The following is a 65000-nucleotide window of genomic DNA, read 5'->3' as shown; positions in this document are numbered from 1 at the left end:
TCTTAAAGGTTTAAACCATCGTTCTGCGCGGTTTAAACCAACGTTCATGAGGGTTAAACCATCGATCTCGGGTTTAAACCTTCGTTCTCGCGGTTTAAACCATAGTTCTGGAGGGGTTAAACCATCGTTCTAGGGGTTCAAACCATCGTTCTCAGGTTTAAGTCATCGTTCTCAAGGTTTAAAACCATCGTTCTTAAGGGTTTAAACCAGTTCTTGAGGTGTTAAACCATCGTTCTTAGGGTTTAAACCATCATTCTTAAATGGGTTAAACTACGCTGGCAGTTAAACCATCGTTTCAGCAATAAACCATCGTTAAGGGTTTAACCATCGTTTCAAAAGGTTAAACCATTGTTCTCCAGGTTAAAATCATTTTCAGGGGTTAAACCATCAGCTTCTGGTAAACCATCAGTCTGGGGTTAAACCATCAGCCAAGGTTAAACCATCGTTCTGCGGGGTTAAACCATCGCCAGGGGTTAAACCATCAGTCTGGCGTTGTTATCGCTAAGGGGTTAAACCATCGCCAAGGGTTAAACCATCCTCAAGGGTTAAACCATCGTTCGGGGTTAAACCATCGTTCTCAAGGGTGTAACTATTCGGAAGACGATAGTTTAATTGACCTTTAAAGACGATGGCTAGCCCTTGAGGACGATGATTTAACTTTGAAGACGAGGTAACACTATGTGACGAGGATTAAACCTGAGGACGATGATTTAACCTTTGAGAACGATAATTTAACCCTTTGAGGACGATGATTTAACCTTTGAGGACAATGATTTAACCTTGAGGACGATGATTTAACCCTTTGAGGACGATGATTTAACCCTTTGAGGACGATGATTTAACTTTTGAAGACGATGACTTAACCTTGACGACGATGATTTAACCCTTGAAGAGGACAAGTCAACCTTTGAGGACGATGATTTAACCTTTTGAGACGATGATTTAACCTTTGAGGACGATGACTTACCTTTGACGACGATATTTAACCTTTGAAGAGGACAAGTCAACCCTTGAGACGATGATTTAACCTTTTGAGGACGATGATTTAACCTTTGAGGACGATGACTTCCCTTTGACGACGATGATTTAACCTTTGAAGAGGACAGCCAACTTTGACGACGATGATTAACCTTTGAAGACGAGAACACTATGTGACGAGGATTAAACTTTGAGGACGATGATTTAACCCTTTGAGAACGATAATTTAACCCTTGAGGACGATGATTTAACCCTTTGAGGACAATGATTTAACCCTTTAAGGACGATGATTTAACCCTTTGAGGACGATGATTTAACCTTTGAGACGATGATTTAACCCTTGAAGACGATGACTTCACCCTTGACGACGATGATTTAACCCGGAAGAGGACAAGTCAACCTTTGAGGACGATGATTTAACCCTTTGAGGACGATGATTTAACTTGAGGACGATGACTTCACCCTGGCAGCGATGATTTAACCCTTTGAAGGACAAGTCAACCCTTTGAGGACGATGATTTAACCCGTTGAGGACGATGATTTAACCCTTTGAGGACGATGACTTTACCCCTTGACGACGATGATTTAACCCTTTGAAGAGGACAAGTCAACCCTTTGACGACGATGATTTAACCCTTTGAGGACGATGATTGAACCCTTTGAGGACGATGATTTAACCCTTTGAGGACGATGATTTAACCCTTTGAGGACGATGATTTTATGACCCGCTGCCGTGTGAGGTATCAGTGCAACAAGGACCTATCTGTCTCTATGCACTCCTCTAGGATAAAGATGCGGACTCCCTTGATGTTCTTAACAGCCACGCCCATCTGCAAGCTGTGGGCGTGGTGGTTGTGGGCGTAGGAAGGGTACTAGTAGGTGGTAGTAGTAGGGGTGGTAGTGTAGATGATGAAGAGGGTGGTGATGGCGGTGGAGGTAGTGGTGGTGGGAGGTGGAGGAGGATGGTGGAGATTGAGGAGAGTGGTGGAGATGGTGAGATGGGTGTGGTGGGGAGAGGAAGAGGCGGATGAGGTGAAGTGGTGGAGGTTATGGTGGAACAGGAGGAGGAAGGTGGAGGAGGAGAAGGAGGAGGGTGGTGGAGGCTGAGGAGGAAGTTGGTGGAGGAGGAGAGTGACGGAGGAAGGTGGTGGAGGAGAATAGTGGTGATGGAGGAGGAAGGAGGTGGTGGAGGACGGGGAGAGAGGTGGAAGCGGATGGTGGAGGAGGATGATGGAGAGGGGTGGTGGAGGTAGGAGAGGCCGAGGCGGGCGGCTGCCTCAGTGCCCGGCTGGACGTTGTTGAGGTCTGTTGTGCCGCGCGTCGCTCAGTCTACCACAGCCTCACCACAGCCGTGCAGTGCCACCCAGCTGCCTGTGTGGTGAGGCCTTGCAGGCTACCTTCTTTATAGTGCCACAGCTGAGTGACCCCAGACGAGTGTGGGGAGGGCGGCAGTAGTGGCCGCCCTCCTGCTGCTGCTGCTGCTGCTGCTGCTGCTTGCTTGCTTCCTCTCTGCTGCCGCCCACCCACAGCCACCCACCCACTGCAGCCCCGCCCCGCCCACCCAGCCTGTATGTGGGCGGGGCACATCCTCCACGTCCCGGCACCGCTACGTCACACAGACCGTAAATTATATATATATATATATATATATATATATATATATATATATATATATATATATATATATATATATATATATATATATATATATATATATATATATATCAATAGCTGTCCGCTTTTACCTGTGAGTCAACAGTAGAGAAAACGTCTCACTTTTCATCAGTATTTGTGACTCGTCGCCTTGTGGCTGTCGCTTCACTCTTGACAAATTTGACACATTTGGAGCCCGACTTTCAACCCATTACATCAATATTTCAACAGTACAATGGTCCGTCGCCACACCCACTAGTGTATAACACCCCTACACCTACACCCACCCAACCCACTTAAAATATTTTACAGTATGCGGATTTTACTTACGAAATAGCTAATAGTGTTGAGAAACACTTGAGCAGGGCACAACGCAGTGATAACACGACGACATTTTAATCCCTGGAGTCAGTGTCTGTCTCTGTAAACACCGCCACGCCCATCAATAATTTATAAATGCCAACCTATATATTTCGCTCCATTAATATATAATCAATGGTAACATTATCTCACACACCACAACTTATTTGAATCATTAAAGAAAAACTCACGACGTGTGGAGTTATTTCCATTAATAATTCTCTAAGATAAAATCCAAATGTATTTCGTATATTCCCCATAAATCCGTATTATTAAAAATATATCACGAGGAATTTATAACATATTACTATAAAAAAAAATTCATTTTATATAACAATTACATAACAATTTTTAATCAATATTTCCTAGTGTTCACAAATGAGCAGAAACTATGTTATAAATATATTAAACTTGTATTTACTTAACATAACGGAACTAATAATATAAGTAGTTTTACATTTAATTTTCATCATTATATACGGGAGAGAAAAATTTTGGACCAGCGCCGTTAAGGTGGTGTCGACCGTGGGCCTAACGTACCATCCGTACAAATCGTAATACCCTGTAACGTACGGTACAGTCCTTAGAGTGTTATAATGCCGTTTGCTTACTGTCCGTAGTGGCTACTCAAGTTGTATTAACATCTGTGTGTCCGTTCTAGCGTCCGTAAATGGGTTATACACGTCCGTAGACTTTATCTGGCAATACCCGACCCACCCAGTGCCTGTTGTAATGGGTGCCTGTTGTAATGGGTGCCTGTTGTAATGGGTGCCTGTTGTAATGGGTGCCTGTTGTAATGGGTGCCTGTTGTAATGGTGCCTGTTGTAATGGGTACCTGTTGTAATGGGTGCCTGTTGTAATGGGTGCCTGTTGTAATAGTTACCTGTTGTAATAGATGCCTGTTGTAATGGGTGCCTGTTGTAATGGGTGCCTGTTGTAATGGGTGCCTGTTGTAATGGGTGCCTGTTGTAATGGGTGCCTGTTGTAATGGGTACCTGTTGTAAGGGTACCTGTTGTAATGGGTGCCTGTTGTAAGGGTGCCGTTGTAGGGTGCCTGTTGTAAGGGTGCTTAATGGGTGCCTGTTGTAATGGGTGCCTGTTGTAATGGGTGCCTGTTGTAATGGGTGCTTGTTGTATGGGTGCCTGTTGTAATGGGCACCTGTTGTAAGGTACCTGTTGTAACGGGTGCCTGTTGTAATGGGCCTGTTGTAATGAGCCTGTTGTACGGGTGCCTGTTGTAATGGGTGCCTGTTGTAATGGGTGCCTGTTGTAATGGCAACTGTTGTAATGGGCACCGCTGTAATGGGTGCCTGTTGTAATGGTTACCTGTTGTACAGATGCCTGTTGTAATGGGTGCCTGTTGTAATGGGTGCCTGTTGTAAGGGTGCCTGTTGTAATGGGTGCCTGTTGTAAGGGTGCCTGTTGTAAGGGCACCTGTTGTACGGGTACCGTTGTACGGGTGCCTGTTGTAATGGGTGCCTGTTGTAATGGGTGCCTGCTGTAATGGGCCTGTTTAATGGGTGCCTGTTGTAAGGGTGCCTGTTGTAATGCCTGTTGTAATGGGTGCCTGTTGTAATGGGTACCTGTTGTAATGGGTACCTGTTGTAAGGGTGCCTGTTGTAATGGGTGCCTGTTGTAATGGGTGCCTGTTGTACGGGTGCCTGTAATGGGTGCCTGTTGTAAGGGTGCCTGTTGTAATGGGTACCTGTTGTAAGGGTGCCTGTTGTAATGGGTGCCTGTTGTAAAGTTACCGTTAATAGATGCCTGTTGTAATGGGTGCCTGTTGTAATGGGTGCCTGTTGTAATGGGTGCCTGTTGTAAGGGTGCCTGTTGTAATGGGTGCCTGTTGTAATGGGCACCTGTTGTAAGGGTACCTGTTGTAATGGGTGTCTTGTAACGGATGCCTGTTGTAAGGGTGCCTGTTGTAAGGGTGCCTGTTGTAATGGGTGCCTGTTGTAACGGATGCGTTGTAAGGATGCCTGTTGTAATGGGCACCTGTTGTAATGGGTACCTGTTGTATGGGTGTCTTGTAACGGATGCCTGTTGTAATGGGTGCCTGTTGTAATGGGTGCCTGTTGTAAGGGTGCCTGTTGTAAGGGTGCCTGTTGTAATGGGTGCTCTGTTGTAACGGATGCCTGTTGTAATGGGTGACTGTTGTAATGGGTGCCTGTTGTAAGGGTGCTTGTTGTACAGATGCCTGTTGTAAGTTCGTTGTAAGGGTGCCTGTTGTGGATGCCTGTTGTAATGGATGCCTGTTGTAATGAATCTGTTGTAATAGTTACCTGTTGTAATGGATGCCTGTTGTACGGGTGCCTGTTGTAATAGATGCCTGTTGTAATGGGTGCCTGTTGTAAGGGTGCCTGTTGTGCGATGCCTATTGTAAGGGTGCCTGTTGTAAGGGTGCCTGTTGTAACGGGTGCCTGTTGTAAGGGTGCCTGTTGTAATGGATGCCTGTTGTAATAGTTACCTGTTGTAATGGGTGCCTGCTGTAACATGGTACCTGTTGTAAGGGTGCCTGTTGTAATGGGTGACTGTTGTAAGGGTTCTGTTGTAAGGTGTCTGTTGTAACAGGTACCTGTTGAAATGGGTGCCTGTTGTAATGGCTGGTCTGTTGTAATGGGTGTCTGTTGTAATGGGTTCCTGTTGTAAGGATGCCTGTTGTAATGATGCCTGTTGTAACAGGGGCTGTATGGGTGCCTGTTGTAAGGGTGCCTGTTGTATGGGTGCCTGTTGTAATGGGTGCCTGTTGTACGGGTGCCAGCTGTACGGGTGCCTGTTGTAATGGGTGCCTGTTGTAAGGATGGCCTGTTGTAATGGGTGCCTGTTGTAATGGGTGCCTATTGTACGGATGCCTGTTGTAAGGGTGCCTATTGTACGGGTGCCTGTTGTAACGGCCTGTTGTAAGGGTGCCTGTTGTAATGGGTGCCTGTAATGGGTGCCTGTTGTAATGGGTGCCTGTTGTAATGGGTGCTTATTGTAAGGGTGTCTGTTGTAACGGATGCCTGTTGTACGAGTCCCTTGTAATGGGTGCCATTGTAATGGGCCTGTTGTAATGGGTGCCTGCTGTAATGGGTGCCTGTTGTAATGAGTCCTTGTACGGGTGCTTATTGTAATGGTGCCTGTTGTAACGGGTGCCTGTTGTAATGGGTGCCTGTTGTAATGGGTGCCTGTTGTAATGGGTGTCTGTTGTAACGGATGCCTGTTGTAATGGGTGCCTGTTGTAATGAGTCCCTTTTGTAATGGGTGCTTATTGTAATGGGTGCCTGTTGTAACGGGTGCCTGTTGTAATGGGTGCCTGTTGTAACGGGTGCCTGTTGTAACGGGTGCCTGTTGTACGGGTGCCTGTTGTGGGTGCCTGTTGTAATGGGTGCCTGTTGTAATGAGCCCCTTTGTAATGGGTGCCTGTTGTAATGGGTGCCTGTTGTAACGGGTGCCTGTTGTAACGGGTGCCTGTTGTAACGGATGCCTGTTGTAATGGGTGCCTGTTGTACGAGTCCCTTTGTAATGGGTGCCTGTTGTAATGGGTGCCTGTTGTAACGGGTGCCTGTTGTAGCAGGTGCCTGTTGTAACGGGTGCCTGTTGTAATGGGTGCCTGTTGTAATGGGTGCCTGTTGTAACGGATGCCTGTAATGGATGCTGTTAACGGATGCCTGTTGTAATAGGTGCATGTTGTACGATTGCCTGTTGTAACGTGATGCCTGTTGTAAGGATGCTTGTTGTAACGGATGCCTGTTGTACAGGCATGTTGTAATAGGTGCCTGTTGTAATGGGTACCTGTTGTAATGGATGCCTGTTGTAACGGGTGCCTGCTGTAATGGGCAGCCTGTTAACGGATGCCTGTTGTAACGGATGCCTGTTGTAATGGATGCCTGTTGTAACGGATGCCTGTTGTAACGGATGCCTGTTGTAATGGATGCTTGTTGTAATGGATGCCCGTTGTAATGGATGCTTGTTGCAACGGATGCCTGCTGTAATGGATGCCTGTTGTAATGGATGCCTGTTGTAATGGATGCCTGTTGTAATGATGCCTGTTGTAACGATGCCTGTTGTAATGGATGCCTGTTGTAACGGATGCCTGTTGTAATGATGCTTGTTGTAACGGATGCTGTTGTAATGGATGCCTGTTGTAACGGATGCCTGTTGTAACGGATGCCTGTTGTACGGATGCCTGTTGTAACGGATGCCTGTTGTAATGGGTGCCTGTTGTAATGGATGCCTGTTGTAAGGATGCCTGTTGTAACGGATGCCTGCTGTAATGGGTGCCTGTTGTAACGGATGCCTGTTGTAATGATTGCCTGTTGTAACGGATGCCTGTTGTAACGGATGCCCGTTGTAATGGATGCCTGTTGTAACGGATGCCTGTTGTAACGGATGCCTGTTGTAATGGCCTGTTGTACGGATGCCTGCTGTAATGGATGCCTGTTGTAATGGATGCCTGTTGTACGGATGCCTGTTGTAACGGATGCCTGGTGTAACGGATGCCTGTTGTAACGGATGCCTGTTGTAACGGATGCCTGTTGTACGGATGCCTGTTGTAATGGATGCTTGTTGTAACGGATGCCTGTTGTACGGATGCCTGTTGTAACGGATGCCTGTTGTAATGATTGCTTGTTGTAACGGATGCCTGCCCTGTTGTACGATGCCTGTTGTAACGGATGCCTGTTGTAACGGATTGCTGTGGATGCCTGTTAACGGATGCCTGCTGTAATGGATGTGGCCTGTTGTACGGATGAGCGTCGGTTAACGGTCGCTGTAACGGATTGCCAATCGGATGCCTGTTGTAACGGAGCCTGTTGTAATGATGCGCCTGTTTTCGGATGCCTGCTGTAATGGATGCTTGTTAAAGGATGCCTGTTGTAACGGATGCCTGCTGTAACGATGCTACGGTTGTAATGGGATGCCGTTGTAACGGATGTAACGGATGCCTGTTGTAATGGGATGCTTGTTGTAACGGGTGCCTGCTGTAATGATTGCCTGTTGCGGGATGCCCGTTGCAATGGGATGCCTGTTGTAACGGATGCCTGCGATGCTTGTTGTAACGATGCCTGTTGCAACGGATGCCTGCTGTATGCAGATGCCTGCTGTACGGATGCTTGTTGTAACGGATGCCTGTTGTACGATGCCTGTTGTAATGGATGCTTGCCAACGGTGTCAGGTTAATGATGCCTGTTGCAACGGACGTTGTAATGATGTCGCTGGAAGGATGTTTGTAATGGGATGCCTGCTGTAATGGCGCTGTTGACGGATGCCTGTTGTAATGGGATGCCTGCTGTACGGATGCCTGCTACGGATGCCTGCTGTAACGGATGCCTGTTAATGGTTGTGTGTAACGATGCCTGTTGTAACGGATGCCTGTTGTAACGGATGCCTGTTGTAATGATTGCCCGTTGTAACGGATGCCTGTTGCAATGCAGGTGCCTGTTGTAACGATGCCTGTTAATGATTGCCTGCCGTGTTGTAAGTTTACGAATGGATGCTTGTTGTAACGGATGCTTGGCGGATGCCTGCTAACGGATTGTTGCAATGATCGCTGCAATGATTGCCTGTTGTAATGGATTCACTGGTGCCTGCTGTAACGGATGCCTGTTGTAGTTGCTGTTGTAATGATGCCCGTTGTAACGGATGCCGGTGTTTGTTAATGGATGCTTGTTGTAACGGATGCCTGCTGTACGATCGTTGCTGATGCCTGTTGTAATGATGCCCGTTAATGGGAGCCTGTTGTAACGGATGCCAATGGAAGTTTGCCGAAATGATGCCCGTTGCAACGGGATGCTGGTAACGGATGCCCGTAACGGACGCGTTGTAATGATGCTTGCTGTAACGGATGCCTGCTGTAACGATGCTTGTTGTATCGATGCCTGTTGTACGGTGCCTGCTGTTATGCCTGACGATGCCCGTTGTAACGGATGCCTGCAACGGATGCCTGTTGTAACGGATGCTTGTTGCATGGATTGTTGGTGCAAATCGGTTTGCCGTAATGGATGCTCGTGGTAAGTTGGGTGCCTGTTGTAATGATGCCCGTTGCAACGGATGCCGTTGTAATGGAGCCTGCTGTAATGGTTGCCTGTTGTCGATGCCCGTTGTAACGATGCCTGCTGTAAGTGATGCCTGTGTACGACGCCCGATGCCTGTTAATGGATGCCTGTTGTAACGGATGCCTGTTGTAACGATGCCTGTTGCAACGATGCCTGTTGTAATGGATGTTGTAATGGGTGCCTGTTGTAACTGATGGCGTTAATGGATGCCTGTTGCAAACGGTTTGCTGTTAAACGGATGCCTGTTGTAACGGATGCTCGGTTAACGGATGCCTGTTGTAATGATGTCGGCGAAACGATGCCTGTTGAATGGATGCCTGCTGAACGGATGCCTGTTGTAATGGATGCCTGCTGTAACGGAGTGCCTGTTGTAACGATTGCCTGCTTAAAGGGATGCCTGTTGTAACGGATGCCTGTTGTAATGGGATGCCTGTTGTAACCGATGCTTGCTTAAATGGATGCCTGTTGTAATGGATGCCCGTTGTAACGGATGCCTGCTGTAATGGATGCTTGTTGTAACGGATGCCTGTTGTAACGATTGCCTGTTGTAACGGATGCCCGTTGAACAGCCTGTTGTAACGGATGCCTGTTGTAATGGATGCTTGCTGTAACGGATGCCTGTTGTAACGGATGCCTGCTGCACCGATGCCTGCTGTAATGGATGCCTGTTGTAACGGATGCCTGTTGTAACGGATGCCTGTTGTAATGGATGCCTGTTGTAACGGATGCCTGCTGTAACGATGCCTGTTGTAACGGATGCCGCAATGGATGGTAACGATGCCCGTTGTAAGGATGCCTGTTGTAACGGATGCCTGTTGTAATGATGCCTGTTGTAACGGACGCCAGTCGTAACGTTAGAAGGTGAGGATGGACCCCGATAGGTCTGGGGTCTACACTGACTGGGGCCTAATCGATCGCATTATTAACTTGAGACAATGGACCATGCTCCATACCAGCAGTCTCTGACACTATTACCTCCAGTCACCAGGTGTGTGCGTATATAGTACTACCTGCTGGTACTGACGTTGGCCAAAATTGATATGCAAAAATTCTACTTTTTACCCTTGATGTATAGAAGGGAGAAGGAGGGGAGGGGGGGAGGGAGAGGGGACGGGATGGAAGGGTTCTAAGAGATTTTTTTAACGGGGATTAGCCCACCAGGGCACAGGTCACTGACCCAACATCGGGGGCTTGGGGGGCGAAAATATAATAATAATAATAATAATAATAATAATAATAATAATAATAATAATAATTCATAGTAAATAAAATTTATAATAATAATAGTAAATAAAATTTATAATAAAAATTTAAAATAATATTAATAACAACAACACTGTAATAATAATATAATAATAATAATAATAATAAAATAAAGAAATACAATAGTGAAAAAAAAGACTAAAAGTGAGAAACAATATAAGTCCGACCTTCCTAGTTTAGTCGTTTATACATAATATTGTATAGGAATTTTGGTATTAGTATATATTAGTTATATATATATATATATATATATATATATATATATATATATATATATATATATATATATATATATATATATTATATATATATATATATATATATATATGCAGGATAACACATGGTAAAGACATAGATATCGTTGAGCAACATAATTAATTTCTTGATGACACTAAATAGGACGAAATTAAATCTGACGAGGACTCGCAAACTAACAGGAAGATCTAAACAAATTTTTCGAATGGTCTGAAATGCAGATGAAATTCAATGTGACAACAAAGTACTCAGTATAGGGAGATGTAAACAGGAAACCAGTTACCGACTGCGAGAGAGATTTGAGAGTAATGATAAGTAGAAATCTTAAACCAAGTAAACAATGTGTTTTGCTCGTAAAAGGCTAATAAAGTACTTGTTCATACAGGAGTGTTAGTTACAAGACTAGGAGGTCATCTAAGATTATATCTTACGCTTGTGAGACCACACCTGATTACGCAGTTCAGTTCTGGTCACCGTATTACAGAATGGATATAGAATCCTTGGAAAGAATTCAGAGGAGAATGACAAGACTAATCCTGAGCATTAGGAACCTTGAGTACAGAGACAGGTTAAAGCATCTAATTTGCACCTCGAGAGACGTAGAGCGAGGGCGATATGATAAAGGTGTATAAATGGAAGTCAGGCTAAACAAATAATACAAAGGTACTAAACTATCCAACCATGAGCGAACTCGTAACAATGGTTTTAATTAGCCAAATTTAGATTTAGGCGCGAAATAGGTAAACATTGGTTTGGAAATAGAGTAGTGGATGAGTGGACTAAGTTACCAAATATCATCATTAACTCGAATACGCTGGATAGCTCAAAAGTGTGTGATGGATATATGAGCGATAGGGGTTGGGTGTAAACGGGACTGCCCAGTATGACCAATAGGCCCGCTGCAGTTTCCTCCATTCTTATGTTCTTATGTTAATACTGTATGTTACGAGTGTAGGTGTTTTGGTTAATGAGGTGAGGAGAGTGTAGGTGAGGATACAACACTCTCCTCACCTGTGTTAATGAGGTGAGGAGAGTGGTGAACACTCTCCCTCACCTGTGTAATGAGGTGAGGAGAGGTAGGTGGGATAGAACACTCTCACCCAGAATGAGGTGAGGAGAGGTGAGGATATACACTCTCACCTGTGTTAATGAGGTGAGGAGAGTGTAGGTGAGAACACCCCCACCTGAATGTGGTAGGAGAGTGTGGGAGAACACTCTCTCACCTGTGTTAAGGAGGTGAGAGAGTGAGAGGAGGTAACACTTCCTCACCTGTGTTAATGAGGGAGAGTGGTGAGGATCAACACTTCCTCACCTGTGTTATGGGTGAGGAGAGTGAGGATACACACTCTCCTCCAAAGTAAGGTGGAACATATAATTAGTAATATTTAATGTGATAACATAAATTGTATAAAAATTAAAAATAAATATCAAGTAACCAATTGTAATGTCAGGTGTTAGTGACGTCAGGTGGTCAGGTATTCGTAACGTCACGCGGTCAGGTGTTAGTGACGTCAGGTGGTCAGGTGTTCGTAACGTCACGCGGTCAGGTGTTAGTTGTCAGGTGGTCAGACGTTGAGTGACGTCAATAGGTCAGGTGTTGAGTGACGTTAATAGGTCAAGTGTTGAGTGACATCAGGTGGTCGGGTGTTGAGTGACGTCGGTAGGTCAGGTGTTGAGTGACGTCAGGTGGTCAGTGACGTCAGGAACAAGGCTTTACGACGCGACCACCCACATAATCTCTTCCTAAGGGCGCGCTGTAAAAATAACCGCTTGTAGCCATTTGTAAATAAACCTAACCTAACCTAACCTAACCTCGCCAAACCTAACGTAACTTAACTTAACTTAACTTAACCTAACCTAACTAAAGTAAAGCATAAAACAAAAGAGAAAACGCGAAATAAAACTTGTGTTCCCGCGAAAAAGAAAATAGAGAAATTGATAAAGGAAAACAAAAGACACACGGGCATTGTTAACTAGCAGGTCGAGTATTAATAACCACTTGTAGTTGTGTTTCATTTTCCCTCGTTAATGTTGTTTACAAGCGAAGAATTATATTATGTATGTGTGTATGTATGTGTGTGTGTGTTTATCTTTCTATCTTTACCTCCCACACTGTTTGTCCGTCTGATTTAGGCGCGAGATAGGTAAACACTGTGGAAATAGAGCAGTGGATTAGTGGAACAAGTTACCAAACATCAACATTAACTCGAATACGCTGGATAGCCAATAGGCCCTTTGCATTTTCCTCCATTCTTATGTTCTTATGTCTCTCTCTCTCTCTCTCTCTCTCTCTCTCTCTCTCTCTCTCTCTCTCTCTTTGTCTATCTGTGTGTCTGTCTGTCATGAATAAAAATTTGAGTACTTCTCGCAGTCAAAAGCTGAAGTTGTTTTTATTTTGTAACAGCTGTAGAAAAGAGAAGCTGCCCCCTCCCCTTCCCCACACCTCCACACACACAAATTTCTCCTAATCATACTTTTCCTCTTTCTCCTGCTCTTTTTCCTCTTCTCCTCCTCTGCTCTTCTCCCCATCCTCTTCCTCTTCTCCTCGTCCTCTTCCTCCTCCTCATCATTCGAGGCCCGTCAATATTAGGTTCACGAGCGAAATGTTACGACTGGCGAGGCGGAAGGGATAAGATTATGGAAGCGGTGCCGTGAGGTTATGGTGCCGTGAGGTTATGAGGTTATAGTGCCGTGAGTTATGGTGCCAAGTAAGGGTTATATGAGGTTATGGTGCCGTGAGGTTATGAGGTTATAGTGCCGTGAGTTGTGGTGCCGTGGGGTTATGAGGGTTACTTATAGTGCCGTGAGGTTATGGTGCCGTGGGGTTATGAGGTTATGGTGCCGTGGGGTTATGAGGTTATGGTGCCGTGAGGTTATGAGGTTATAGTGCCGTGAGGTTATGGTGCCGTGAGGTTATGAGGTTATGGTGCCATGAGGTTATGAGGTTATGGTGCCATAAGGTTATGGTGCCGTGAGGTTATGAGATTATAGTGCTGTGAAGGTATGAGGCTGTGATGCTGTGTACGTATATGTATAGGTATATATTTCTATATATGTAGCCATATATGTATGTGCGTATATTTCAATACACAGTATGTAGATGATAGTGTGTGTGTGTGTGTGTGTGTGTGTGTGTGTTCCCGGGGAAAGAAATAAACATCTTGGTCAGGCAGTTAGGATATCTCCAGCTGGTGTAGTACTGTAGCTGAGGGCTGTGTCATGTTCAGTGGCATCTGTCAGGCTCCTCGCTGCCACTGAGCTGACAAACGTGGGTGTGTTTCCCAGACACAGCTCTTGGCTATCTCTTGGCTATCTCTTGACCATTTCTTGGCTATCTCTTGGCTATCTCTTGACCATTTCTTGGCTATCTCTTGGCTATCTCTTGACCATTTCTTGGCTATCTCTTGGCTATCTCTTCAAATCATTTCTTCCCCTGATGTGAGATGAGCTTGTTGGTCAGTTAACTACAGCACAACAACCTGGTTAATCTTGTTTGACAGGTTTACTTTCACCTGTCGTATATTTCATGATTGTGTGTCTGTACAATACTCTCTGAGCCATGGAGGTGTGAGGTAAGGTGTTAGGAGTCGTCACAACACCTGTAGGTCATTATAAGTATTAACATAAGAATGGAGGAAACTGCAGCAGGCCTATTGGCCCATACTGGGCTGTCCCATTTACACCCAACCCCTATCGCTCATATATCCATCCAACCTATGTTTGAAGCTATTCAGCGTATTCGAGTTAATGATGATATTTGGTAACTTGGTCCACTCATCCATTACTCTGTTTCCAAACCAGTGTTTACCTATTTCGCGCCTAAATCTAAATTTGTCTAATTTAAAACCATTGTTACGAGTTCGCTCCTGGTTGGATAGTTTGAGTACCTTTGTAATGACCCCTTTGTTTAGCCCTGACTTCCATTTATACACCTCTATCATGTCGCCCCTCACTCGACGTCTCTCGAGGGAGTGCAAATTAAGATGCTTTAACCTGTCTCTGTACTCAAGGTTCCTAATGCCCGGGATTAGTCTTGTCATTCTCCTCTGAATTCTTTCCAAGGATTCTATATCCATTCTGTAATACAGTGACCAGAACTGAACTGCATAATCCAGGTGAGGTCTCACAAGCGCAAGATATAATCTTAAGATGACCTCGCTAGTCTTGTAACTAACACTCCTTTGTGTGAACCCAAGTACTTTATTAGCCTTGTTACGAGCAAAAACACATTGTTTACTCGGCCTAAGATTCCTACTTATCATTACTCCTAAATCTCTCTCGCAGTCCGATTTCTCTATGGCATCGTTGTTCATCTGGTAACTGGTTTCCCTGTTTACATCTCCTATACTGAGTACTTTACATTTGTCCACATTGAATTTCATCCGCCATTTTTCAGACCACTCGAAATTTTTTTTTAGATCTTCCTGTAGTTTTGCGAGTCCTCGTCAGATTTAATTACACGTCCTATTTTAGTGTCATCAGCAAATTTACTTATGTTGCTGTCCACGCCGATATCTATGTCGTTACGATGAGCTGCGTTACTATTTACTTATGTACTTATGGCCATTTAGTGTTTATCAACAGGGGATTGTAAAGTATAAGTAGAGTGTTAAAAGTAAGTCGATATTGGCGATGAACTGCATCACTGAGGCTTCTACTTATGGTGTGTGTGTGTGTGTGTGTGCCATGTAATGATGAACAGACCGCAAGCACTGTTGTATAATAATGTTAAATCATCCTTAAGGGGTTAAATCACCATACTCAAGGGGTTAAATCATCGTACTCAAAGGAATAATTCATCATACTCAAGGGGTTAAATCATACTTAAGGGGTTAAATCATTGTACAGGGGTTAAATCACCATACTCAAGAGGTCAAATCACCGTATTCAAAGGGGTTAAATGATCATACTCAAGGGGTTAAATCATCATACTCAAGGGATTAAATGATCATACTCAAGGGGATAAATTACCGTACTCAAGGGGTTAAATCATCATACTCAAGGGGTTAAATTATCATATTCAAGGGGTTAAATGATCATACTCAAGGGGTTAAATTATCGTAAATGGGTTAATTAATCGTACTCAAAGGGTTAAATTGTACTCAGAGGGTTAAATCGTACTCAGAGGGTTAAATCGTACTCAGAGGGTTAAATCGTACTCAGAGGGTTATATCGTACTCAAAGGGTTAAATCGTACTCAAAGGGTTATATCGTACTCAAAGGGTTAAATCGTACTCAAAGGGTTATATCGTACTCAAAGGGTTAAATCGTACTCAAAGGGTTAAATCGTACTCATGTTATACCACCAATACACTCTCACTTAACCCATCGTTCACCACAGGACCAAGGGTTAACTGTGTCGCCTCAAACGTCATGATTGGCCCAGTGTGGTGACAGGTCTGGCCGGCTCCACGCTCCCGAGACACGCACCTCAGTCAGACGGCGTGCGTGCGTGTGTGTGTGTGTGTGTGTGTGTGTGTGTGTGTGTGTGTGTGTGTGTGTGTGTGTGTGTGTGTTTAAGAGGCTAACTAAAAATAGACATAAATACAAAGGGCTTCAATTTACTATTATACTGAAGGGGTTAAATCATCGTACTCAAGGGGTTAAAATCATCGTACTCCAGGGTTTAAATCATCGTACTCAAGGTGATAAATCATCGTACTCAAGGGGTTAAAATCATCGTACTCAAGGGGTTAAAATCATCGTACTCAAGGGTTTAAATCATCGTACTCAAGGGGTTTTAAATCATCGTACTCAAGAGCAACAGTTTTTACAAGACAAAAATGTGTCACAATAATCAATGGGCAAAATACAACTCATTTCTGCCTTATTCACCCTGTAATAACTCCAGGCAACAGTAGCAACAGGACCAATAATGGCAACAGTCAACAGGAGCTATAATGGCAACAGTCAACAGTAGCAATAGTGGTTAAAGACAACAGTAGCAATAGTGGTTAAAGACAACAGTAGCAATAGTGGTTACAGACAACAGTAGTAATAACGGCAACAGACAACAGGAGCAATAGGGTTGACAGACAACAGGGGCGGATATCACTGTTTGAGGCTGGGGTGGTGAAGGTGGACCGGCCGCAGTCACATCTAGTCGTCGGGTCGGTCGCTTGGTAGAGTTCACCGTTGAATTGAGTGTGTGTGTGTGTGTGAGTGTGTGTGTGTGTGTGTTGGGAAGGAAGGATTGAGGTATAGGATTTTCTGGTGTTCCTCCAACCGTCTGCCCGTCCGCCCGCTAGCCCGCCCGCCCGCTCGGTGCCGTTGAAGGCGGTCACTAGGTCAAACTCTATCGATCGACGCCTCTCTCTCTCTTTCTCTCGTTCTCTCTGTTCCTCAGCCTCTCTCTCACCTGATTCCACCATGCTCGCTACCGGGCCTTTACCCTCCCCTCTCCTCTCCCTTGGGGGTGGAGTGGGGTCCGGGGTCGGGTATGACGCTCACTCCCCGGCCCACCACACTATTACGTAACCTGGCTATAAATTCACTACTGACCTAAAGTATGTTTGTGACTATTCCCTAATGTATTCCGTGTGGCTGATTGATTATTCTATTTTAAGTATTCAATTCCTTTTATCACACCGCCGCCGATGCCTTCCTAACACGCTAAATCTTCTCTTTTTTTTTTTATTAACGGGATTAAATTTTTATTGGTATTTTTTTAGTCTGGCATAATCACCAGCATCCAACTGTTCTTAACCAGCTTAAAGGCAGATCAATTCCATAATCATTAATCGTTCAATGATTTTTTTTTTTAGATTTCTTTTTCCAAGAGAAGTAAACTCGTTAAGGGAGGAGATTTCGTTTCTTCTACCATGAGATATTGATTGGCTGCCTGGATGGTTGTGAGAGCGATAACGATGAGAGAGAGAGAGGCGGGAAGACCGGCTATCCACACCAAGATGGCGCGGCGGGCGGGCTTCACCTCACACCACGCCACACAGCCACACAGTTTACCACCCCACAGCATTTACCACTGAAGGATATTCCCCCAGACTAATTCCCCAGATGAAGAAATATCCCCAGACAATCTCCAATGGGATGAAGTATTATGTAACAGTATTTCCAAAGATGATGATGATGATGATGATGATGATGATGATAATGATGATATAATGTATTACTACACTTCCGCACCACCACCAACAACAAGTCTACCATTAAGTATTAGTAAACAACAACAGTAATTATCAACACTTAAAATATTGACGAGTAAATTGTCTCTCGTAATATTTACACCAAGAAGTTATCAAATTACTTCTTACTGTAATTATATCCCATCACTCATATTGTTTAATGGACAAGGTTAGGTTAGGTTATAGGTTAGGTTAGGTTAGGTTATAGGCTAGGCTAGGTTAGGTTAGGTTATAGGTTAGGTTAGGTTATAGGCTAGGTTAGGTTAGGTTATAGGTTAGGTTAGGTTATAGGCTAGGTTAGGTTAGGTTAGGTTTTGTCCAGTTAACGTTGTATTGTTAAATAATATACCAAAAAAATCTGCATTTTATTAATAATAGTGGAATTATGTCCCGTAGATTAATGTCCAGTTACAATTACAGTATATCTCATCATTTTGTCCAGCGGAATTATGTCTCGTCTTTTTGTCCAGCGGAATTATGTCTCATCATTTTGTCCAGCGGAATTATGTCTCACCAGGTGCTGCTCCTTCACCTGGTAATGACCCAATTAGGGCAGTAATGGCAGAAGGGTGTTAATGGTGCCTGAACAAGCTTCCTTAACTAGCGCCTGCACCATTTAGTCATCTCCGTAATACTGTTCCCGGCAATGGTGTGTTTGTGGCGCTGGGTGGGGAATTGTGGTAGTGGTGGTGGGGAATTGTGGTAGTGGTGGTGGGGAATTGTGGTAGTGGTGGTGGGGAATTGTGGTAGTGATGGTAGATGAGGTGGTGGAGGATTATAATAGTTGAAGATGGTGGTAATAGTGGTAGGTGCGGTAGGTAGTTGGAAATGGTGGTGGTATGTTTAAGGATTATAGAAACGGTGGTAGTAGTGGTAGTAGTAGTAGTAGTAGTAGTAGTATATATAATGTGTACATATAAAGGTACAGAGTAGGTACTGTACAATGAGTATAAATATAAGTGTCTCAGAACCTACCCTAACCTCACGTGACCAAGTGACTACCAGCATTACCCCGCCAGTGTAAACATAAGCCTCATCGAGTGTAATGAGTCAAGGTTCTTCTTTTGGCTTAGAGGTCGACCTTGTGGGCGCCGAGGATCTGTCTGTCACCCACTGAGCCAACACTGGTCGAGTCTCGGCTTTCATCTTCTGTTGTCAGTGTGGGTAGGAGCGGTTGGGGGGCTATAAGAGCCGTTCTAACACGTAGCAGTTGTAGAGAATTCAGAGCCGCTAGAGATAAGTGTTCAAGGTGGCGGCAAGGAGGAGGAGGGGGAAGGAGAACGAGGTAAGGAGAAGGAAGAAGAGGAGGAGGTGAGGAGGAGGAGGGGGTGAGGAGAAGGAAGAGAGGGAAGAAGGAGGAGGAGGAGGAGGATAAGGGGGGGGTAGAAGAAGGAAGGACTCGCATCTTGAAGACTATACTGACGTTTCCTCAAGTATGGCTGAGGCAATCTTGTACGTGATAAGGACGGTCAGTCATGGTATAGAGTTCTTCAGTCTGTCTGTATTGGAAAGCGTGAGGGATGAGAGGGATGTGTATAGGGGAGGTGAGAGGGGTATTAGTATGGAGGAGTGTGTGTGTGTGGAGAGGTGTGGTGAGAGGGGGTGTTAGTGTGGATGAGTGTAGAGTGAGAGGGGTGTTAGTAAGAAAAGCCCCTCCTCTCACTCGTACTCAAGTCTGCCGGATATACTCCTTGTGAGAGGATATTACCCAAGCCAGCTGGAGATTGTGGACGACTACAAGTATCTCTCGGCCAGCTGGAGATTGTGGACGACTACAAGTATCTCTCGGCCAGCTGAAGATTGTGGACGACTACAAGTATCTCTCGGCCAGCTGGAGATTGTGGACGACTACAAGTATCTCTCGGCCAGCTGGAGATTGTGGACGACTACAAGTATCTCTCGGCCAGCTGGAGATTGTGGACGACTACAAGTATCTCTCGGCCAGCTGAAGATTGTGGACGACTACAAGTATCTCTCGGCCAGCTGAAGATTGTGGACGACTACAAGTATCTCTCGGCCAGCTGGAGATTGTGGACGACTACAAGTATCTCTCGGCCAGCTGGAGATTGTGAGCATCTCTCAGCCAACTGACGACTACAAGTATCTCTCAACCAGCTGGTGTAGACGACTACAAGTATCTCTCTAGGTGCCAGCTGTGAGATTGTGGACAAGTATCTCTACCTGGGGGTGTAGACGGTATCTCTGAGCAGCTGGTGTGACGACTTCGGTATCTCTGAGCCAACTGAGATTGTGACGACTAAGTATCTACAGGCCAGCTGATTGTAGACGACTACAAGTATCTCTCAGCCAGCTGGAGATTGTGGACGACTACAAGTGTCTCTGAGCCAGCTGGAGATTGTGGACGACTACAAGTGTCTCTGAGCCAGCTGGAGATTGTGGACGACTACAAGTATCTCTCGGCCAGCTGGAGATTGTGGACGACTACAAGTATCTCTCGGCCAGCTGGAGATTGTGGACGATTACGGTAGCGTCAGATGGTGGTGGCGCCCATCGATCAAATTCCATCAGAAATCAGTAGAGGCCGTGTATCTCTCTCTCTCTCTCTCTCTCTCTCTCTCTCTCTCTCTCTCTCTCTCTCTCTCTCGACGTCTATTTGCCTCTGGCCCCTGTAAATCTTCGTTCTTGGACATTCCTGCGCGGCTAACTGAGACGGAATGGAGCACGGCGGAGGTGATGTCCACAGAGAGAGAGAGAGAGAGAGAGTGTTCACTTAACCAACAACACCCAAAGGTACAAGTTGTGACTGTGGAACCCCTCGTTATGTATGTATGTGTATAAATATATGGCTTATGTATACATATGTACGTATTTACATGCATTATGTACGTATGCATGTAAGTAACGCCGAAGGAGATAATGAAGGCACGAAGGAGTGTATTTTACCTTAATGTCTCGTAAACTGATAGACCGACTTTACTGAAACTCCGTCAGAACACCTGTGAATAAATCCCATGTACAGATGGGCGAAGGTCAAGGTCAGAGGTCAAGGTCAGCCGTGTGGTGGGGGTACGGCGCCGTTGTATGTATGTAGCTTTGTCTCACCTGTGCTGTTAATGAAGCAACATGCAGGTGCGTCGATAATTATTGTGGTATTTTATCGTAAGAATCTTTGAGAATCCATCTTTGTTGACCTGGTGCTGAGGTGTTTGTAGAGCCTGACCTGGTGCTGAGGTGTTTGTTTGTAGAGCTGACCTGGTGCTGAAGTGTTTGTAGAGCCTGACCTGGTGCTGAGGTGTTTATAAGAGCCCTGACCTGGTGCTGAGGTGTTTGTGAAGGCCTGACCTGGTGCCAAGTGTTTGTAAAGCTGACCTGAGTGCTACAGTGTTTGTGAGCTGACCTGGTGCTGGTGTTTGTAGAGCCTGACCTGGTGCTGAGGTGTTTGTAGAGTGACTGGTGCTGAGGCATGAAGAGCCTGACCTGGTGCTGAGGTGTTTGTAGAGAGCCTGACCTGGTGCTGAGGTGTTTGTTTGTGAGTCTCCACCTTGTGAGTCTCCACCCTTGAAGTCCACCCTTGTGAGTCCTCACCCTTGTGAGTCTCCACCCTTGAGTCTCCACCCTTGAGTCTTCACCCTTGTGAGTCTCCACCCTTCCCCCTCCACCCTTGTAGTCTCCACCCTTGAGTCTCCACCCTTGTGAGTCTCCACCATGTGAGTCTCCACCCTTGTGAGTCTCACCCTTGAGTCTTCACCCTTGTGAGAGTCTCTCCCACCCTTGAGTCTCCACCCTTGTGAGTCTCCACCGCAAGAGTCTCCACCCTTGTGGATCTCCACCTTGAGGGAGTCTCACCCTTGAGTCTCCACCCTTGTGAGTCTCCACCCTTGAGTCTTCACCCTTGTGAGTCTCCACCCTTGAGTGAGTCATCGTCTTTAAGGTGTAAAGTCGTCTTGTAATTGTGCTCTTTAGGTCGACCTTGAGGTAACGACCACAGCCTCCAGGTCTCTTGTGGCCAACACCGTAATTATCACAATGTATTTCTTCTTCATCTTCTTCTTCTTCTTCATCTTCTTCTTCTTCTTGTTCCTCTTTCTCTTCTTGGTGTTATTTTTTCTTTCTCTTGTTCTTGTCCTTCTTGTTTTTCTTCTTCCTCATGTTGTTGTTGTTCTCGTTCTTCTACTTCTTATTCTTGTTTATTCTTTATCTTGTGTTTATTACTTCGTTCCTTCGTCATTCACGTCTCCTCATCATTCTTCACTCTTATTCTTCTCACGTTCTGTCCATGGTAGTTCGTCTCTCTCTCTCTCTCTCTCTCTCTCTCTCCTCTTAAATAGCAGAGATTTGGGACTTAGCGTTGTTGCCTGGCAGGTGTGTGTGTGTGTGTGTGTGTGTGTGTGTGTGTGTGTGTGTGCGTCTGTGTGTGTGTGTGTGTGTGTGTGTGTGTGTGCACCTTTAGCATTTACTACTCAGGTTAGCATTTAAATATGTTTAGTACCCGGGGAGGTTACTGTACCCGAGGGAGGAGTTCTATTGCCGAGGAGGTTACTGTGTACCTGAGGGAGGAGTTACTGCCCGGGGAGGTTACTGTGCCAGAAGGAGAATTACTGTGCCGGGGAGGAGTTACTGTACCCGAGAGACTACTGTACCAGAGGAGGTGCGTGTACCCAGGAGGTTACTGTACTTGAGGAGGTTACTGTACCCGGGGAGGTTACTGTACCCGGGAGGTTACTGTGCAGAGAATTGCTGTACCAGAGGGAGGTTACGTGTACCCGAGGAGGTTACCATTGCCGAGGAGGTTACTGCACTCGAGGAGGAGTTCGTGTATCCGGGAGAATTACTGTACTTGAGGAGGAGTTGCAGCACCCGGGAGGTTACTGTACCCAGGGAGGGTGCGTGTGCCCGAGGAGGTTACTGTACCCGAGGTCGTTACGTGTACCCGGGAGGAGTTACTGTACCCGGGGAGGTTGTACCCGAGGAGGTACGTGTGCCGAGGGAGGTGTTACGTGTACCCGAGGGAGGAGTTACTGTACCCGAGGGAGGAGTTACTGTACCCGAGGGAGGAGTTACTGTATCCCTCACCTTTTATCTCCCCCCACACCCCTTCATTCTCTCACATTTTCGCTCTTCCCTCATTCTCTTTCTCCCCCATTCTCCCCCAATAATACCCTCCACACCTTACTCTCCCACACTCCCCTCTCTCCCTCACTCCATCACCCTCCCACTCTCCCTCACTCTTCGCGCACCTGTCACACCGTAATTACCAGGTAGCAGGTCATGAGACAGGTGTACGATGAACACCTGTCTCATGACGTTATTACCTGCACCACTCAACCCATGACGGGGTGTAGTGAGGGGTGGTAGGAGGGGTGTGGCGGGAGGGGTGGGTGTAGTGGAGGGGTGGTGTAGTGGGAGGGGTGGTGTAATGGGAGGGGTGGTAGTGGAGGTAGGTGTAGTGGGAGGGTGGGTGTAGTGGGAGGCACGTGTAGTGGAGGTGGTGTGGAGGGTGGGAAAGGGAGGCAATGTGTGTAGGAGGGTAGGTGGAGGGGTGGTGTGGGAGTGTGTAGGGGCATGTAGTGGGAGGGGTGGTGTAGGGAGGGGTGGTGGGAGGGGTGGGTGTAGTGGAGGGGTGAGGGGTGGTGTAGTGGAGGTAGGTGTAGTGGAGGGTACGTGTGTAGTGGGAGAGGGTAGTGAGGTGTAGTGGAGGGGTGGTAGGGAGGGGTGGTGTAGGAGGGGTGTGTGGGAGGGGTAGGTGGAGGGGTGGTGTAGTGAGGGTAATGGAGGGTGGTGTAGTGGAGGGTAGGTGTAGTGGAGGGTGTAGTGGAGGGTGGGTAGTGAGGGGCAGGTAATGGAGGCAGTAGTGGAGGTAGGAGGGGGTAGTGGGAGGGGTGGTGTAGGGAGGGGGGTGGGGAGGGTAGGGAGGGGTAGGGAGGGGTGGGTAAGTGGGGAGGTAGGGGAGGGGGGTGTAGGGGAGGGGTGGGGAGGTGGGTGTAGGGAGGTGGTGTGTGGGAGGGGAGGGTGTAGTGGGAGGGTGGGGGGTGGTGTAGTGAGGGGTGGTGTAGAGGTGTAGTGGAGGTGGAAGAGGGGTGGTGTAGTGGGAGGGTGGTAGGAGGTGGTGTAGAGGGTGTGTAGAGGTAGGAGGTGGGAGGTGGAGGGTGAGGGGGTGTGTGGGGAGGGGTGGTGTAGTGGAGGGGTGGTGTAGTGGAGGGGTGGTGTAGTGGAGGGGTGGTGTAGTGGAGGGGTGGTGTAGCGCCTCTCTAGTTTACATATTACAATCATTACTCCTCTCCCCTCATTCGTTATTATATGTGTCCTCCTTTCACCTCCTCCTCTCTGTTCCCCTCCATTACGACGTTCATTATTTACCACTTTCTTCCCACCATCTCTCTCACAATTTCACCACCAGCACCTGGGATCCTACATCACCACCTGGGGTCCTACAACACCACCTGGGGGGGATCAGTCACCTTAGGAGGATCAATATGACACACCGTTCACTCCTTATGTTTACTTCCGTCTACCTTCCCTTATACATGGAGGGGTGAGATAATGGGGTCATATAATGGGGACACAAAAGGTTATCAGCGCCTCTAATTCACCGTTATCAGGGTTATCTTTGGCAAGGTGTGGCTCTTACTGTATAGTGTGGCTCTTCCTATATAGTGTGGTCTTCCCTGTATGGTGTGGCTCTTCCAGTATGGTATGGCTCTCCCTGTATGGTATGGCTCTCACTGTATGGTGTGGCTCGCCCTTTATTTTATGACTCTCCCTGTATGGTGTGGCTCTTTCTGTATGATGTGGCCCTCCCTGTATGGTGTGGCTCTCCCTTTATGTTATGGCTCTCCCTGTATGATGTGGCCCTCCCTGTATAATGTGGCCCTCCCTGTATGGTGTGGCTCTCCCTTTATTTTATGACTCCCTGTATGATGTGGCCCTCCCTGTATGATGTGACCCTCCCTGTATGATGTGGCCCCCTCCCTGTACAATGTGGCCCCCTCTTGTGTGGTGTGGCCCTCCCTTCGTGTTATTTAAGCCACACAGAGAGCCCATGATATCAACCCATTCTCTCACGGTGTCTGACCCATTATCTGAGTCCGTTCTCCACACAGCCTTCATAAACTTGTTCCCTTGTCTCGCGTGTTTTATCATGTTCATCAGTCCTCCCATATTTATTAGTCTGTTTTTGGCTCTCTACTTTGGCCCCTCTCCAGATCTCTCTCTCTCTCTCTCTCCTTTATTCCACTTCTTCTTCTTCTTCTTCTTCTTCTTCTTTTTCTTTGAGTCGGGTCCAGTCACTTGTCACATCAATTTAATTTCCTCGTGTGATCAACTCCAACAATGGCGGCGTCTACCAGTTTACAATAATTTACAACAGTTTACATTGTTGGGTTCACCTGTGGGTAGTTTACACGAGTTTACTTTGACAGTGACGTGATGGACACAGACACACCGTGACACATGACACGTATATGTTCTCAGGTGTTCGTGTCAAGGGGGGGAGGGGGGGGTTACACACACACACACACACACACACCTGCATAATATATGAATCACGTCGTATAGTTATTTACATATATGAGAGAGAGAGAGAGAGAGAGAGAGAGAGAGAGAGCAATACCAAAATTCTGCACACATTATACAGAAGCCTGTCTAGTCTAGGTGAAATGACAGCAATAAGGAGTGTCTTGTGTGGTGTTTGTCATGTAAGCTTGCTCAGTTGCATATGTTTGTAGTATATCCAGTGCAGCCAGGTGTTAAGCTGGAAAGTTTTAGGTGTTTTGTATTATGGCTACAAACCACCCACCCAAAAAGATTAGTTCCCGTTAAATATTAAATCACGGACGGGTGTGAGTCATGGTGTGGCCTAGTCATGGTGTGGCCTAGTCATGGTGTGGCCTGAGTCTCGCTACCTTGTGCAGGCCACCGTGTGTGTTGTGGTGAGTTTCTCTTATGTTCCTTGTTTCTCTCTATATATACACACATACAAGTACAGTTTTATTACAACGTTTTATTTACAACTATGAGGAAAAAAATATGTGTAAACAACAAGAAACAGTCCAATGACATAGGTTGGTATTGGATGAAGGTCTAGAGAGTTTTACTGCGATAATTACGATATCTTGCCTACTATATTCGTCCTTGTTTATACTGAGAAAATTAGTTGGATTTTTACCTCACTCGTCTGGGTCAAAATTAAGGTGAGCAACTGAGAGACTGCAGGCACGGCTCTTCCCTGCTATTAATCTCGTTTTGGTTTTTTTCGTCTGGGATCCTGAAGGCAATTACCACATGTTAAGGTGAATTATCGTACTAATGACTGTTACACTGGCTGCAGATATCGTACAGTTGTGGGTGTTGTTGTACCTGGGAGCGGCTGGGCAGCGTATATTAGTGTCGTCTTAAGCCAAATGGTTACCCAACTTTGATTACTAAATACCTGTCTGGGTTTGCCTCTGTCTACCCAGCAGTATTTGGGAACCTGGATGTTAATCGATTTGCGGATCGTATTCCCGGGTAATGGTTAGCCAGTGCAGCTGGCGAGTTGTCCGGTCTTCTCGGACTTTTCCTTGACACTGGGTCATGCAGCTCGTTAACTCAGGGTGTGGTTGTTGTGTTGGCGACAGCTTCTACACCTTAAACAAATTCAAGCCTACGTGGCCCTTGGGCCGGCCATCCTCATTACACGAGGGGCAACCATTATTATTTATTATGAAGGAGAGAAGGATTTGTATAGAAAGGGCCCCTCCACACTCCCTCAACGACTGCTGTCCTCCACATTAATTCCATTCCTTCCACGATCTCTCCCTGTCCTCACGACCTCCCTAATCCCCCACGACTCTCCTGAACCCCACGACCTCCTGTCCCCCCACGACCTCCCCTGTCCTCTCCACGACCTCCCTGTCCCCCCACGGCCCTCCAGCCTCCATATATAGGTGACTGCCTCCACGTAGATAGAAGGACTGCGTACACGACACATCTATTAACAAGATGCAATCAAGACTCATGAGGATGCTGTAGCCTCAACACAGCCCCATGCTGTGTGGCAGACGAGGAGAGAGAGAGAGAGAGAGAGAGAGAGAGAGAGAGAGAGTAGAGGACTGAAGGGATGGAGAGAGGTGGATGGGTTGATGGGAGGGAAGAGGAAGTTATAGAAATGGGCGTCAAAGTCATACATTCTCCATCTCTCCCACCCACCATCACACCGCCCCACCCACCCACCATAGACACTTGACATACAATTCCCAAAGTCTTATCGACCTTAAGTTGAATAGCAGTGAAGTGTGAGCTGGCAGCCACTCACCGTACCTTGAAGTATGAGTGAAGACAGAGGCATCGTAGCCAAAAAATATACACCCCGTCAAAACACTGAGCATTTCGTTGGGCGTTCGGGTGTGCGTCTGTCAGTTTGTCATGTCCAGGCAATAAGTCAAGTTCTACTGGACCGATTGTAATGGAACTTGACCAGAGGATAAATCTGTGGTCAGGGAAGACGTCTATTGATTTTGGTTCCTGTGTGAGGGAGGAGAAGAGAGGGGAGGGGGAGATGGGAGGTAGAGAGGAGATGTGGAGGAGGGGGAAATGGGAGGAGGGGAGATGGGAGGAGGGGAGGTGTGAAGGGGGGAGGTGTGAGGGGGGGTTTGTAAGGGAGATGGTGGTGTGAGGGGAGGAAACTACTGTCATACACCATTCTGTCACTGTCATAAAACTACTGTCCTATATCATTCTGTCACTGTCATACATCATTCTTTCACTGCCATAAAACTACTGTCATACTGTATATCAATGTCACTGTCATAAATCTACTGTCATATATCATTCTGTCACTGTCATAAAACTACTGTCCTATATCATTCTCTGTCACTGTCATAAAACTACTGTCATACATCATTCTGTCACTGTCATAAAACTACTGTCATACATCATTCTCTGTCACCGTCATAAAACTACTGTCATACATCATTCTCTGTCACCGTCATAAAACTACTGTCATAACATTTGCCGCTCTGTAACATGTATTAAGAGGGGTAAAAAATCCTTTACTGTGAGAGTTAATAAATATAAACCAATTCTATATATGTGACCCGGAAGTAGTTGTCAGATGTTGTCAACTGTTCAGGGAATTTGGTCCGCAACCGCCAGAACCGCGGCGTCTGATTGGCTGGCAGATTTTGTTAACTTGAGAGATGGATGTGGGAAAAAATATCGTACAAGCGTTAATTTTTTTTTTCAGTCACCATTAAATAATATAGTTAATTTGCCCATTTATATACCAAAAAAATATCATAATCCTAAATTCATATAATTAACCTGTATACACTAAAAGGAAAACATATCGTACAGCGTTCATTTAGGATATTACGTCATAGACGGGTTCTTAACCTGGGGTCCGAGAGTGACAAGGCCCTGTCAATTTCTCTGCAGGCAGAATTCTGCAGACATCTGGATACTCTGCAGAACTCTTTCAAAGGTTACTTCTGCTCAGGTGACCTTAAAGTTGAAACATGGATTCGTAATCCTTTCCTTGCCGACAGAGAGTGTATCAGTGATGGAGACCTTGCCAAAGGTGACCTCATTGACCTGAAGACAAAGGAAATGTTACGAAATGAATTCAACCCGTAGAGCCTTGGAGAATTCTGGTGTGCGTTGACACAAGCCTACCCTCGTCTGGTACAGCGAGCTATGGGTGCTCTGATTCCGTTTACTACTACATACCTTTGTGAGTCAGGGTTTTCAGCACTTGTTTCTATCAAAACGAAAAGTCGAAATCGATTAGATGTCAAAGATGACATGCGTGTTACCTTGTCAAAGACCACTCCACAGTTTCGTCTTCTTATTCAAGCCAAACAACAACAACCTTCTCATTGAAACGAACTTTTGAGCAGAATTAAAGTTTTGTTTTGTTTAAGTTGCACAAGATGATTGTATTTCATTTTTGTATGGAGTGGCCATTAATTCTTGCATAAAAAAGTGTGAAACATAATTCTTTGTTAAGATTGTTTACTTTATTCATACTTTGTGTATGTCATACACTGTATGAGGCAATGAATTTTCAATAAATAAAGTATATTCATTGCATGCAAAGTTGTGTTTATGTGCTTTATGTGCATTTTTCAAGGGAGGGGTCCATAGCTTTCACCAGATTCTCAAAGGGGTCCGTGACTCAAAAAAGGTTAAGGCATCAATAACATTATATGATTATTTATATATTTTGTTAAAGATTTATTTATTATTTTTGGTGGCCAGGAAAAATATTGACTCATATTATTAAGTTAAATTAATCGACCAATCACAGTCGTCGTTCACTAGTACATTATCTGTTGCTCTTGAGGTCAGCCAACAGTGGGGGACCAGCAGCCGAGGTGAAGTGATGTGTGTTTGAGGAACAATACAAATGTATACTTTTAACTCATGTATATTTTAAATAGTCATATGTATTAAAACCACGTTACACTAAGTCGTATACAGTATATATACTTTTGAGTCATATATACGGTAGGGGGGACATATTGACGACCTCTGAGAGTATTCAGGCGACCCCTCAAACCATTAAGACGACCCCTGGAAGGATATCAACGACCCGTGGGACTATTAAGATGACTCCTGGGACCATATACATTATAAATGACCCCACGAACTATATAGACGACCCCTGGGAGTATTTTAGACGATCATTGTGACTAAATAGCTTATAAACGACCTCAGGAATTATATAGACGACCCCTGGGACTATAAAGAACATAAACGACCCTAGAAACTTTATAGACGACCCCTAAGACCATTAAGACGACCACTGGGAGCATATACATTATAGACGACCCCGGGAACTATATACACGACCACTGGGTCCAAAAAGACGACCCCTGAGACCTACTAATGCCTCCCCAAACTAAAGAATGAAGACATAAAGGAACCATAAAATTTAATTACGACCCGTTAACGACCCTGGCAGTCTTAAACGACCTAGTTTCTGCTTGACAAACTGTTGGATTACCCGTTAACCGTGATTTGTTCCGGTTATCTGTTGGTTCTGTTAACTGTGGTTTCTGTTAACTGTTGGTTCCGTTGACTGTGGGTTCTGTTAACTGTGGGTTCTGTTAACTGTGGGTTATATTAACTGTGGGTTCCGTTGACTGTGGGTTCTGTTAACTGTGGGTTATATTAATTGTAGGTTCTGTTAACTGTGGGTTCCGTTAACTGTGGGTTCTGTTGACTGTGGGTTCTGTTGACTGTGGGTTCAGTTAACTGTGGGTTCTGTTAACTTTTATGTGTGCCGGCCGGTAGAGGGGAGATATATTACCCACAACATAACCCGGATTTATTGAGGAATCAATTTATATAACCCGGTTAGGATGAGTCATAACGGAGCATGACCCTGATGCAGTGTCGTGTAACGTAACATAACCCTGAGACAGTGATAACATAACGTAACATAACTTTTAATATGTGGCAGTGTAACATAATATAACCCGGATATAAGGAAACAGTATGCTGATAGTATGTTGATTGTTGTAGTAATATAACCTTGGTATAGTGACTATATGAGTTGGCAAATTAATACATAAATTACATAAGTAGAGTGACATAACTACATATGTTGAGTGAAGTAATTACACAAGTAGGGTGACATAATTACTTGAGTGAAGTAATTACACAAGTAGGGTGACATAATTACTTAAGCTTAGTACCCGTATAAGTTAACCCATTACAAGTACTAAAGTGACTACAATTAAACACAGTGTGACCCGGTTAAAAGTCTTGGTAATGTAACTATTTAAACATAGCGTGTGATTACCGTAGACTTTCATAGCGTTTAGGTTAGGTGAAGTTAGTTTAGGATAGGTTAGTGTAGCTTTGGTTAGGTAAGTGTAGGATAAGTTAGATTAGTTTAGGTTAAGTTAGGTTAGGTTTGGTTAGGTTAGATTAGTGTAGTTTTGGTTAGGCAAGTGTCGGGTAAGTTATATTAGGTTAGGTTAGGTTAGGTTAGGTTAGGTTAGGTTAGGCTAGGCTATGGTCCAGTTATGAGGAAATTTTAACATACGTGGACTAGTTACATACACTCTTACACCTCCAGTTAAGAGAAAATTTTAACATACGACCCACTGAGAATCATAGTCTGGGTGAAATAAGTGTGGCTCCAAAACTGTGACAATTAGTGAGATAAATAATGGTGTCTGGGATAGTACCCAAATAGTATGATGTAATTATAATGACAAGCCGTCCTTCACACCACTGTTTAACTCTACGTCAACTTAGTGCTCATTGTAAACGTGAAATACATTGTTAGTGAAAAATGAAGCACCACTCTGGTAAATGGTGCAGTAGAATAATTGAAAGACTGAACCAGAAAAATAATTTGTTCGTGTATTTAAACTTAATGAAATAAATGGATATAAAGTGTAGGGTAGTGGTGCTGAAACAAACAAAGAAAAACAAACATGAAAATAGAGTAAGAAAACAAAACTGTATAACTAAATGTTGAACTAAAACAAACAAACAAACAATTTCAGACGTATAAGTGTTGTGAAACCAAAACATAAACAAACGATGGTGCCAAACGTATGATCACAGCCCTTAAAAAAAAACCCATCCACCTCCATAGCTTTTCTTAACCCTTCCTCCCCCTTTGGCAACCTTCCTTTCAGATCTAAAAAAAAAACACAATAAGAAGAAGCAGAAGTGTAAGAAGAAGTAAAGCGGGAATAATACAAGTGATAAAGTGGAGGACGGAAGAGAGAGGAAATTATCCAAGGTGTGGTGCTGTAAGAACCCAGCCAGGATGAGTGTGGCCAGGGTACTCAGCCCACTAAGGTTGAATACACCTGACAAGAATGGCAAACCCAGTGAGTATCAGCGACTCTTGTTAATTTGGGGGGAGCAGGAGCGAAGGAGGGAAGGAAGGAGGGAAGTTAGGGAGAAATAGTGGAGAAGGAGGTAAGAAAAGGGAGGGGTTAGGTAGAGAAGGAGGTAGGGGGGTTAGTGGAAGAGGACTAAGCAGGAACGGGAGGAACCAGAAAAAACAGGAAGGAGACTAGTAAATAGAGGGGCAGGAAGGAGAGTGAAAATTCAGTCAGTCAGTCAGTCAGTGGTCAGTCAGTCAGTCAATCAGTGGTCAGTGGGTCAGTCAGTCAGTCAGTCAGTGGGTCAGTGGGTCAGTCAGTGGGTTGCCAGTCAGTGGGTCAGTCAGTCAGTGGGTCAGTCAGTGGGTCAGTCAGTCAGTGGGTCAGTGGGTGTCAGTGGGTCAGTCAGTCAGTGGGTCAGTCAGTCAGTCAGTACATAGAGCAGAGAACGCAAACAGACTCAGGGTTGAGAGAGAGACGTGGAAGAGAAAGGAAGAGAAAGACGGAAGTGGAGGAGGTTACGATAGCAGGAATAGGGGCGGCGGAGAATAAAGACAGGGTGATAAATAAGACGTGATAAATAGAGGATCGGGGGAAGGAGAGGAGAAACACGGGATGGGAGGAAGGAGATAGAAGAGAAGAGGAGAGAGAAGGATAATAACAACTAGAAATGAGAAAAGATGGAAAGGGGAAGAGAAGGGAGGAAGGGGGAGGGATTGGAGGAGGGAGGGGTTGGAGGTAGAGGGGGGGGGTTGGAGGTAGGGGAGGGGGGTTGGAGGAGTGGGGGAGGGGTTGGAGGGTGAGGGGAGGGTTGGAGGTGGGGGAGGGGTTGGAGGTGGGGGAGGGTTGGAGGTAGAGGAGGGGTTGGAGAGAGGGGGGTTGGAGGGAGGGAGGGGTTGGAGGTGGGAGGGTTGGAGGAGGTGAGAGGAGAGGGGTTGGAGGTAGGGGAGGAGGGAAGGGTTGGAGGTAGAGGAGGAGGGTTGGAGGTAGAGGGAAGGATTGGAGGTAGAGGAGGTTGGAGGTGGGGGAGGTTGGAGTGGGGGAGGGAGGGATTGGAGGTAGAGGAAGGGGAGGGACTGGAGGAGTGGGGGAGGGATTGGAGGTAGAGGGAGGGAGGAGTTGGAGGTGGGGAGGAGGGATTGGAGGTAGAGGGGAGGATTGGAGGTGGGGGAGGGAGGGTTGGAGGTAGAGGGAGGTTGGAGGTGGGAAGGGAGGGAGGATTGGAGGTAGAGGGGAGGATTGGAGGTGGGGGAGGATTGGAGTGGGGAGGGTTGGAGGAGGTAGAGGGAGGGATTGGAGGTGGGGAGGGGTTGGAGGTGGGGGAGGGTTGGAGAGGTGGGGAGGGTGGAGGTGGGGGAGGGTTGGAGGTAGGGGGAGGGTTGGAGGAGGTGAGGGAGGGGGTTGGAGAGTGGAGGGTTGGAGGTGGGGGAGGGTTGGAGGAGTGGGGGAGGGTTGGGGTAGAGGGTTGGAGGTGGGGAGGGGTTGGAGGTGGGGGAGGTTGGAGGTAGAGGAGGGTTGGAGGTAGAGGGAGGTTGGAGGTAGAGGGTTGGAGGGTAGAGGTTGGAGGGGGTGGGGGAGGGGTTGGAGGTAGGGGAGGGGGTTGGAGGTAGGGGGAGGGGTTGGAGGAGTGGGGGAGGGGTTGGAGGTGGGGGAGGGTTGGAGGTGGGGGGAGGGGTTGGAGGTGAGGGGGAGGGTTGGAGGGTGGGGGGAGGGGTTGGAGGTGGGGGAGGGGTTGGAGGATAGAGGGGAGGGGTTGGAGGTAGAGGGAGGGGTTGGAGGGTAGAGGGGGAGGGGGTTGGAGGTGGGGGGGTTGGAGGTAGAGGGAGGGGTTGGAGGTGGGGGAGGGTTGGAGGTGGGGGAGGGGTTGGAGGTAGAGGGAGGGAGTTGGAGGGAGGGAGGGGTTGGAGGTAGAGGGGGAGGGGTTGGAGGTAGAGGGTTGGAGGTAGAGGGAAGGGAAGGGTTGGAGGTAGAGGGAGGGAGGGTTGGAGTAGGGGAAGGGGAGGAGGTTGGAGGTAGAGGGGAGGGATTGGGTGGGGGAGGGATTGGAGGTGGGGGAGGGAGGATTGGAGTAGAGGGAAGGGGAGGGACTGGAGGTGGGGGAGGGATTGGAGTGGGGGGAGGAGGGATTGGGGAGTAGAGGGGAGAGGATTGGAGGTAGAGGGGAGGATTGGAGGTGGAGGGGAGGGTTGGGTGAGGGAGGAGTTGGAGGTGGGGGAGGATTGGAGGTAGGGGAGGGAGGATTTGGGAGGTGGGGGGAGGATTGGAGGTGGGGGAGGGAGTTGGAGGTGGGGAAGGAGGGGTTGGAGGTGGGGAGGATTGGGGTAGAGGGAAGGGGTTGGAGGTGGGGGAGGGAGGATTGGAGGTAGAGGGAGGGGGAGGGATTGGAGGTAGAGGAGAGGGATTGGGAGGGGTGGGGGAGGATTGGAGGTAGGGGAGGGATTGGAGTGGGGAGGGGAGGGTTGGAGGGGGGAAGGGATTGGAGGTGGAGGGGAGGATTGGAGGTGGGGAAGGTTGGAGGTAGGGGAAGGGATTGGAGGTAGAGGGGAGGGGAGGGGTTGGAGGTGGGGGAGGATTGGAGGTAGAGGAAGGGGAGGATTGGAGGGTGGGGGAGGATTGGAGGTAGGGGAGGATTGGAGGTAGAGGGAGGATTGGGTAGAGTGGAGGGAGGGTTGGAGGTGGGGAGGATTGGAGGTAGAGGAGGGAGGATTGGAGGTAGAGGGAGGGGTGGAGGAGGGGAGGGAGGATTGGTAGAGGGGAGGAGAGGGGTTGTAGGTAGAGGGGAGGTTGGAGGTAGAGAGGAGGAAGGGTTGAAGCTTGGATGACAAGAAAAATAATGGATGAAAGCAAAAGACATTGATTTATTGAGTAACTTTACCTAACCGAACTTATCCGTCCCAACCAACCTAACCAATCCCTCAACCCATAGCCAACCCTCTCATCCATGCCCAACCTCTCTCAATCTTGCCCAACCTCCCCCATCGCCCAACCCTCATCCTTGCCCAACCTCTCTCATCCTTGCCCAACCTCTCTCAATCTTGCCCAACCTCTCTCATCCTCTCATCTGCCCAACCTCTCAATCTTGCCCAACCTCCCTCAACAATGCCCAACCCCATCCTTGCCCAACCTCTCTCAATCTTGCCCAACCTCCCTCAACAATGCCCAACCTCTCTCATCCTTGCCCAACTTCTTTCATTCTTGCCCAACCTCTCTAACCCTTGCCCAACCTCACTAACCCTTGCCCAACCTCATTAACCCTTGCCCATCCTTGGCCAGGGCGACGCATTATAACTTAGTTTATGAGTTGTTATGACTCTCAGCAGGTCATAATCTTATAACCTTTGTGTGAGTCTGTTGTCAACACGCGAGTCGCTCAGGTTAATAACACGACACACAAATAGGTGTATCCTATCTAACCTAACCTAACTATTTACTCACCAAACCTAACCTAACCCTACCTAACCTAACCCTACCTGACCTAACCTAACCTTATCTAAGCTGCCCACTTAACCCAACCTAACCTAACTATTTATTTACCTAACCTAACCCTACCTAACCTAACCCTACCTAACCTAACCCTACCTAACCTAACCTTATCTAAGCTCGCTCCACTTAACCCAACCTAACCTAACCTTACCTAACTAGTGATTTACCTAGACTAACCTAACCTAATTAGTATAACCTCACCCAACTCAACCTAACCTTATCTTCCTAAACTACCATACTCAACCTCCACCTCATCCCAACCTAACCCAAATCAACATGACTTAACTACCCTAACCTGTGATTAGGTTAAGGAGGATGTTGAAGTTAAAAGGGGCACCATGGATTAAGTTTGGGAGAGAGAGAGGAGGAGAGAGGAGAGAGAGAGAGAGAGAGAGGAAGAGAAGGTTGTTTTTCAATTGATTTTCAGAGAATGGCAACTGCCTGCTGTCATGGGGTGGACGGAGGAGAGAGGAGGTGGAGGGGGCAGTAACAGAACACAAAGAGGAGGAATAGGAGGATGGAGATGGAAAAGAAGAGTGTGGAAGAGGAGGAAGAGAAGGGTGGAGAGGGAGAGAAAGAAAGAAATAGAGAGAGAGGGAAGAGGAAGAAGAAGAGGAAGAGGAGAAAGTAGGTATAGGAAATGGAAGGATGAAGATGGGTGAAGGAAGGAAGGAAGGAAGGAAAAGTGTACCAACTGTAACTCTGTGTGACACCCCCACCCACCCTCCCTCTCATCACCCCCACCTTGCTTTCTCCCATCACCCCACACAAAGAATCGCGGGATATTGCCTTTGGTGTGTGTGTGTGTGTGTGTGTGTGTGTGTGTGTGTGTGTGTGTGTGTGTGTGTTCAGGTATATATCGTGTGGCAGACTTAAAGTGAATGCATACACGAGGACTTTAGCTGTGCTTTGTGTTGGTGACAGACAGAAGGAGAGCACACCCAGCTGTGTACTGTTGCTGCTGAGAGCTATGTCGTCTACGCTTCCTTGTGGGTGTCTCTCCTCATTGGTTCGCTCCACAATAAAAAACAAAATATTGGCATTGGACATTAAATTCTGACGCTGTTGTTGTTTTGTCCTGGTGAGAGAGAGAGAGAGAGAGAGAGAGAGAGAGGGAGAGAGAGAGAGAGAGAGAGAGAAGACAACAAGATACATCTCTTTAATTTACACCTGTCGGACGGAAGAGAAGGTTTGTTTACCTTGTCTGATGCTGTGACTGCAGACCCACGCGACTGACCAGGTGTACTTAATGCTGGCAGGTGTGTGTGTGTGTGTGTGTGTGTGTGTGTGTGTGTGTGTGTGTGTGTGTGTGTGCAGACAGCTGCCTCTATGTCCTTTGTGTTCTCACCAACAAAAAAAAAATAGATGGCGGAGACTGCAGCACCGCTTTAAACATGTACGTCACTGTGTTGGTTAACTCTACCTGGTGATCGGACGCGACTTAACCATTAAATATTTTAATGGAAAATTTTCTTCACGCTGAGAGAAAAATTGACTTAAGTTTGTTGCGTCTGTGTTGGTAAATAATGATCTAGTCTTTTTAAACGGAGACTATATATATAATGTTTACATGTACGATAACTGCAACACCTACACCATATTGGCAACCTGTGTGTGTGTGTGTGTGTGTGTGTGTGTGTGTGATGACCTATTGACCAGGTGTTGTGTTACAGGCAGCCGTACCAGCATGACGGAGGGCCTGGCGACGCCCCTCAGGTCAGTACTTACCTGTGGTGGCTGCTGCCGGAGGTTTGACGACAGCACTCACCGACCCAAGTTCCTCTCCTGCTTCCACACCGCCTGCCCTGCCTGCATCCGTAAGGCATTCTCTAGCGGCAAGGTGATCAAGGGTCAGTCAGGTGAGTCATGAGTCAGTCAGGTTGAGTCAAGAGTCAGTCAGGGGGTTAAGGGCAGCAGGTAGGGGGTCGTCAGGTGAGTCAAGAGTCAGTCAGGTGAGCTGGGGTTAAGGAAGAGGCAGCTAGAGTGAGTCAGGGGTGGCGGAGAGTCGTTAGGGTGAGTCAAGAGGCAGTCAGGGAGTCGGAGTCAGCCAGGTCAGTCAGGGTGAGTCAGTTAGGGGAATCAAGAGGCAGTCATTAGTGAGTCGGGCCAGGTCAGCTAGGGTCAGTCAGGTAAGTCAAGAGGCAGTGAGTGTGAGTCAAGGGTCAGTCAGGTGAGTCAAGAGTCAGTCAGGTGAGCCAAGGGTGAGTCAGGTGAGCTGCAGGTCAGTCAGGGTGAGCTAAGAGTCAGTCAGGATGAGTTAAGAAAGTTGGTCAGTAAGTCACGAGTCAGTCAGGGGGAGTCGGAGTCGTGAGAAGTAGGCGGGGTCGAGTCAGTCAGGTGAGTCAAGAAAGAGTAGGGGAAGTTGTGAGTCAGCAGGTGAGCGGTCAGTCAGGTAAGTCAAGAAAGAGTTAGTCAGGGTAAGTCGTGAGTCAGTCAGGGTGATTCCTTCACTCCTTCCTCCCCTCTTCCTCACCTTCCTCCCCCCTCTTCCTCCTTCCTCACCCCCCCTCCTCCCACCTTCCCTCCCTCCCCTCACCTCCTTAACTTTTCCTCACTTTCCAGTCACCTTCATCCTCCTCCTCCACCTTGCCTAATTAACCTCCCCTCAGGTAGAGACATAACACTTACCTGCCCATACTTTTATGCGTTTCCCCTCATCTTTCTCTCTCTCTCTCTCTCTCTCTCACACACACACACACACACACACACACACACACACACACACACACACACACACACACACACAAAACTCTTCGTCATGGGTTTTATTGACAATTGCACAAAAAGACGTGAGGCAGTCGAGTCTCTGGGTAATTGTTGCACCAGTAGAGGCCCCCCCTCCCCTGGTCGGCGGCGCTCCACTAATTAGCGCCATAAATTGTCTCAGCTTGCCAGGCCGCTTCAAAACGCTACCTGCTGCGCCTCTAAACGCTACCTGCTGCGCCTCTAAACGCTGCCTGCTGCGCCTGACTAAAGCTAAGGCGAGGAACATCCATTATGGCACTAAAGTTACGTGGTGACTCTGCCTTAACTATGCGTTCACTAGGTGCCACTTGACAGGTGAAAATGGTGCCATAATTACACTGAGACTCTACTTTAACTAGTTGCGTTCACTTGGCGTTCATAATAAAACAATTCAAAATATAACACACACACACACACACACACACACACACACACACACACACACACACACACACACACACCTTAAGAAAACGACACCAGATATTGACAAAAAGTGTTCACGATTTTTGTCCATCCACAATTGTCCATCGATGTTCAATGGAGTTTGTACAGGGTCAGTCTCAATGTCTCAAACTGTTCATAATATATATATTTACCCTTCAAATGTCTAGTTCATTAAGCCCCTTTAACCTCTTGAGTATGATGACTTTAACCCCTTAAGTATGATGACTTTAACCTCTTAATTATGATGACTTAACCCTTTGAGTATGATGACTTAACCCTTTGAGTAAGATGACTTTAACCCTAGAAATATGTTATTTAACCCTTAATTATGATGACGTAACCCTTTGGTGATGATAACCTTTGAGTAAGATGACTTTAACCCTTTAAGTATTATGACTTTAACCCCTTAATTATGATGACTTAACCCTTTGAGTATGATGACAACCCTTTGAGTAAGATGACTTTAACCCTTTAAGTATTATGACTTTAACCCCTTAATTATGATGACTTAACCCTTTGAGTATGATTACAACTCTTTTAAAACAGTTTCATCATACTCAAAAGGAAATGGTTATCGTTTTCAAAGATTCAAGATATCGTAATCAAGATAAGGTTACATCGTCGTACTCAGGGGTTTAAATCGCTGTACTCACGGGGTTAAATCATCGTACTCAAGAGATTACGTCATGGTGCTGAAGGGGTTAAGATTGTCTCCTGGTAAAATACACTACTTGATGTATACATTGGTGTATTTCTACCTCCTGGTAATATATTCTTGGTTAATTGATGTCCCTGGATATATATTTATGTATTGTCTACACGAATACACTGGTTTTATTTCTTCAGTACTATATCCTTACTTCTGTATTAATACTTTCATACCTGCTATTATTATTATTATTTTATTAATATTATTATTATTATTATTAATTTGTCAATACTATTATTATTGTTATTATTATTATATTATTATTATTTTATTATTATTTTATCATTATTATTATTATTTTATTATCATTATTCTTATTATTTTACTACACTAAGTGTAGTATCGTCCCGCCCTACACAGGTAAAATGCCCTTCCTGCTCGCGGGTGACGGAGACCAAGTCGTGCGACGACCTGCCGGACAACACGCAGCTATGCACTATCCTGCTCAACATGTCGTCCCTCAACCTGCACGACCTGACCACCGTCGCCCCCGCCCGTGACACCTGCACCGCCCACACCGCCCGCATTAACTTCTGGTGTGACACTTGCCGCCTGCCGCTGTGTAGGGACTGTACCGTGTTGGCTCATAGGGAGTCCCAGGGGCATAAGGTGAGACACACACACACACACATACTTCCTCACTCTTGGGTGATAACGTGGTGTAACATGATGGTGTTAACATGATAATGTAATATGATGGTATTAACATGATGGTGTTAAGGTGATAGTGTTAACATGATAGTGTTAACATGATGGTGTTAACATGATGGTGTTAAGTGGTGTAACGCGATGGTGTTAACACGATGGTGATAACATGATGGAGTTAACATCAAAGAGCGAACATGATGGTATTAATATGATGGTGCTAACATGTTGGTGTTAACATGATGGTTTTAACATGATAGTATTAACATGATAGTATTAACATGATGCTGTTAACATGATGGTGTTAACGTGATGGTGTCAACATAATGGTTTTAACATGATGGTGTTAACGTGATGGTGTTAACATAATGGTTTTAACATGATGGTGTAGCGATGGTGTTAACATGATGGTGTAACATGATGGTGTTAACATGATGGTGTTAAAGTGATGGTGCAACGATGGTGTTAACATGATGGTGTAAGCATGATGGTGTTAATATAATTGGTGTTAACGTGAGGAAGTTTAGGTATCTACAATATTATAATAATCTTTTAGATATGGAGTTTGAAACAATAAAACATGATGTATTTCCACAACAAATTGTGGATGACATTCGTCTTTACCTTCGGTGACGTCACATCTACCTAGAGTAGAGAACAACCACTTCTGCAAAATTTAGATCACACATATATTGTGTGACGATACTTAATGAATATGAGGCTGAACTTTTGAGTTTACCTTAAATGAGTCTCTATCTGGCGCTGACTCAGCTCTCTTTGTGTGTGTGTGTGTGTGTGTGTGTGTGTGTGTGTGTGTGTGTCCATCAGCACGTACCCAACTCCTCCTTCCCCACAGGTTCGTGACCATGATCAGGCCGTGGCGGTGCTACGGGCCGAGGTGCGATGCACTGTGGGGGAAGCCCTGACCTGCTGCAGGAGACAAGAGTGCGGCACGATCAACGTAAGTATCTCCTGCGGCAGCTGGACGCAGCTCGCGCCTACGAGAAGCAGCTCAAGTCTGAACTTAAGACTCTGGACAACGACAAGAAGGACGAGGTGAGTGTGAGGAGAAGTCTTGATGAAGATGTTGAGCGAGTGACCTACACACAACACTCATAACCCTACACAACAACCTACACAGACATAACCCTACACAACAACCCTGTACAGACATAACCCTACAACAACCCTACAGACATAACCCTACAACAACCCTGTACAGACATAACCTACACAACAACCCTGTACAGACATAACCCTACACAACAACCCCTACACAGACATAACCCTACACAACAACCCTACACAGACATAACCCTACACAACAACCCTGTACAGACTAACCCTACACAACAACCCCTACACAGACATAACCCTACACAACAACCCCTCCCACACAGACATAACCCTACACAACAACCCTGTACAGACATAACCTCACACAACAACCCTACAGACATAACCCTACACAACAACCCTACACAGACATAACCCTACACAACAACCCTGTACAGACATAACCCTACACAACAACCCTACACAGACATAACCCTACACAACAACCCTACACAGACATAACCCACACAACAACCCCTACACAGACATAACCCTACACCAACCCTACACAGACATAACCCTACACAACAACCCTGTACAGACATAACCCTACACAACAACCCTACACAGACATAACCCTACACACAACAACCCTACAGACATAACCCTACACAACAACCCTACACAGACATAACTACACAACAACCCTACACAGACATAACCCTACACAACAACCCTTACAGACATAACCCTACACAACAACCCTACACAGACATAACCCTACACAACAACCCTACACAGACATAACCCTACACAACAACCTGTACAGACATAACCCTACACAACAACCCTACAGACATAACCCTACACAACAACCCTACACAGACATAACCCTACACAACAACCCTGTACAGACATAACCTACACAACAACCCTACACAGACATAACCCTACACAACAACCCTGTACAGACATAACCCTACACAACAACCTACACAGACATAACCCTACACAACAACCCCTACACAGACATAACCCTACACAACAACCTGTACAGACATAACCCCACACAACAACCCCTACACAGACATAACCCTACACAACAACCCTACACAGACATAACCCTACACAACAACCCTGTACAGACATAACCCTACACAACAACCCTACACAAGACATAACCCTACACAACAACCCTGCTCAGACATAACCCTACACAACAACCCCTACAGACATAACCCTACACAACAACCCTACACAGACATAACCCTACACAACAACCCCTACAGACATAACCCTACACAACAACCCTACACACAGACATAACCCTACACAACAACCCTACACAGACATAACCCTACACAACAACCCTACACAGACATAACCCTACACAACAACCCTACAGAGACATAACCCTACACAACAACCCTACAGACCTTACCCTACACAAAACCCTGTACAGACATAACCCACACAACAACCTACAGAGCATAACCCTACACAACAACCCTACACAGACATAACCCTACACAACAACCCTACACAGACATAACTACACAACAACCCTACACACAGACATAACCCTACACAACAACCCTACACAGACATAACCCTACACAACAACCCTGTACAGACATAACCCTACACAACAACCCTGCACAGACATAACCCTACACAACAACCCTACACAGACATAACCCTACACACAACAACCCTACACAGACATAACCCTACACAACAACCCTACACAGACATAACCCTACACAACAACCCTACACAGACATAACCCTACACAACAACCCTACACACAGACATAACCCTACACAACAACCCTACACAGACATAACCCTACACAACAACCTACACACAGACATAACCCTACACAACAACCCTACACAGACATAACCCTACACAACAACCCTACACAGACATAACCCTACACAACAACCCTACACAGACATAACCCTACACAACAACCCTGTACAGACATAACCCTACACAACCCCTACACACAGACATAACCTACACAACAACCCCTACACAGACATAACCCTACACAACAACCTACACAGACATAACCCTACACAACAACCCTACAGACATAACCCTACACAACAACCCTACACAGACATAACCCTACACAACAACCCTACACAGACATAACCCTACACACAACAACCTGTACAGACATAACCCTACACAACAACCCCTACACAGACATAACCCTACACAACAACCCCTACACAGACATAACCCTACACAACAACCCTACACAGACATAACCCCTACACAACAACCCTGTACAGACATAACCCTACACAACAACCCTACACAGACATAACCCTACACAACAACCCTACACACAGACATAACCCTACACAACAACCCTACACAGACATAACCTACACAACAACCCTACACAGACATAACCCTACACAACAACCCTACACAGACATAACCCTACACAACAACCCTGTACAGACATAACCCTACACAACAACCCTACACAGACATAACCCTACACAACAACCCTACACAGACATAACCCTACACAGACATAACCCTACACAAACCCTGTACAGACATAACCCTACACAACAACCCTACACAGACATAACCCCTACACAACAACCCTGTACAGACATAACCCTACACAACAACCCTGTACAGACATAACCTACACAACAACCCCTACACAGACATAACCCTACACAACAACCCTACACAGACATAACCCTACACACAACAACCCTACACAGACATAACCCCTACACAACAACCCTGCACAGACATAACCCTACACAACAACCTGTACAGACATAACCCTACACAACACTCTTCACAGACATAACCCTACACAACAACCCTACACAGACATAACCCTACACAACAACCCCTACACAGACATAACCCTACACAACAACCCTACACAGACATAACCCTACACAACAACCCTGTACAGACATAACCCTACACAACAACCCTACACAGACATAACCCTACACAACAACCCTACACAGACATAACCCTACACAACAACCCTGTACAGACATAACCCTACACAACAACCCTGTACAGACATAACCCTACACAACAACCCTGTACAGACATAACCCTACACAACAACCCTACACAGACATCAGTTAACGTTGTCCCTCGCCCGCAGACTCGAGGCCGTCTGGACCGTATTGAGAATGACTCAGAGAACGAGACCTCGCTGGTGGGGCTACACGAGATGGCTCAGCGGGCGGGCTCTCTGGTGAGTCGTCTCTCTCAGGACCTGGCTACTGCCAAGGCGGTGCTGGCAGACTCCTTCCTCACACTGGGCAAGCTCAACCGCTCTCAGGATGACCCTGACGCCATCGACATCAGGTCCGCCGCTAGTGGGTACGTTCATCACGAGTTAGTTTCTCTTATACACACGTGGTAGTTGTTGGGAGTCAGTCGAGGATAATCATATTCTCTGTCAACTTTCAATGGAAGGTGAGTTACATGAGGTACAGTTCCCTTCACTGGTGTGTTTATAGTGACTCGTCAGACTTTGTGCAGTGTGGCAGCCTTGTGTTTGCTTATCATAAGACCATAAGAATGGGGAAACTGCAGCGGGCCTATTGCACCTATGTTTGAATCTATCCAGCGTATACGAGTTAATGATGAAATTTGGTAACTTGTTCCTACTCTATTTCCAAACCAATGTTTACCTATTTCGCGCCTAAATCTAAATTCGGCAAATTTAAAACCATTGTTACGAGTTCGCTCCTGGATGGGTAGTTTAGGTACCTTTGTAATGTCCCTTTGTTTAGCCCTTCTATACACCTCTATTGGTTGCCCCTCGCTCTACGTCTCTCGAGTGCAAATTAAGATGCTTTAACCTGTCTCTGCTCAAGGTTCCTAATGCGGGATTACTCTTGTCATTCTCCTCTGAATTCTTTCCAGGATTCTATTTCCATTCTGTAATACAGTGACCAGAACTGAACTGCGTAATCCAAGTGAGGTCTCACAAGCGCAAGATATAGTTTTAGGATGACCTCGCTAGTCTTGTAACTAACACTCCTTTGTAGGAACCCAAGTACTTTATTAGCCTTGTTTCGAGCAAATACACATTGTTTACTTGGCTTAAGATTCCTACTTATCATTAATCCTACATCTTTCTCACAGTCGGATTTCTCTATAACATCGTTGTTCATCTGGTATCTGGTTTCCCTGTTTACATCTCCTAGATTAAGTACTTTACATTTGTCCACATTGAATTTCATCTGCCATTTTTCAGACCATTCGAAAAATTGGTTTAGATCATCCTGTAGTTTTGCGAAGTCGTCGTCAGATTTAATTACACGCCCTATTTTAGTGTCATCAGTAAACATACTTATGTTGCTGTCTACGCCGATATCTATGTCGTCTATGCATATAATAAATAGTAATGGTCCAAGTACTGAGCCTTCGGGTACTCCACTCGTGACGTTACTCCAATCGGATTTAGTGCCGTTAATGCTCACTCGACAGAAGGAAACTCGCAATAGTAAACATGAGGAATCAAAGTAAAACAATATTCAAACAAATTTCTCAATGTAATGATTTGTGGAATGTTTATATGACGAGCCCCTGTAAACGCACTAGTGAAGGGGACTGCATATGGAGGGGCTGGTTGTCAAGGGGATGAGAACCAGAGATCACAGTCAAACTTGTCATCTATGCACCGACACTCATCACCTGGGGGGGGGGTCTAAAATTTTGGTAGTGTTGGTAGTATTGGTGTTAATAGTGGTAGTAAGGGTGGTGGTAGTGGTGATAACAGTGATAATAAGGTGTGTTGGTAGTGGTGGTAGTCGTAGTGATAATCGTTATAATATGGGTTGGTGGTAGTAGTGTTATTAGTGGTTGTACTGGTAGTAAGGGTTGTTGGTAGTGGTGGTAGTATAATGTTGGTAATAGTAGTAGTAGTAGTAGTAATATTGGGGGAGGCTGGAGGCTATTAAAAAAATAGCAGTAGTAGTAACGTAAGAAAGTAAGGTTAAAGGTCATTGTTTATCTCAAGTGAAGGAGTTAATGTTTACTTCATCACTGTGGCAGCTGTCTCAACACACACACACACACACACACACACACACACACACACACACACACACACACACGTAAACTCAACATACAAATAAATATATACTGTATTTTTTATTAATTAACTTAGTACCGTATTTATAAATGTTCATGACTGGATAGTAAAGCTTTAACTTGGTCTTGCACTTAACACACCTCAACAGCCATGTATCTTTACCTCTGTCTACTCATACATCTGGACACTAAATCATTAACTATTCTTTTTCTTTTTCAGGAATTATGACTCAGTTAAATGTTTATAAGGTAAAATATTCACTAATAATCTCCAGGTCTTTATATAAAGCTAATATAGTGTACATGGTGAGCAGGACTTCCTCCACACCTGCTGGGCCGACACAACAGTATACACGATATTGTACAAGGTTGCAGATAGTGACTATGATGTTTTTTACCACAAATTTTTATAAGAATTCTCCAACTGTTCACTATAGCGTGACTTAGGACCTACTAAGGATGTATTCACTACAAGTTAGATATTATTACAAAGTTAAGAAAGTACAGTACAGTATATCTTAATATTATTAGTAATACACTGGTAGAGCAGAAACACCACAGCTTGGTCAGTGGAAAGTCCCCACAACACGTCCAGTCCATGGCGGTTCTGAACACTTCCAGACCAAAAATATCTTAACTTTGTTTTATTGGTAAAAAGTTTTTAAAACACTCCAGATAAAAGTAGTACTAACATACTAGTAACCCCATATAACTTGTACTGTTGTTAACATAAATATTTATTATTAACTCAGTGTTGATGGACCAGGGAAGGTCAGGTGTTGATGGACCAGGGAAGGTCAGGTGTTGATGGACCAGGGAAGGTCAGGTGTTGATGGACCAGGAAGGGGGGATGGGTGACCAGGGAGGTCAGTGTTGATGGACCAGGGAGGTCAGGTGTTGATGGACCAGGGAAGGTCAGGTGTTGATGGACCAGGAGGTCAGGTGTTGATGGACCAGGAAGGTGGAGGTGTGATGGACCAGGAAGGTCAGGTTGATGGAGAAGGTACAGTAAACCTTGGATAAGAAAACGAGAATATATGAGTCAGTTGGGTCACGTAAGAGGTGAGTGTATGACCTATTGAGGAAAGGTTATAAGTTGTTGATGGACGTGAGAGAGAGCAGTGAGACACATACAGGTGAGGTGTGAGGATGAGGGGTGTGAGGGATGAGGGTGTGAGGATGAGATGTGAGGATGAGGGGAGTGTGAGGATAAGAGTGTGAGGGATGAGGAGTGTGGGGATGAGGGGGTGAGGGATGAGGGGTGTGAGGATGAGGTGTGAGGATGAGGGGTGTGAGGATGAGGTGTGAGGATGAGGGTGTGAGGATGAGAGTGTGAGGATGAGGTGGGGATGAGGTGTGAGGGATGAGGGTGTGAGGAATGAGGTGTGAGGGATGAGGGTGTGAGGATGAGGGGTGTGTGGGGATGAGGGGTGAGGGGGATGAGAGGTTGAGGGATGAGGTGTGAGGATGAGGGGTGTGAGGATGAGAGTGTGAGGATGAGGGTGTGAGGATGAGGTGTGAGGATGAGGTGTGAGGATGAGGTGTGAGGATGAGGTGTGAGGATGAGAGTGTGGGATGAGGTGTGAGGATGAGTGTGGATGAGGGTGAGTGGGATGAGGGTGTGGGGATGAGGTGTGGGGATGAGGTGTGAGGATGAGGGATGAGGGTGGGGATGAGGGGTGTGAGGGATGAGGGTGTGAGGGATGAGGTGTGGGGATGAGGGGATGGGGGTGTGAGGGATGGGGGTGTGAGGATGAGGGTGTGAGGATGAGGGTGTGAGATGAGAGGTGTGAGGATGAGAGGTGTGAGGATGAGGGGGTGTGAGGATGAGGGGTGTGAGGGATGAGGGGGTGTGAGGGATGAGGTGTGAGGGGTTGAGGGAGTGTGGGGATGAGGGGTGTGAGGATGAGGTGTGAGGGATGAGGGGTGTGAGGGATGGGGAAGGTGTGGGGATGGGGGTGTAGGGGATGGGGGTGTGGGGATGGGGAGTGTGAGGGTGAGTGTGAGGGATGAGGGTGTGGGGATGAGGAGTGTGAGGATGAGGGTGTGAGGATGAGTGTGAGGATGAGGAGTGTGAGGATGAGGGTGTGAGGATGAGGAGTGTGAGGATGAGGGGTGTGAGGGATGAGGGTGTGAGGATGAGATGTGAGGATGGGGGTGTGAGGATGGGGAGTGTGAGGGATGAGAGTGTGAGGGATGAGGGTGTGGGGATGGGGAGTGTGAGGTGGGGTGTGAGGGATGAGGAGTGTGAGGGATGAGGGTGTGAGGGATGAGGGGAGTGTGAGGGATGAGGGTGTGGGGTGAGGAGTGTGGGAGGATGAGGGGTGTGAGGGATGGGGGTGAGGGGATGAGGTGTGAGGATGGGGGTGTGAGGGATGAGGGGTGTGAGGATGAGGTGTGGGGATGGGGGTGTGAGGGATGAGGTGTGAGGGATGAGGTGTGAGGATGAGGGTGTGAGGATGAGGAGTGTGAGGATGAGGGTGTGAGGGATGAGGGGTGTGAGGATGGGGTGAGGGTGTGAGGGATGAGTGTGGGGGATGAGGTGTGAGGGATGAGGAGTGTGAGGGATGAGGTGTGAGGGATGGGGTGTGAGGGATGAGGAGTGTGAGGGATGAGGGGGTGTGAGGGGTGAGGGTGTGAGGGATGAGGAGTGTGAGGGATGAGGTGTGAGGATGAGGTGTGAGGTGAGGGTGTGAGGATGAGTGTGAGGATGAGGTGTGAGGGATGAGAGTGTGAGGGATGAGGAGTGTGAGGGATGAGGGGTGTGAGGATGAAGGTGTGGATGAGGGTGTGAGGGATGAGGAGTGTGAGGGATGAGGGGTGTGAGGGATGAGGGGTGAGGGATGAGGGGGGAGGGATGGAGGGGGTGGAGGGATGAGGGGTGAGGGATGAGAGGGAGGATGAGGGAGGGGAGGGATGAGAGGTGAGGGGATGAGGGGTGGGAGGGATGAGGGGTGTGGGGAGGGATGAGGGTGGAGGGGATGAGGGGGGTGAGGGATGAGGAGGTGAGGGATAGGGGTGGGGAGGATGAGGGGTGTGAGGGATGAGGGGTGGGAGGGATGAGGGGAGGATGAGGGGTGGGGAGGGATGAGGGGGTGTGAGGGATGAGGAGGAGGGAGAGGAGGAGGGTGAGGGAGAGGGGATGAGGAGGTGAGGGATGAGGGGTGTGGAGGGTGAGGGGGAGGGAGGTGTGAGGAGGGAGGTGAGGGGATGAGGGTGGAGGATGAGGGGTGGGAGGGATGGAGGGGTGAGGGATGAGGAGGTGAGGGATGAGGGTGTGAGGGATGAGGGTGGGGAGGGATGAGGGAGGGGTGAGGGGAGGATGAGGAGTGTGAGGGATGAGGTGAGGGATGAGGGGTGTGAGGGGAGGGGTGGGAGGGATGAGGGGGTGGAGGATGAGGGGTGGAGGGATGAGGGGGTGGAGGGATGAGGGGAGGTAGGGATGAGGGGTGGGGAGGGATGAGGGGTGGAGGATGAGGGGTGAGGGATGAGGAGTGAGGGGATGAGGGTGTGAGGATGAGGGGTGTGGAGGGATGAGGGTGTGAGGATGAGGGGTGGAGGATGAGGAGTGAGGGGGTGAGGGGTGGAGGATGAGGAGTGGAGGGATGAGGGTGTGGAGGGATGAGGGGTGAGGGAGGAGGGGGAGGGAGGGATGAGGTGGAGATGAGGTGGAGATGAGGAGGAGGGATGAGGGGTGAGGATGGAGGTGTGAGGGATGAGGGTGGGTGGAGTGTGGAGGGAAGGGATGAGGGAGGAGGTGGAGGGATGAGAGTGTGGAGGGATGAGGGGTGTGAGGGATGAGGGGTGTGAGGGGTGAGGGGGTGAGGATGAGGAGGGAGGATGAGGGGTGAGGGATGAGGGTGGAGGGATGAGGGGTGTGAGGGGTGTGAGGGATGAGGGTGGAGGGATGAGGGTGTGGGAGGGTGAGGGAGGTGGAGGGAGAGGGGGGAGGATGAGGAGTGAGGGATGAGGGTGAGATGAGGGGGGCCTGAACGTGAGAGTAGTAGTTTGAGGTTGTTTATGGTGTAATGATCAGTCAAGCAGATATAAATAAACCTAGTTAGCCTCTGAAGATCCATAGTTGTTATATTTCTTTGACTTTACGGAGACTTGACTGAGAACATCAAGTTCAAAGCAAGAATTTTTTGGGGTTAGTGTTTTGAGCAGAGGTGTGTGTGTGTGTGTGTGTGTGTGTGTGTGTGTGTGTGTGTGTGTGCGTGTTCGGTGCGGTGGTGAACAGAGAGGTTATTTATATGGAGTAAGAAGAGGACTGAGTGTGGTGTGTTGTGACTGACGTGCTTCAGGACTCCGCCATGGTTGAAAGGCTTAACGGCAGCTTCTTTATCGTATTAATTTCTTCACCACCAATGATAAATGAGAATTGGCATATAAAAACATGTAGTATGGAGACACGCCCTTGAGAGTTAGACACATGGGAAGTGTAGCGGGGTATACTGAGGGTGTATTGACCACAGAGGGTCGTCGGAGGCGTCGCCCGCGAAGGTGAAGGCGAATGTTGAGGAGGCGACCAAGTGCCGAGCACTGAGGGACGGCATGTGGTGCCCCTCCTGTACCACCACCACCCTCTTGTACCACCACTACCCCGCCTGTACCACCACCACTCACCCTCCCACCACCACTACCCTCCTGTACCACCACACAACCCTTCATGTACCACCCACTCACTCCCACCACCACACCTCACCTCCTGTACCACCACAACCCCTTCATGTACCACCACACTCCCTCCTGGCCCACCACTCACCTCCTGTACCACCACTCACCCTGAACCACCACTACCCTCCTGTACCACCACTTGACCACCACTCCCTCCTGTACCACACCACCCCTCTTGTACCACCACTACCCCTCCTGTACCACCACTCACCCCTCCTGTACCACACCACCCTCCTGTACCACCACCACCTCCTGTACCACCACCACCCCTCCTGTACCACCACTACCCTCCCACCACCACTACTCCCCTCCTGTACCACCACTCCTCCTGTACCACCACCACCTCCCACCACCACCACACCCCCCACCACCACCACCCTCCTGTACCACCACTACCCTCCTGTACCACCACCCCTCCCGCCACCACCACCTCCCGCCACCACCACCCCTCCTGTACCACCACCACCCTCCTGTACCACCACACACCTCCTGTACCACCACCACCCTCCTGTACCCACACCCACACCCTCCTGTACCACCACTCACCCTCCTGTACCACCACCCCCTCCTGTACCACCACTCACCCTCCTGTACCACCACCACCCTCCCATGTCCCACACTACCTCCTGTACCACACCACCACCCTCCCACCACCACCACCTCCTGTACCACCACCACACCTCCTGTACCACCACCACCCTCCTGTACCACCACCACCTCCTGTACCACCACCACCCTCCCACCACACCACCCCTCCTGTACCACCACTACCCTCCTGTACCACCACCACCCTCCCACCACCACCACCCTCCTGTACCACCACTCCACCCCTCCTGTACCACCACCACCCCCTCTGCACCACTCCTGTACCACCACCTCACCCTCCCACCACCACCACACCTCCTGTACCACCACTACCCTCCTGTACCACCACTCACCTCCCACCACACCCTCCTGTACCACCACCACCTCCTGTACCACCACCTCCTGTACCACCACCACCTCCTGTACCACCACCACCCCTCCTGTACACCACCACCACCTCCTGTACCACCACTACCCTCCTGTACCACCACCACCTCCTGTACCACCACCACCCTCCCGACCACCACTACCCTCCTGTACCACACCACCACCCTCCTGTACCACCACTCACCCTCCTGTACCACCACCCTCCCACCACCACCACCTCCTGTACCACCACTACCCTCCTGTACCACCACACCACCCTCCTGTACCACCACTCACCCTCCCAGCACACCACCCCTCCTGTACCACCACCACCCTCCCACCACCTCCTGTACCACCACCACCCTCCTGTACCACCACACCCCCTCCCACCACCACACCACACCTCCTGTACCACCACCACCTCCTGCTCACCACCTCCTGTACCACCCACCACCTCCTGTACCACCACCCTCACCCTCCTGTACCACCACTACCCCTCCTGTACCACCACCTACCCTCCCACCACCACTACACCTCCTGTACCCACCTCACCACCCTCCTGTACCACCACTACCCTCCCCAGCACCACCACCCCCACCACCACCCTCCTGTACCACCACTACTCCTCCTGTACCACCACCACCTCCTGCACACCACCACTCCCTCCTGTACCCACCACTACCCTCCTGTACCACCACCACTCCCAACTACTCCCTCCTGTACCACCACTCACTCCCTCCCACCACCACTCCTCCCACCACACTCCTCCTGTCCACCACTCACCCTCCTGTACCACCACTACCCCTCCTGTACCACCACTACCCTCCTGTACTACCATACCCCTCCTGTACCACCACTCACCTCCTGTACCACCACTACCCCTCCTGTACCACCCACTACCCCTCCTGTACCACCACACTCACCACTTCCTGTACCACCACTCACCCTCCCACCACTACCACCTCCTGTACCACCACTACTCCTGACCACCACTACCTCCTGTACCACCACTTCACCCTCCTGTACCACCACCACCCTCCTGTACCACCACTACCACTTCCTGTACCACCACTACTCTCCTGTACCACCACCACCCCTCCTGTACCACCACTACCTCCTGTACCACCACTACCACCTCCTGAACCACCACTACCTCCTGTACCACCACTACCCCTCCTGTACCACCATCACCTCCTGTACCCACCACCTCCTGTACCCCACCACACTCCCTCCCAGCCCACCACTACCCTCCTGTCCACCACTACACCTCCTGTACCACCACTACCCCTCCCAGACCACCACCACCCTCCTGTACCACCACAACCCCTTCCTGAACCACCACCACCTCCTGTACCACCACTACCCTCCTGTACCACCACTACCTCCTGTACCACCACTACCCCTCCTGTACCACCACTACCCTCCTGTACCACCACTCACCTCCTGTACCACCACCACCCCTCCCACCACCACTACCTCCTGTACCACCACTACCCTCGACCACCCACTCTGACACCACACCACTCCCCTGTACCACCACTACCCTCCTGTACCACCACTACCCTCCTGTACCACCACCACCCCTCCTGTACCACACACCTCCCAACCACCACCACCTCCTGTACCACCACTACCACTCTAACCACCACCACCTCCCACCACAACCACCTCCTGTACCACCACTACCACTTCCTGAACCACCACTACCCTCCTGCACCACCACAACCCCTCCTGTACCACCACCACTCCTGTACCACCACCACCCCTCCTGTACCACCACCCTCCTGCACCACCACCACCCTCCCCACCACCACCACCCCTCCTGTACCACCACCCTCCTGCACCACACCCACCACCACCTCCTGTACCACCACCACCCTCCTGCACCACCACCACCTCCTGTACCACCACCACCACCCTCCCAGACCACCACCACCTCCTGTACCACCACCACCTCCCACCACCACCACCTCCCTGACCCACCCTCCTGCACCACCACAACCCCTTCCACCACACTACCTCCTGCACCACCACCCTCCCTGTACCACCACACTCACCCTCCTGTACCACACCACCCTCCCCAGCCACCACCCCTCCCACCACCACTACCCTCCTGAACCACCACTCACCTCCCCCACCTCCTGTACCACACCACCTCCCCTGCCCCACACCACCTCCTGTACCACCACAACCCCTCCTGTACCACCACCACCTCCTGCACCACCACACCACCTCCCACCACCACCACCTCCTGCACCACCACCACCTGCAACCACCACCTCCTGTACCACCACCACCTCCCCACCACCACCACCACCACCACCCCCTCCCCTGCCACCACACCACCCCCACACTCACCTCCTGTACCACCACCACCCTCCTGTACCACCACCACCTCCTGTACCACCATCACCTCCTGTACCACCACCACCCTCCTGCACCACCACTACCCTCCTGTCACCACCACAACCCCTTCCTGTACCACCACCACCTCCTGTAACCACCACTACCCTCCTGTACCACCACCACCCCTCCTGTACCAACCACCTCCTGTACCACCACTACCTCCTGTACCACCACACTACCACCTCCTGTACCACCACTACCCCCCTCCTGTACCACCACTCACCCCCTCTGTACCACCACTACCTCCCACACCACCACCACCCTCCTGTACCACCACCACCACCTCCTGTACCACCACTACCTCCTGTACCACCACCACCTCCTGTACCACCACTACCCTCCTGTAACCACCACCACCTCCTGTACCACCACCACCTCCACCACCACACTGCTCCTGTACCACCACCACCCTCCTGTACCACCACTCACCTCCTGTACCCACCACTACCTCCTGTACCACCACCACCCCTCCTGTACACCACCACCTCCTGCACCACCACCACCTCCCACCACCCCTCCTGTACCACCACACCACCCTCCTGTACCACCACCACCCCAGCCCACCACTCACCTCCTGCACCACCACACCACCCCTCCTGTACCACCACTACCCTCCTGTACCACCACTACCCTCCCAGGCACCACCACCACCCCTCCTGTACCACCACTACCTCCTGTACCACCACTCACCACTTCCTGTACCACCACCACCTCCTGTACCACCACAACCTTCCCTGAACCACCACTACCCTCCCAACACCACCACTCACCCTCCTGTACCACCACTACCTCCTGACCAACTACTACCCTCCTGTACCACCACTACCCTCCTGTACCACCACCTCACCCCTCCTGTACCACCACTACCCTCCTGCACCACCACCACCCTTCCTGTACCACCACTACCCCTCCCACCACCCCCTCCTGTACCACCACTCACCACCTCCTGTACCACCACTACCCTCCTGTACCACCACCACCCTCCTGTACCACCACTCACCCTCCTGTACCACCACCACCACTTCCTGTACCACCACCACCCTCCTGTACCACCACACCTCCTGTACCACCACCACACCTCCTGTACCACCACTACCTCTTGTACCACCACTCCCTCCACCACCACTACCTCCTGTACCATTACCACCCTCCTGAACCCACCCTCCTGTACCACCACCATCTCTGTACCACCACTACCCCTCCTGTACCACCACTACCCCTTGTACCACCACTACCCTCCTGTACCCACCACACCCTCCCCACCACCACTCCCTTCCCTGAACCACCACTACCCTCCTGTACCACCACTACCCTCCTGTACCACCACTACCCTCTGAACCACCACTACCCCCTCCTGTACCACCACTACACCCCTCCCAACTCACTACCCTCCTGTACCACCACTACCCCTCCTGCACCACCACCCCTCCTGTACCACCACTACCCTCCTGTACCAATACACCTCCTGTACCACCACTACCCTTCCTGTACCACCACTACCTCCCCAGCCCACCACCACCCTCCTGCACCACCACCACCCCTCCTGTACCACCACTACCTCCTGTACCACCACCACTCCCACACCACCACCCTACCCCTTCCCCCCACCACACTCACCCTCCTGTACCACCACCACCTCCTGTACCACCACCACACCTCCTGTACCACCACCACCTCCCCTGCACCACCACACCACCCTCCTGTACCACCACCACCTCCTGTACCACCACCACCTCCTGTACCACCACCACCTCCCACCACCACCACCCTCCTGTACCACACAACCACCTCCTGTACCACCACTACCTCCTGTACCACCACTGCACCTCCTGTACCACCACTACCCCTCCTGTACCACCACCACCCCTCCTGTACCACCACTACCCTCCTACCACCACTCACCCCTCCTGTACCACCACACCCTCCTGCACCACCTACCCCTCCTGTCCACCACCACTACCCTCCTGTACCACCTCCCTGCCACCACTGCCCCTCCTGTGCCACCCCTCCTGTACCACCACTACCCTCACCAGCCACCACTACCCCTCCTGTACCACCACTACCCCTCCACCACCACATACCCCTCCTGTACCACCACCTTACCCCTCCTCTGCCACACCTCCTACTACCCCTCCTGCTACCACCTCCTGTACCACTACCCCTCCTGTGCCACACCATCCCTCCTGTGCCACCCTCCCACACCTCTGTACCACCACTACCTCCCTCTGTACCACTACCCCTCCTGTACCACCACTTCTAACCCCTCTGTACCACCCAGCCCCTCCTGTACCACCACACCTCCTGTTCCACCACTACCCTTCTGTACTACCCCTCCTGTACCACACCCTCCTGTACCACTACCCCTCCTGTTGCCACTACCCTCCTGCCCCTGCTACCTCCTGTTGCCACCACTACCCTCCTGACCACCTACCCCTCCTGTGCCACCACTACCTCACCTGTTGCCACCACTCCCTCTGTTCCACCACTACCCCTCCTGTACCACCACCACCCCTCCTGTGCCACCACTACCCTTCCACCACCACTACCCCTCCTGTGCCACCACTACCCCTCCTGTACCCACCACTACCCTCCTGTACCTCCTGCCACCCCTCCTGTACCCCTCCTCTACCACCACTACCTCCCTGCCCTCCTGTGCCACTACCCCTCCTGTACCACCCACCCCTCTGCCCACCACCATCCCTCCTTCCCTTACCCACTACCCCTCCTGTACCACCACTACCCCACACTACCCCACTGCCCTCTTGCCACCCTCCGCCACTCCTCCTGTTGCCACCACTACCAGTCCTGCCACCACTACCCTCCTGTGCCACCACTACCCCTCCTCAGCACCCACCACTACCCCTCCTGTGCCACCACCCTCCTGTTGCCACCACTACCCCTCCAGCCACCACCTCACCACCTACCCCTCCTGTACCACCACACCTCCTGTACCCACCCGTCCTGTACCACCACTACCTCCTACCCACACCTCCTGTACCCACCACTACCCCTCCTGTACTACTACCCCTCCTGCTACACTCCCTCCTGTCCACCCACCACCTCCTGTGCCACCACTACCCCTCCTGCTACTACCTCCTGTACCCACCTCCCCTCCTTACTACCCCTCCTGTACCACACTACCCTCCTGTACCACCACTACCTCCTGTACCACACTACCCTCCTGTACCACCTACCCCTCCTTACCACTACCCCTCCTGTCACCACCCCCTCCTGCCCTACCACCTAACTCAGCTTAGGGACCTCACCTCTCCCAGGTCTCCTCACACCTACCCCTTGTTAGCTCAGTTTAACAAATGCCGTCAGGCTTGGCTGTGTTTGTCGACACACTTCAAATAGCTATGGACAGATTTCTCAATATTGACGTCGAATCATAGTTAAGGTTGCTATTGGACGAGTTTCTCAATAGTGACGTCGAACATAGTTAAGATGGCTATTAGACAGATTTCTTCACGGTGACGTCCGACACAGTTAAGATGGCTATTGTCTGTCAAGTTTAACATTTAAGACAACATTGGTTGGCTGGCTGGTGAGTGTTAGTATGAGCAACATCCAATGGTTAGGTAAACGTGAGCTGATCAAAACCTGAGACCTATGAAGTGATTAACACGTGTGAGGTGATTAGCAGGGTATGAGAGTGAGTGGGGTGGCACCTCACCCCCTCCCCCGCCACACTTGTCTTTCCACAATATGTTCTCCATTTATCTTCTGCTCATCCTCCTAAATTACTCTCGAACTAACTATTAGAATTTTTGCGTAGTTGTAGAATCCTGCTGCTGTCACTAGTCCTCTCTGTGTTACCTGGAGGACGAGCACTGCCCACGGGTGCCGCTAGTCACTTGTCCGCCCTCTATCCTCACGCGTACTACTGCTGCTGCTGCTACTGATAGTCTGAGATAGTCCTGTCTGCATCCCTCACGCGAACACGTAGTCTTGTGTGCATCATTATAAACTGCTGGTGACGCTCCCTCGGACAGCCCAGCACACCGACGCCTCTATCATCTCTCTCACACACACACACACACACACACACACACACACACACACACACTTCAACATACTAAATTTTTTATAGTCATATTGTATTAAACGAATCTAGTTGACAGTGTTTAAAAAGACCTTAGTTGTCGACACACCTCAACACATGACCACAACAACGACACCGACACAGGTATTTTTAACAAATAATTTTACAACCTGTTCTACCTTATGGTCGAGGCGTGTACAGAAAATGGGAGATATAGTTTTCTCCGTTCCATCTGTTGTCCAGTAGTACTTTGAGACAAGAGTATCGAGTCTCTTATGAACCAATTTACAACAATGTTCACAAGGGTTCAGATTCTCAGAGGTTCAGGCGATAAATATTTCTCATAACAGATGTAAGAATGTCGCTAATGATTGACTTAACTAAAACAACATCCAAAATATAAGGTGTCCACGTTAAATAAACCACTGAAGCCTTGTTGAATAATGCCAGCTGAAGAAATTCACAGTTATTATGCTTGAAGTTTAATTTGGTGTCTGGCATATCACTAAGGTCCATATCAAGTACGGTACATATCACTGAGTGCAAACATATCACTAGGGTACGGTACATATCACTAGGGTACGGTATATATTCACTAGGTACGTATTATATCACTAGGTACGGAACATATCACTAGGGTACAGTTACATATCACTAGGATTACAGTGTTGTCATATCACTAAATTGCAGAACATATATCACCCAAAATTTGGAAACATATCACTAGGGTACAGAACATATCACCTAGGTACAGTACATATCACTAAGGTAGTACATATCACTAGGGTTGGTACACATATCACTGGTGCGGTACAGTATCCACTAGGGTACGGTGCATATCACTAGTACTTACATGCTTAAGGTGGAACATATCACTAGTGCAGGCATCACTAGTACGGTACATATCACTAAAGTACCATTTTATATCTAGGTGCAGTACACATATCACTAAGGTGCAGTACATATCACTAGGTGCAGGTTATATATCACTGGTACAGTGCATATCACTAGGGTACAGTACATATCACTAAGTACAGTACATACATCACTAAAGTACATTTTACTTATATCACTAAAAGTACAATACATATCACTAGGGTCACGGTACATATCACTAGGGTACAGTACATATCACTAGTACGGTACATATCACTAAGTACTTTAATCATGCAATTATGCTGGTACATATCATCCTGGTACAGTTTCATATCACTAAGTTGCAGTACATATCACCTGGTATAATGTGTATATCACTGGTGCAGTAGCATATCATAGGGTACAATTATATCACTAGGGTGCAGGACATTATCACTAGGGTCGGTACATATCACTGTACGGTACATATCACTAAGTACAGTACACTGCTCACTAGAAGTGGGCAATATCACTAGGACGGTACATATCACTAAGGTACGGTACTATCACCATTGTTTATATCCCAAAGGTTGTAGTTACATATCACTAGTACGGGAACATATTCACAAATGCATTATATCACTAGGGTACGGTACATATCACTTAAAGTTGTCATATCACCAAAGTCAGTGCATATCCCCTGTTACAGTACATATCACTAGGGTACGGTACATATCACTGGGGTACGGTACATATCACTAGGGTACGGTGCATATCACTAGGGTACGGTACATATCACTAGGTACGGGCATATCACTAGGGTAGAACATATCACTGGTGCAGTACATATCACTAGGGTACGGCTTATATCACTAGGTACAGTACATATCACTAAGGTGCAGAAACATATCACAGTACAGAACATATCACTGGGTACGGCTGTAATTGGGTACATATCTCCTAGGGTACGGTACATATCACTAGGCTAATTTTTTATCACTAGGGACGGTACATATCACTAGGTACGGTACATATCACACTAGGGGTACGGTACATATCACTAGGTACGGTACATATCACTAGGGTGATTGCATATCACTAGGGTGCAGTGCATATCACTAGGGTACAGGCACTTATCACTAATTTTGCGTACCATATTGAAACATATCACTGAGGCAGTATATCACTGGGTACGGTACATATCTGAAGTACGGAACATATCACATGGTAGGCATATATCTAGGGCGGTACATATCACTAGAGTGCGGTACATATCACTGGTACAGTGCATATCACTATACGGAACATATCTCACTAAGTACAGTTACATATCACTAGGTACGGAACATATCACTAGGGTGCAGTTGCATATCACTAGGATACAGTTTACATATCACTAGGGGTACGGTACATATCACTAGGGTGCAGTACATATCACTATGTGCAGTACATATCACTAGAATTGAGTACATATCACTAAAGTTACAGTGCATATAACTTGTGTACATTACGGAAACTTTATATCACTGGTACAGTACATATCATTTGGGTACCATATCACTCTTTAAGTACAGTACTGTCACTGAGCCAGTACATATCACTAGGGTACGGTACATATCACTAGGGTACGGTGCATATCACTAGGGTACGGTACATATCACTAGGGTACGGTACATATCACTAGGGTACGGTACATATCACTAGGGTACGGTGCATATCACTAGGGTACGGAACATATCACTAGGGTACGGTACATATCACTAGGGTACGGTACGGTAGACCTTCAACAGGCCGTCCGTAGCACAGACTAAATCACAACGGTACTCAATTCACTCCACTCATCTCGAGGGGTTACGGAGTACATTTTGGACTTTTAACCCCAAAGAAAAATCGAGAGGGTAAGTTGAGGCGATCTCGGTGTCCAGTCTCCTCAAAATGCTTCATCCATGAGTACAAGTCTCTTCGGGTTAGTTGTTCCTTGCCAAACGTTGTACAGAATCGTCGTTACACCAGGGTAGGTGATTTCAGTACGGCCATCCATAACACACACTTCGCCTTTTATTGTGAGGTTATTATAATTCAAACTGAACCACCAAAACGCAGAAGAAAATAACAACTTTAATAGATGGTGGTGTGGTAACTGTGCAAGTTTCAACATCCTCACATATATGCGTAAAAATTTATGTCATCGATGGTTGCTTCATCTCAATGTAGACAGTGGTCACGAGGACACACTGTTGTTCCTATATCATAACCTCCATCCGTTCACACCGTCCTGTTTCATATATCATAAGTCTTTGACAACCTGGGGGTCGCTTGGGTGAGTAGACGGAACAGGTACTTGTGTTTGATCTCTCCCTGTTATGTGTTGAAGAACAGTTAATCTATTAAGCACATTTTTATATCTTGGGACACGAGTAACATTATTTGTACGATCCTTTGAAAGTCTTGCCCTGAGGTGTCATAGAGTGCTGTCAGTTAAAGCCTAAAACTCTTCTATATTTTGTGTCATGGTTGTGTCGTTAAGTAAAGTTCATAATTTTTAATTGGCAACACAAAATTATTTTCAGGAAGTAACAGTAACGCCTGAAGTAACAGTAACACGAAGTAACAGTAACACGAAGTAACAGTAAAACGATAATAACAGTAACACTTGAAGTAACAGTAACACTTAAAATAACAGTAACATGAAGTAACAATAACACTTGAAGTAACAGTAACACTTTAAGTAACAGTACCACTTGAAGTAACAGTAACACATGAAGCAACAGTAACACATGAAGTAACAGTAACACATGAAGTAACAGTAACACCGAGGTCTCTTCCATCCCAATTACTTCACTACAGTACTCTTGTCTCGTATTGTTCCCGCCATTTTTAAAGTAGTGTGAATATTTTATCAATATTTAAATTATTCCTCCTAAATTTAAATAAATATTTTTACAATAAGAATAGGTAGAAAAATCACTAATAGACCTTTTGAGTTGAAATCTAGAAGGTTCCCTGATATACTGTAGGTGTTGGCTGTACTCTCGTCCCAAAGGGGTTTTCAGGTTTGACTCTATACTGTATTTTGAAGTGGTGTCTAGCTGCCATTTCTACTTGTTACCGGCCTGTAAAAGTGTTCCTCTGGGCTGACAGCGGAGCGTTTTGACATCATCCTGTAGATCCACTCTAATCTTTGTTATTAAGGTAATTTACCCATAATATACGGGCATGAATCATTAATCTACCACAAACATTCCAATATCACGACTAACAACACACTTTGAGACGCAGTACAATGTTTGCCACCTTTCTTAGTCTGTCTCTAACCTTCCAGTCTTTGGTGTGTCCGAAGTATCACCCAGGATATTGAGTTTTGTACACCCCAAACTACTTTACTTCACCTATTGGCTGAAAACAATATCCTGGCTGGTGTCAAAACATTCTGTTGCCGACCCACACGGACACTTTTACAGGCTGGCAACAAGCAGACGTGGACAGTAGACATTTCAGACATGAATGAACCAAAACATTGTAGGGCGAGAGTGCAGGTAACCCAAGGCTTGTAAAGGACATTGTTTAATTATCTTATTCTCTAGCCAGTGTTAATAGCGTGGTGAAGGCTTATAGTGTTACCATGGTGAAGGCTTATAGTGTTACCATGGTAAAGGGTTATAGTGTTACCATGGTGAAGGCTTATAGTGTTACCATGGTGAAGGCTTATAGTGTTACCATGGTGAAGGCTTATAGTGTTACCATGGTGAAGGCTTACAGTGTTACCATGGTGAAGGCTTATAGTGTTACCATGGTGAAGGCTTATAGTGTTACCATGGTGAAGGCTTATAGTGTTACCATGGTGAAGGCTTATAGTGTTACCATGGTGAAGGCTTATAGTGTTACCATGGTGAAGGCTTATAGTGTTACCATGGTGAAGGCTTATAGTGTTACCATGGTGAAGGCTTATAGTGTTACCATGGTGAAGGCTTATAGTGTTACCATGGTGAAGGTTTATAGTGTTACCATGGTGAAGGGTTATGGTGTTACCATGGTGAGGGCTTATAGAGTTACCATGGTGAAATGTTATAGTGTTACCATGGTGAAGGCTTATAGTGTTACCATGGTGAAGGCTTATAGTGTTACCATGGTGAAGGGTTATGGTGGTAGGATGGTGGGGAGTATAGTGTTGACGGGATAGTGTGGGCAGCAGGTCGCCCAGTAGCCCGGCCCGAGGCTGTGTGGACCGTCGCAGTCAGAGCCTGGCGGGCCACTACAGCAGCAGACGTCTGGCCCACAACGGCAGGGCTAACAAGGTGGCCATGTTGCGGCCCGCCCTCAGCCTGGAGGCGCCCATCCCCACCATACAGCCTCTCCCTAGAGTCTTCCTTGACCTGAGCATCGAGGGCATACAGGTGAGTGTAACATACAATCCACACACACACACACACACACACACACTTAAATAAATCTTAGCTACACACAAAATACAACTTCATTTGGTCAAACTTTACCCGAATCGTTATCTTATCTCCCTTACTTATGTTATATATGTTGAATGTTGTGATTATTATGTTGATTATTGGTTCAGAACTGCAGAGCGTTGAAGGAAAAGTCGAGTTTTATCCCAGATTTAACACACAATAATCTATCCTTGCTTAACGTAACCTGATGAAAACCTCACCCAACCCAAGATGGATCAACCTAACCCAAACCTTTATAAAGACTAAACTACCCTAACTTAAAAGTTTGGTCAACATTACAGTACTATTTTGGTGGCAGGAAACTGTGTGCTGTACCTTCACAAACACTTAACATACGTTCAATATATTTTGAAGTAATTAAACCTTCATTTTCATGTACGTTATGACTCCCTTACCTCCGCAGCAAACAGCACGGGTGGTTATTGAGCTGAGGCCAGACATGGCACCCAAGCTATGTGAGAACTTCACTCTGCTGTGTACGGGGTCCAGGGGGTTCGGATACCGCGGCAGTCAGGTGTTCCGGTGTCTCCCTGGCTGGTGGCTCCAGGGAGGAGATTTCCAATCCAACGACGGAGAGGGCGGGCGTGCTGCCCTGGGTGATGACGAGCTCATCAGCGCTGAGACCACAGGTATTGTAGCACCCACAGGTAAACTAGCCCGACTACGACCCAAATTGTATAATCTATGTGTCCAGTTGAGTTGTTCCTCGGTCGTCAGTCAGGCAGGACACACACACCAGCTACCCCAGACTCAATCCACATGCATGCGGCAGAGGACGAGCACACTGTAACCTGAACCTCCTGTAACCTCCCCGCTCTCCACCAGTACTGTTATACACCCAGATCACAGTTGAGAGAGAGAGACCCTGTAGGTGACGGAGGAAGGAGAAGCTGGGGAGAAGAAGAGAGATATGGGGAGACGTTGGTGGGGGTAGTAAGAAAGGAAGATAACGATGTAGAAGTTTGAACAAGCCAGCTGCTTATACAAGTTAGTTGATCACCACAGCACTCAACACTTACAGAATACAAGCTTAAGTTATTCAGTCATGGCATTAGCTTATGGTCAGATAAACAATATACTAAGTCACCATGCTAGTAAGTCACCAAGATGGTAAGTCACCAAGATACTAAGTCACCATGCTAGTAAGTCACCAAGATAGTAAGTCACCAAGATAGTAAGTCACCAAGATAGTAAGTCACCAAGATAGTAAGTCACCAAGATAGTAAGTCACCAAGATAGTAAGTCACCAAGATAGTAAGTCACCATGCTAGTAAGTCACCATGCTAGTAAGTCACCAAGATAGTAAGTCACCAAGATAGTAAGTCACCAAGATAGTAAGTCACCATGCTAGTAAGTCACCAAGATAGTAAGTCACCAAGATAGTAAGTCACCAAGATAGTAAGTCACCAAGATAGTAAGTCACCAAGATAGTAAGTCACCAAGATAGTAAGTCACCATGCTAAGTTTAGTTTAGTTTAGTTTAGTTCAACGACTCACTAGATTTTAATTTACTGGAGACAGACAGAGAGACAGACAGAGAGACAGACAGAGAGACAGACAGAGAGACAGACAGACAGCACGGGGGAGGTAAGAGGACACAGCCTTAACAATAATGCTCAAGAATCTCTCAAATGGTGAAAATCAGAGCACCGCCCACATATGGCATAACCTCCCACATACAACATATAACTCCTCCCACATATAACATAACTCTTCCCACGATAACATAACTCTCCCACATATATAACCTCCCACACATGGCATAACTCCTCCCACATACAAATATAACTCCTCCCACATATAACATAACTCCTCCCACGTATAACATAACTCCTCCCACATATGGCATAACTCCTCCCATGGCATGCAACTCCTCCCATATAACATAACCTCCTCATATCATGACTAGACCAATCATACGTTGGTAGTTTACTGT

At 47.7% G+C, this 65000-nt stretch overlaps 1 protein-coding gene across 2 annotated transcripts; it reads left to right on the top strand.

Moving 5' to 3' along the window:
- Window positions 1–39329: 39329 nt before the first annotated feature.
- LOC121879264 (peptidyl-prolyl cis-trans isomerase, chloroplastic-like) lies at window positions 39330–63693 on the top strand (the record flags this gene model as incomplete). 2 transcript variants are annotated; one of them, XM_042385855.1, is given in 5 exon segments in its annotated part: window positions 39330–39466; window positions 40359–40558; window positions 43725–43945; window positions 62794–62995; window positions 63468–63693. In XM_042385855.1, coding segments are annotated over 4 exon segments (802 nt in total), but the record flags the coding sequence as incomplete, so codon positions are not given.
- Window positions 63694–65000: the final 1307 nt, after the last annotated feature.

This window comes from Homarus americanus, unplaced genomic scaffold (assembly GCF_018991925.1).
Source record: "Homarus americanus isolate GMGI-L3 unplaced genomic scaffold, GMGI_Hamer_2.0 scaffold42354, whole genome shotgun sequence".
Lineage (NCBI taxonomy): Eukaryota > Metazoa > Arthropoda > Malacostraca > Decapoda > Nephropidae > Homarus > Homarus americanus.
The sequence above is the reverse complement of the archived record's forward strand: the minus strand, read 5'-3'. Positions and strand labels throughout refer to the sequence as shown.